The 69,758-nt window shown below is 54.0% G+C and overlaps 1 protein-coding gene and 1 long non-coding RNA gene across 8 annotated transcripts; one reads left to right on the top strand and one right to left on the bottom strand.

Annotated features, from left to right (window-relative positions):
• The first annotated feature begins 9,052 nt into the window (after nt 1–9,052).
• LOC119064123 (uncharacterized) lies at nt 9,053–16,518 on the top strand. Of its 4 annotated transcripts, none has more exons than XR_008390708.1 (6): nt 9,053–9,277; nt 9,514–9,636; nt 10,124–10,277; nt 13,697–13,789; nt 14,699–14,816; nt 16,457–16,518. It is a non-coding gene; the product is annotated as an uncharacterized LOC119064123 (long non-coding RNA). The 4 variants fall into 4 exon arrangements; XR_008390709.1 differs by lacking the exon at nt 9,053–9,277 and adding an exon at nt 11,392–11,594 and having other exon boundaries at nt 9,287–9,636; XR_005085308.2 differs by lacking the exon at nt 9,053–9,277 and having other exon boundaries at nt 9,287–9,636.
• CTNNBIP1 (catenin beta interacting protein 1) lies at nt 14,601–57,579 on the bottom strand. 4 transcript variants are annotated; one of them, XM_053660611.1, is made up of 6 exons: nt 57,289–57,579; nt 46,712–46,805; nt 36,565–36,649; nt 31,873–31,989; nt 31,202–31,292; nt 14,601–16,974 (listed from the first exon to the last, which is right to left on the bottom strand). In XM_053660611.1, exons 4-6 carry the CDS (start codon nt 31,966–31,968, stop codon nt 16,916–16,918), a joined length of 246 nt encoding a protein of 81 aa, XP_053516586.1. In that variant the 5' UTR covers nt 31,969–31,989; nt 36,565–36,649; nt 46,712–46,805; nt 57,289–57,579; the 3' UTR covers nt 14,601–16,915. The 4 variants fall into 4 exon arrangements, with proteins under 4 accessions (XP_053516586.1, XP_037021603.1, XP_037021602.1 ...); XM_037165708.2 differs by lacking the exon at nt 46,712–46,805 and having other exon boundaries at nt 57,289–57,460; XM_037165707.2 differs by lacking the exons at nt 36,565–36,649; nt 46,712–46,805; nt 57,289–57,579 and adding an exon at nt 32,631–32,699.
• Nucleotides 57,580–69,758: the final 12,179 nt, after the last annotated feature.

Below are 69,758 nucleotides of genomic sequence, written 5' to 3'. Positions count from 1 at the left end.
CAACCATACATTGGTATTTCTCCCCCTCTCTCCTTCCTTTCCCCTCTAAAAGATAAATAAATTAAATCTTTAAAAAATATTTCATTCACTTTATTTTTAGAGGGAGGGAGAGAAACATTGATGTGCAAGAGATACATCAATCAGCTGCCTTCCGCAAGCCCCCAGCTGGGGACTTGGCCCGTAACCCAGGCACGTGCCTGACTGCGGTCAGACCAGCGGTCCTGTGGTTTGCAGGCTGGCACCAGTCCACCGAGCCACACTAGCCAGGGCAATTTAATTTTGTTTTCTGGTATATTAAATATTTGCATAGTTCCAAAGTCAAATCTAAAAAGCTCAGGGAAGTTTAGTTCCATTCCTGTCCCCTCCTCCTCGACCCCTCTTCCCTTCAGAGATGACCATGTTGTCTCTTTGGGGCTTATCTTTCCACTGAGGGTTTTTGTGCTTTTTTTTTTTATACAGCAACTATTTGAATACATTTCCCTCCCCTTTCTTAAACGAAAAGCAGCACATCACACCTACTGTTCTGCATCTTGCTTCTTTTCACTTAATAAATTTTCCTGGAGATGGCTCCACCTCAGTACACAAACGGGCCCCACTCCTTTTCATAGCTGCATAGTATTCCCTTGCATGATCCGATATCATGGTATAGTAAGGAGTAGATATATATCCTCCTTGGTTCCTAGCACGGAGCTCCCAAGTCACTTGGAATTCCCTGGGTGAGTTTTAGGATGGGGGCCAGACCAAGCCACAATTAGAAGCTTGGAAATTCTGGCCCCACTTCACTCCCAGACTCAGGAAGAGGAGGGGGGCTGGAGGTTGAGTCAATAATCAATCATACTTATGGGATGAGTGTTCCACAAAAACCCTCAGCCTGCGGGATTCAGGGAGCTTCTGGGACGGTGAACACACCCACGTGCGGGGAGGGCGACGCACCCCAGCTGCCTGGGACCCTTCCCAGGACCCCGGCTTGTGTTCCTCTCCCTCTGGCTGCTCATTCGTATCCTTTATAATGAACCAGGAGAGGCAAGTAAATGATCAAATTTCAACAAATTATCGAAGTTGAGAAAGGGGTCGTGGGAGCTCTCAGAATTGTAGCCTGCTGGGACAGAAGGGCGGGGAACCTGGGAGCCCCCTACTTGAGGTCGCTATTCGAAGTGTGGAAACTAAACAAAGCTGCCGGACACTCATGTGGGGGGCGCAGAGGGTCAGAGAATCGCTTGGCGTGGAAACGCCACGCCCGCGGCGCCCTGCGTAGAGAAACAGCTTTCCTTATGGGGAGGTACTAGGGCTGATTCCCGCAGAACCCTATGGGCTGAGGGCCGTCTTCCGTCTTCCCTTGTACGGAGTTTGGCGGCCAGCTTTTCCCTGTTTCTTGCCTGTTGTGCCCTTTCTCGCTCGCTCTGCAGCCTGGGGTGAAGCCCTCCGCCTCCCATCTCAGGATCTCCGTGTGTGAGACGGAGGTGAGTCCGTGCCCGCCTGAGTGCTCATGGGGAACAGAGGAGCCCTGCACAACGTTAAACAGTAGCTATTATTATTCTCATTCCTTACGGTGCAGGGCTCCGGGCTTCGCCAGCGGCACCGCTGTGGTGTCCAGGGAATCGGGCGCAGACTCCCTACCGCTTTCTAGCTCTGGATCTGCAAAGGAACCGAGAATTCCCACACAGGGAGGGTCAGCCATCGCTGGTTGGTGAAGATTTCGTGGGAAGGAACACCTCGCCTTCCCACGGAAGCCAGGCAGCTCCCGCTTTGGCCCCCCACCCCCACCCCAAAGGTGGATCGAGCTTGGGGCTTCCTGCTCTACTCCCTCGCAAAGGTCACACACAGCACATTCCCCTGCCGTCCCCTCCACTCGGCACGTGGCCAGGGAGGAGGGGACAGCTATTTGCCCTATTGTGCTGTGTACAATGCGCACTTCTTTGCCCCCATTTCTGAGGGAAAAATAAGGATGTGCACTATATACGGGTAATATTAATTCCATACCTATATAAATGCTTTTAATTCTTTTATTTATGCCTTATGCATTAGAAGTATACCTCTAGAAAGCAATAACAATTCCACACGCAAAATAATACCCTGGAATATGATCATCAGTTTTGTTTCTAAATATAAATAAGTAAAAAATGGAATTAAAAATGGAAACACAAGATTCTTTTCCCCCCTGAAAGTTTGGGCCAAAAATGTAGGTGCGCATTATATGCAGCAAAATACGATAATTCTGCAGCACAAATCACACACCTGTGCAACACACAGACACAGACGTATGAGCAGACGCGGTCCTTCTAGGGGCACAGAAGCCAAACTCGATGCACCCTGCCCGCCCATGACACCCCAGTGGAAACGACTGGCCCAGGTTTCAGAGGGAGGGGCGGGCAGGGGCAAAAAGGGACCAGCCTCGCAGCGTCTCTGAGGACACCCGGTCACCCGACCAGCACAGTGAGGACAGCAGCGGGCTTGGGTTCTCTCCTCGGCTCCGCCCTATTTCCTCAGAACTGAGAGGAGCTTGTGGGATAAAGTGGATTAAAAAACAGGAGGAGTGTGAAGGGAAAGAAATAATATGTTTCTCTCCCTCTCTCCTTCCCTTCCCCTCTAAAGATAAATAAATAAAATATTAAAAAAAAAAAAAAAAACAGGAGGAATGTTTCACTCGTGTGGACTTGCCTCAGACAGACCCAGGTTTGCTATGAGCAGGCCGGACCAGACAGCCTAATTACTCTGAGCTCCAGTTTCCTCATCTGGAACATGGACACCATCATCATCGTCATCATTCCTCCCTTGGCTACTGAGAGGATTACAGGAGAGGACGTCTGCAGGGGTTTTGCTTAGTCCAGGGCACTTAGAAGATACTCAGGTCGTGGTTGCTGTCTCGACGACAGCAAGGGTGCTGGTGACAGATGTGAACGTACCCTGGAAAGGCGCTGGCTCTGCGGAGTACTTTCCCATTTGCCCTTGTCGAGCACATTCCCTTTCTCAAGGGCACCGGATGCATTCAGGACGTGCAGCAATCTCCCTGGTAGGTGCGTATCCATCTCTGCTCAACTGGTGGGAGACAGGGGTTGGGGACGTGGAGGGTCCGGCCAAGACCGCCCGGCCCTCAGACGAGGCTCCGCTGGTCCCGTCCCACTTCCTCCCAGTCCCGAAGCTCCCTGGGCCAGCAAACTCCAACAGAAGTCAAGAGCCAGATTCCAGAATTTCTGGCCCTTTCAAGCCTCCAGCTCATTGAGTTGCTCAGGTTCTGCTTTTTTCTACTCGTTCTTCATCTGAGCGTGTATCAGCTGAGGGCTGGGCCTTCGGGAAGCCTTCTCTCTCCTGCGCAGTCTCTGGCGTCAGGCTTGGCGATCACAGGCAGGGAACACAGTGATGGCCCTGCTTTTACAGAGGAGGGCCTTGGGTCCCGTCCCGAAGGACAGTCCCTCTGTCAAGTGGGAGAACCAGGGTTCAAACCCAGATCCGCTGGACCCCAGAGTCAAAGCCCCTCCCCAGGACCTTACTGTCTCCCAGAAACCACTCCGATGGGGACAGTGTCTGCAGAGCCACGAGAAGTCAGAGGGGCCCCAAGGTGGGAGAAGTGCTTGGCCGACCCCTGTCCAGACTGATACCTCTTCCAGCTTGTGGTACGGAGGGTGGTCGGGCGGGGGAGCCAAGGTGCTGGGGTGGAACAGTAAGGAGAAGGGAGTGTCCTGACCAGGGACCTGTCCTCATCCCATCCCAAAGGTCGGTCCCCTCTGTCAAAGGACAGGCCTGTCCTGATCATCCCAGGCCAGCTCCTGCCCTCACACACTGCAGACATGACCTTCTCTAGAACTTTCTCTTTTAACCCAAGTCTGCCGCTCCCCAGCTCTGTGGCCTCTCCTCTCTGTTTCGACATCTGTGACATGGGATCACAATGGCACGTGCCTCCCAGGGATGTCGTGTGGATTAAACGTAAATGTGATACCACGCAGACAGCACGCAGCACTGTTCCTGGCGCGTCATCCGTGCTCAGTCCACGGTGGCTGTCCTTCCAGGTAGGTCCCTTCTTGGGCAGCCCCCAACCCCCGGTGTGGACAGGCAGGAGTGACTAACCCTTTTCTCTCTGCCTGTTCAAACCCTGCTGGTTCCTTAAGAGGCCCGAGGCTCAAGTTCCGGCCTGACTAACTAGGGAGGCAGAGTCAAGTGCCCCGAGCCCAGTCAGGTGCCACCTTCAAGGCTGGCACGTCCCAGCAACCAGGCCACTTCAGGCCTGGCGCTGCCCTCCTCTCTGTCCAGCCTGGAGGAAGAGCCGGGAGAAGGGGGTGCTTACCTAGGGAGGCACTTCTGCCCCTGCCTTTTGGGCATTCCTAGGGGGCAGCAGGAAGAGGGGGTGGCTCCTGCCTCTCCTCCCATCCCCTCACTCGCCCTCCATCATCCCAGGGCATTGAGTTAGGGGGTTTGAATGAGGAGGTGGTCTGTCGTCTGTCGAAGGAAGGCAATCTTCTCCTCCAAGCAGCTTCACAGAGGGCCCTGCAACCCCCCACCAGCTTCATGTGCCTGGCTCAGCGGGAGCCGGGCAGAAGGCCCAGCCGCCTGGGAAAGGCAGCCAGGCAAAGTGCTGGGAGCTGCTGGAGCAAGAAGGGGCCCCCTGCCCTCCCTGAAGCCCTGGGAGGCAGGAGCAGCAATCTGGTGGCCTGCAGGGGTGAGGAGGGCCCAGCCAAGGAGTCTGAATCCCACCCCAACACTGGCCTCTGGCTGCACAGGCCCAGCCAGGAGTCGGGTGGGTAGATGACAAGGGAAGCCCACCTGTGCAGCAAGACCAGGGGGCTGGAGGAAGAAGGCAGGGCAGGGAGCCCCAGACACAGCATGCTGGGGTGAGGGAAGGCCGCCTGTTAGGACTGAAGCTCCTGCCAGCCACCTCCAGGCCTGGGCGGTGCCTTCCAGCTCCAGGAGGCAAGCCTGGGCAGGGTGGAATCCAGACCATCTGTCCCCAGGGCCACAGAGACACAGAGCCATCAGGCCTGGGTGCTGAGAGAACGGAAGGAGGAGGGGACAAGAACACTCGTTCTCTGCCCCTCGACTTGACTGCCACCCAGCCTCAAGTCTCCCAGCCTGCCCCAGGGGCCCAGGCAGTTGCCATTGCTCCAAAGGCCAGGCCCGGTGCCCGGCTCTGGACAGGATCGAGGTGGCCTGCCTGCCAGACCTCGCCCTCCGAGGGCTCCCCCACAGCTCTGCTGGGAGTGGGGTGAAGGGGAATCGGGTGTTAATTTGCTAATTCGAAAAGGAGCATAAACAGCGGGGTTCGGTGGCAGAGCTCTGCTGAGGGTGGAGTTTAAGCCCAATTATGTGCAATTAGTGCCTTTGCTCTTTGTTCCTGCGGCATATTAATTGCAGATCTGGTATTGTGGCAATTAACACAATTCCGGGCCCTCTGTTTTCCTGCAGGACACAACCCACACGCCTTCGGGTGAGGAGGTGGGCTGGCGAGACCCAGGGAGATGCCCTCCTGGGGAGAATGCCCACTGTTCCGGGTTGGCTGTGTCTCCCCAAAAGTCCTGTGTTGAAGTCCTAACCCCCAGTACCTCAGAGTGTGATCCTATTTGGAGATGGGGGCTTCACAGAAGTAATCAAGTTAAAAGGAGTCCACCAGGCCCAAACCGCTGTGGCTCAGTTGGCTGGGCCAGTTCAGTTTCTGGTCTGGGCACATGCCTGGGTTGCGAGTTCGGTCCCTGGTCAGGGTGTGTGCAAGAGGCAACTAATCGATGTTTCTCTCCCTTCCTTCCCTTCTCTCTAAAAATAAAGGGGGGGGGGGAATGAGGCCATTAGGGTGGGGCCTGATCCAGTACGACTAGTGTCCTTATAAAAAGTGGAAATGTGGCCATCTGGGAGGAAGACGGCAGGAAGAGATGAGGGAGAAGGTGGCCACGTGCCTGGAGCCGAGTCCTCAAAAGGAACGGCCCCGGCCCACACCTGGAGCTTGGAGTTCCGCCTCCAAAACCGTGAGGCAATAAATTCCTAATGTGTAAGTCACCTATGCTAATTTGTTAAGGAGGTCCAAGCAAACCCAGAGACCTAGCTGTGTCCCAGGATGGGATAGGACGGGCACAGAGAGGAGGCACCGTCGCTGCTGTCTGTTCAGAAGTCTCTAGAAGGGATCAGCAGCCATGGCCGGCTCCTCCCTCCCTCCAGGCACCTCTTCCCCAAGGCTCTCATCAATGTCACTTCCCAACTTTGGCCCCTGGACCTTTATTCCCCAAGGCACTGCTGCTGGATTCCTCCTGCCCCCTACGCCCATCTCTCATCAGTCACCTGGCCCGGCCAGTCCTGGGTGTGTCCTGTCCTTTCCCTTCATCTTCCTCTAGCCTTTTACCGTAGAAGGTAAAGAGCGTACATGTTATTCTCCAGGTTAAACCAGTTGTAACGGTCAGGCATCTGCCCAGTGTTGTACAGCTTACAAGATATTTATCAAAGACCTGTTCTCATTCCACACTTAGAACAACCCTCTGGGGGGGTAGTATTCTCACCCATTCCACAGATGGGGCAAACTGAGGCTTGGAGGAGTCCCACGTAAGTAGCAAGGCTCAGACTTGAGCTCTGATTTTGTATCTTGTGCTCTTTCTCCACGGCAGCAGTTCTCACAGGAGGTTCCCCAGAACCCTTAAAAAAAACTGAGGCATTCTGGAGTCCAACAGATGAGGGGAAAGCGAAATGAAGCGATGTCTTTACTGCAAGACTTCTCAGTGACTCTAGAAGAACTCGTACAACAGGAGGCATTTTATAGACTCGGTTTACTTTTGAGGGACACCCACCTTTCCAGGCAGGGCTGCGTGACACCACAGTGCCACTGTAGGATGGCACAGGTCTCCTTGGGTGAGATGGAAATTTGGATGTTAATGAGCAGGTTCCCTTCCTGTCCCTGTTCTCCACCTCCCCCATGCCAGGCTGGCTGACCACCCAGTTTGGTGTGACCCTGGGATTTCTCACATGCTGGGGTTCAGCCAGCACCAGAGCCTGGTGGTGACAGCTTGTCCCTGATCACACTTTGGACACCTTCTGCTTCCGCTGTATGTGGTTCTAGTGGTCATCACACTTGCAATAGCCTGCCTCTCCCTGGCCACGAGGAGATATGACTAAATCCCTGGCCACTGTGATTGGCTCAACAGGTGGTACATCACCCAAGCAGAGCCAATCAGAGACTGCCCTGGGAGTGTTTGGGGCACTGAGAGAAAGAACTTTCCTTCCACTGAAGCTGCTGGGAGCTGTGTTCTGCTGTCCGAGGAGGTCAGTCTGAAAGGAGATGATGAGACCAAAAGGCAAAATTGAGCAGAAACAGGCAGAGATGGAAGGACCTAGAGGGAGAGAATGTTCTAGAAGCATCCAGGCTCCACCTCCAGTCCCTGAGGCTCTGGTTCCTGCCAAATTGCCTTAATCTTATGAACTACCCTCAGAGCCTCCCCCATGACCTAGGCCAGTTGGAATTTGGTTTCTGGTGCCAGGAGGCCAAAAAGTTCTGCCTAATACAAGTCCCCGAGCCTCTTCAGTAGCCCAGAATCGATTAACCTGCCAAGACAGGCCTAACAAAACTGTGGAAATGGGTGCCACACAGGTGCCAGAGCTCCCCCCCCCAAACCTGCCCTGAGGCCTCAGCCAGAGGAAGAGAGATGATGTCCTTTTCTCCACAGGGCCCAGGTTTCCTTGTTGTCAGCACGATTTTAGTTCAGAAAATGGGGTCACAGTACCTGTAGGCGACAGAAGGCTCAGCAGAAGAGCCCACTCAAGGTCAAGGTTATTCATTCATTCATTCAACAAGCCTTTACCAAAAGCCCACAGTGTGTCAGGTACGGGGGACACAGCAGTGAGGAAGGTCGATGGGGTCCCTGACCCTACAGGCTTACCTTCTACTGGGAGGCTCGAGAGAGAAATAGGCAAAGAAAGAAATTCATCAATAAGGGTATTTCAGATAGAGAAAATAATCAGGAAAATGAGAAAGAGCATGTCAGAGAGTGGAAAGCAAAATAAGGTGATCAGTAAGAATCTGGATTTGAATGTTTGTGTCTTTCCTCCTCCCAAAGTCCAATGTTGAAACCCTCCCCTGCCCCCCCACCAGCAACGTGATGGTACTTGGAGGCGGGGCCTGTGGGTGCTTAGGTCATGAGGCCGGAGCCTGTGGATGGGATCCCGTTCTTCTGAAAGAGGCCGCACAGAGCACCCTGCCCCTTCCCCACACTAGGACACTGGGAGAAGTCGGCATCTGCAATCTGGAAAAGGGCCGTCACCAGCACTTAACCTGCTGGCGCCCTGATCTTGGTCTTCCAGTCTCCAGAACTATGAAGAATACATTTCTGCTGTGTACGAGGCGCCCAGTCTGTGATATTTTGTTATAGCATCATGGATGGGCCGAGACAGGGGTTGGCATTTGAGCTGACGTGAGCAACTCGAGGAGGCAGCCACGTGGAAGAATGTTGCAGGCAGAGTGGGCAGCAAGCGCAGAAGCCCTGAGGCAGTGGCTGAGGCTCAGCACGTCTGCGGGGCCAGAGGAAGCCAGAGGCTGGTGCACAGAGTCGGGGAGGCGGGGGCTTGGTACACGAGGTCCACAGAAGGCAGGTCACCCAGACCTTGGGCTTCCCGCAAGAGGGAAAGGAGATTTTATCCGAAATGCCAAGGGCAGCCAACGGCAGCCGCTGCCTTGCAGGGCCCCAGGGGGCAGCCTTACTTGTGTTTTCTCAGGTCCCAGAAAAGCAGGTGACTCCCAGGCACAGCCTGTCAGGGAGGCTCATCGACTGGGAGCTGCCAGGATTCTCCAACACTGAGACCCTCGGGCACAGCAGGGCAACACTCTTCCTCACTCACTCTCGGACTGGCCAGGGGCTCCGCCAGCACCCAGACGGAAGGGGCAGCCGCCTCTGGAACGTGACCGAGCGGATTTGAAAGCTTCCACCTGAAATGGCCCATTCACATTCCTCTGGCCAAACAAGTCAGGGCAGCCACACTCAACCGGAAAGAGGGGTGGGGGGAAGTCTCACTCCTTCCGGATGCCCAGAAGGTAGAGAGCTGGGAGTGTTCGGGGAGGAGCACCAATGGCTTCCACACCCTGTTTTGGAGGGAAACTGAGGCTCAGAACCACGGACAGAGTTGCCCAAGGTTCCCGGCAGAGCGAGCTGTAGCACCCAGGCCCTGACCGAGGTCAGCCCTCAGCCTGTGGTGCCCCACCCCCTCCCCACACTCACCTTCTGCAGCAAGACCTGCAGGAGCTTAATCTCATAAGCTTCTCCAGCCTTCCGCACACAAACAGGAGCTTATCCTCCCTGCATCTTGGAGGAGGGTCAAGGTACTAGGACACCCACCCTTGCCCTTTCTCCACCCCACACTCCAGACAAACGTCTGGGGCCCTGAAGAGATCACACAGCCCAGAGGGGGTGGCCTGAGTGAGGGCTGGCAGCTGCCTACCCAGCGCCAGCAGGAACCCCCAGGCCGGATGGGTTACAGTGTGGCTGGGCCCGGGTTGCCCTGACCTGACCGCCCCACGCCCACCCCCACCACCGCCGCAAATGTTTCCTTCTTCAGGAGCAGTTTCCAGCTTCCATCTCCCTCCGTCTGACTGCTGGGGAGGAGCCAGGGACCACCGCCCAGGTGGACGCACAAGCCTCCGCCGGCCGCCGTCCTGACTGCCCAGCGCAGCTGCAGAGGGTGGGTCGGGAGAGATTCACCCAGAGAAAAGCTCACTGACTGCCTTCCCCTGGGTGGCTGGGCCACCCCTGAGACAAGCTCCCAAAGGGGCAAGCAAGCCAGCAAGGGATGGTCTGGCGTGAAGGGGTTGGTGGACAGGCACAGCCAGCACCCCCTGGGCCTGCCAACAAGACTCTGGGCAGAGTCTTGGGGGGCTGGGGGGCTGCACAATAGGCCTAGTCAGGGGTGGCCCAGAGAGGCTGCCTTCTGCGGAAACGGTGGAGAGAGGGAGAGGCCGGCCCCCCGGGGGGGCCGTCCCCCCTCCCCCAGGGCCAGGCCCCTTCCCCACTCAGGTGCAGCCCCTCCACCACACCTGGGGCCCCTCTTGCTGGCTCTGGCGCCCTGGCTGGCTGGTGTTTTCTTTCCCACAGGACTCATGAGGATGTGCGGCCTATGGTAAACAAAGGTCTATTTTTATCGCCTATTGTTTCCTCTCTCGGTGTCCTAGGTCCCCAGCCAAGGTCCACCTCAGCCCTCCCTCCCTGAGCCAGCTGGGACCACAGCTCTGCCCTGCCAGGTGCCAGCAGATCAGCCACCTGCTGTTCCTCAGGGAAGAGACCAGGGCTGCCGGGTGAGCCAGGCCTGGGAGAGCCATTGCCAAGGTGGGCACCGCGGCCGTCTCACTCACCCCGCCCACCCGGGCTCCAGGGGCCCCTCCTGAACAGGCTCCAGCCTAAGAGGAGATCACAGGCTGGGGGCAGCCCCAGGCTCAGCGTTGACATGCATGGGGACAAAATTAAAACGAAAAGAAGGGAAACCAGACTTAGAGTCGGTTTTATTGTTTTGAAATTCTCTTCAGTCTGTACCTGCCCTACTGCCTGGCTCTAGGCAGGCAGTTCGCCGGCAATGTCTGGATTCAGACCCAGGTCTGAGCCCAGAGTGCAGGAGGTCTCTCCCACAAGGGCCATCACACTAGAGGCATTCGGGGGTCTCATCCCAGCTCTGCTGGGCTCTGGGCGAGATGGGAGTGGGGAGTGGGGTGGGTGGGAAGTAGGAGAAGGACCCTCAGGCCTTGGGGTGGGGGCTCGAGGGGCGGGGTTCGGGGCCCCGCAGCTCCCCCGTCCTCCTCCCCTCGGCCCTGAAGCAGAGACGGCTGCAGCGGGAAGGAGCCTCTGACAGATGGTTTTTTTAACCACTTGATCACGATAGAGGATTTAATTTTATCCCCTTCCCTGGCTGGCTCTGAGTCTATTTAGAGTTTCAGCACGAGCCAAGCGAGCGAGGAGGAGGGTCCCTGGAACAGCAGACTCCCACTCCCAGCCTCCTCGAGGCGCCTCCCTGCCAGTGCCAGCCGCGACTAGGTCCACGGGTGGGGGGGGGGACCCCTCACTCCGCAGGCCCAGGAAGATGGAGGGACTCCTGCGGCAGGCAAAGCTGCCTGGCACAGAGAGGTCGGGGAGCAGGAAGCAGCTCCGACTTGGCTTCTGTCGAAGGGTCATCCCATCTCTCATTCTGAGCAAAAAGCACCCAGCAAGCCCCTGACTGGGCCTGGGGCTGCACTCCTCCCCCCCAGGAGCCGAGGGCAAGGCCCTGCTCCGAGTGAGTGGCGAGAAGCAGAGAAGATGGGTTGGGGACACTCTCGTGGGGACTTAATGATGACCGCACGTGCTGACCGCCCACTGTGGGCGGGTCACCCGGCTAAACCTGTCACATGCCTCCTCCCATTCTTGGAAACAGCCTTATGGGAGGCTCTTGTTTTCCTCTTTCTCCCAATAGTTAGATAACTTGGCCCGAGTCACACAGCTGCCAAGCGTCAGACCCAGACCGTGATCCCCGGACGAATGGCTCCCCAGCCCCCAGTTACACAAAGACAAAGATTCGTCCTGAGGCAGAAAACGGTCCATCGGAAGTCAGGAGAGCAGACCGTTGGACCATGGTTTTATAGGGTTCGAAGCACTTTTGTGTAGAGTTTGTTAAAGGTACAATTGTGTTATTATTCCCATTTTACAGATGAGAAAAGTAAGGCCAAGACCTGCCAAGAATAGAGACCACAGTGGGGAGGCAGGGCTGTGGTCTCCAGTTCGAAGCTCTTTTGCTGACCTCCCCTGGGGGCAGGTGTGCATCCAGGCAGGATGGTCAGAGGGCAGCTGCGGACAGGAAGTCATACAAAGTGAAGGAGCAGTGGATTCTAGAAAAACCAGCTCAGCCTGGAGGACGGTTGGGTTCCCATGGGGACCTGGTGGCAGGCCAGCTTCACGTCCGGTCTGGGGGGGCTGCGGCTTCATTCAGGAGGCCAGGGCGGGACCCGGGACCCAGCGCAGGGTTGACCCACCTGAGAAATGTCTGTTAGTCACCTCCTGCAACGGGAGTGGTGGGCTACAGAACAGGGCCCATCCCGGGCTGGTCCTGGGGTCTCAGAGCCGGCCTGGGAGAGGGCGATGGGCACCCCTGTGATTCAGGATTTCTTCCCCACCCCTCCCTGTCTCTTCGTGTCAAAGCTGGAAGCGGCTACACAGAGTGTGGGGTCAGACAGCCGGGGCCCGAGTTCTGGCTGCACCACAGTGACCTTCAGCAAACTCCGTAACCTATTTTCTCTTCTGTGAAGTTACCTACCTACCTCACACGTGACTCAGAGTGTGTGTGTGAAGTGCTGCACACCTGCACACAGGCAGCACCCCATGCACATTTGCTGTGTGAAGACTGGGATGTGGAGACACCTGCACAGCAGGTGTTTGTAAAAACCCACCTCCTTCCACAGCCAAGGCCAAGGCCCAGGGCCAGGAGGTGGAGAGTCTCAGAGGCTCTGGGTCTCCAGTCACCTCCCGGGGCTGTGCAGGTAGGGGGTCTCCCACAGGTGTGCAAACAGGGTGTGTTGCCACCTGCTGCACACTCTGCTCCTTCCCTGGGGACTCGGCAAGAGGCCCAGGCAGGGTGGGGCTCGGCTCGTCAACAGTCGCCAGCTCCCCTGACCTCGGCGCCTGAAGGCCTGGCAGAAACCATCCTTGGGAAACCGGCCCTGAGGGGGCGGTTCCAATGCCAAGGAGGAAAGTGAAGGCAAGTCCCTGGCTCATATCCAGAACACATTTCACCACCCTTATCCTTTGAGGAGGACTTTCTTTAAATTAGGACTAGCAGCCATGGTACCCTCAAGCCCTCTGAAATTTCCTAAACACCCAGCTGTTACCCCAGAAGAGAACGTTCATTAGACAGAGAAGTGTTTCCTAAATACAGCCTCGGAGTCGGTCTGGGCTGATTTTGTCTCCAGGACAGGGAAAGGGGTGGCCAGCTGTGAGCAGCAGGGAGAGGGGCAGGGGAGAGAGAGAGGACCAGCCCAGGAAGGCAGGGCAGATGGGTGGTGACGGGGTCCCCTGGGGCCTCAGAGCTCCCCACCCCACCCTGAACCAGGTGCCCCGAAGGGATCGTTTTTTGGTTTGGCTGCCACAAAGGGCCCTCCCACTCAAAGGCTGGAGCAGCCTGGATTCTCACTGCTGCTCTTCACCTGTGGGGACAGGGCGACGGAGCACTTCATTCATTCTCCGCCGCCCTCCCCCCAGGGCTGGGACACACCTACAAAGCAGGGAGCCGGCCTCTCCGGGCCGACCTGGCCCCCAGCTGTCTCATCCTGCCCGTCTGGGAAGGCAGCTGTGGAGGGCGGCTGCTGTGTGGGCCGAGGGACCGTGAAAGACCCCGCACTGCCCCCAGTGTCCTCTCTCTGCCTGCTGGAGTGTCGTCTTTCTTATGTGGCCAGACTCCCATTACAGACCAGGGGAGTCAGCTCCGGGAGGGCTCCCCTTTCTCAGCCCGTCCCTGCCACTTCGTGCCTCAATCTCCTCATTTGTTAACTGTGCCCACCCCAGGCCTGTGGGGGCTGGGCAGGCAGGACCAGGGCCCACCGGCCCCTCCTGCTGTGCTCAATGGCCCTGCTTAGAAGAGCCGACCAACTCCAAGGTTAACCACCCCACAGTGCCACTCGGAGCCCTGGGGTGGGGGTGGGGGAATTCTATGCCTAACAGGGGCCGTTGATATGTGTGTCTAGGTAACTTCTAGATAACACAGCTGTCTCGTTTTGTCTTTCTTTCAGTAACTGTGAAGTCCTTCCTGGAAAAGGAAGTTCCAGAGAAGGCGGATCAACTCCGTGCGAGAATGAAAGTCTGAAGGTGGAATGTGCTATCAGGTGAGGTAGTGAGTTCCCCAGGGTATTCAAGCAAAGACGGGACAGGCCCTTTTCAGGGATGTTTCAGAGGGGCTCACACATCTGGCCACCTCATGGGCTGCTAGATAACCCCCATGTCTGTCTCGACACTAAGCCTGAATGATGGCAACTGTGTCGTCTGTCACCATATTCCATAAACCCGGTAGCACTTAGCACCCAGTGAAACTCTTGGGAAAGGAAATAGAAGCAGTGAGTCTGTAATTAGGAAAAAAAAAAAAGACTAAAATGGGATGATGAAGTGTGGAAATGAAAAATTCTAGAAAATGCTTCCCAAGCAAAAATTCCTAAAGCAGAAATGACTACAGCTTCCACACTTGGATGGCATCTACGCACCAAAAAATCTTCCGTTTCTGGGACGACGGGAGGGACAGCCATTCTGCCTGGACCTCCGCTGCCAGCGCGCTGAGATCCCACAGGACGCTGGGGTGCGAGCAGCAGGGGAGCGCCCCACGCCTATGGCGTTCTCAGTGTCGGCTCAGGACCGGGGAGGGTGAGGTCACCTGGAGAGGTTGCTGGCCTCAGTCTCATCTAGGATGATATTTGGAATCTCCAGGTCAAAAAGGGGGGTTCGCCTTCCTATAGACCTGTCGGCTGGGCTGGGTAGATCCGGAAATTCTTCCAAACCCCGAGCTCCACTCCGGATCACAGACAATTCGACCAGCAATCTGGCGCCTTTGTGGGCAGGGAGGGGCTCGGCGGTGCAGCCCAGGCGATGTGAGGAAGTTGGCAGATGCCCCCAACTCTGAGGGAGATGACTCGGCTCACACACCAGGCTATTAAAAATCTTTATTGCTAATTTTCTTCTCCAACAGACATAGGTTTTTAGTTGAAATAGGAAACCACAGCCACACTTTCACTTTTCCCCTTCAGAAGATGAGACAGAGTGGGCCACCACTGTTACAAGAGGGGGGCCATGACCTTGACAAGGACAGGCTGGGGCAGAGAACACAGCATGGGCCATGGCACGGACCCTGGACGGGAGCAACAGGTACAAAGAGAGGGGCAGCCAGCGACACTGGCGTCTACACCTGACAACAGACACTGCAACCCGGAGGGAGGGGACCGAGAGACACACCTTTCCCCAGGGGCTCTGCTGGGAGCTCCGCTCGGAGCTGCGGGGCACCGAGCTGAGCGTGAGTGTATTTGTAAGTGTGTGTGCTCACACCTGTACATGTGTGCACACACTGGCCCCTGGGATAAGATGCTCTGAGGCCCCTACTGGGGTCCCCACAGTCCTTGTCCCCTGGGGACCAACAGCCTTTGAAGTTAACAGTCAGCCACCAGGGCCAGGGGACTGTACACGGAGGAGCATGGGACACGGGGTCCAGGCCCCCACACTCGAGTCCTCCTTCTGGGTGAGTTTCAGCACAGTGTGACCCTCCCATGGACCACAGGGCTCTCCAGGGATCACACCTGGGGCATTGTGACAGTCAGCCCCTGTGCTCTGCAGAGGCCGGAGACTGGAGAAGGGGCGTGTTTAGCTCTGAGAGTCTTCTCTTGCTTCTGGGTCCTGAGGGCAGGAATGGGCATCTGCCTGGGGCGGTGGGGGGGGGGGGGGGGCGAAGGCTTCCCTCTCTGAGGCCAGCATCTCCCTCTGCCTTGGCACCCAGATGCCACCCCTGTGAGAGATGAGGGAGAAGGGTGGCTGCCCCCCCGGGGGAGGGAGGGCAGGTAGGAAGACTTGGGGTGCCCGCAGCCATTCAAAGACAGGGCTCTGCAAGGTGTTTCTCAGGCTGGGCTGGAATGCCAGCCTGGTAGGCCTGGCTCAAGGAAGCGCTCTGTAGATGAACACTGTCGCTGTCCCTTCCGGGCTGACGTGGAGAGACCCTTTGGAGGGCAGAGCAGCGGGAGGTTCAGGCCCCGATGAGAGAGCCCATGTGCTGGCCGGGACCTGCAGTCCCAGTAGCAGATGCCTCTGGAGCCTTGCTGGGGGGTAGGAGGGTGGCATTTGGGGTCAAAGCACTCGCTGGCTTTGTGAGCCCAGCTGGGGTCTGTGGGTGGGTGGGTTCCGGACCCCTTGGCAGAGACCTGTGCTACATGGTGGGGTATTGCAGCTGGGGGAGCAGCTCCTACCCTGTGCAGGAGGAGCAGCCCCCAGACAAGGCCTCGGGAAGTGGGATACAGCAGGAACGGCGACAGAGCAGAGCTGCCCAGCGCCGTTCGCCTCGGCTCAGCACGGGCGGGCTGGAGGGGCAGTTCCATCCCGGCCAGGGAAGCTGGCTGGCTGCCGGCTCCTGGAAGTGATGCATATAAATCCCGGCTAACAGTTGGTCACCTCTAAGCCCCAGACCGCTCCTTCACAACCACGCAGATCTCCTGGGGGCCCCGTTTTCCAGCTATGCATCCTGCTCGGGGTCCTCGAGGCCCCCTTGCTGGCAGACCCAGGTGTGGCCATTAACGCAAACGCACTGTCCAGGTGGACCCGGCCGCAGAGGCCATGGCAACGGGCGGGGGGGGTCATGGGTGAGCCGATGGGAAACCAAACACCTACCGAAAGCCAATCGAATGCAAACACAAAACATGTAAAAGCAGCAAGCTCTGTGTAATAAATATTGCAAAGCGCACTTGGTTTCTTTCTTTTTTTTCCAAGTCAAATATAACAACCAATGTCCCAAACCCTGTTTTCAGCATTCGAAAGAGAGAAGCTGGTGCCATCAGCAGAACACCTGCAGCCAATCAAAGAAAAACACTGTTTCCCATCAGCCAGCCAATCCGACATCTTCACGCTCCCAAAAAGTGACCCAAATAAAGCACCGGAGCTCAGAGAGCTTCTTGGGAAGCCATATACCGAAGAGCAAATTAAAAAAAAAAAAAGAGTCAGAAATAAAAATAAAAGGTTTCCGTTGGTCAAGATTTAAAAATAAAAGGGTTTCTTCCTGAAGCCAATCGTGAGTCCGTCCCTTTAAGCCAATGAGAGCCACACCACTGGAGTTTTCCTCCATGCGGCCCTGCTGAGTGGCCGTGGGGCGGGGTGGGTGGGGTGCCGAGGGTGGGGAAGGTGACCTGCTTGCTGCCGCTCAGCTGGACGAGGTCCACGCAGATCTCTTGGCCCTTGCCAGCTTTCAGGGTGTTCCAAGGGGTCCGTCGCTACTGCCTCCGGTCCTCTGTCTCCGACCTGGAAAACGCCATCACCACGTCTTCTGCGCCTGCAGACCAGGGGAAGAGGCTTGCTGGGCGGGGCCCTGACACCCGGCTGCAGCCCGGGACCAGGCCAGGAGGCCTGGCCCTCAGGGGCAGCGGCAGTCCACCCTCCCCAGCGCAAAGTGTTTCTGAGGAAGCCCACCTCCGCTCCAGGCCTTCCTCGCAGCCTGGCCAGGGGGTGTGCCAGCCAACCCTCCTGCAGGGCTATGGGGCCGTGGGCCGGGGTGAGGCTCAGGCCTGCTTAAAGCCACACGGCTAAGAAAGAGTGGGAGAACCAGGGCTGCTGGCCTGGAGCGAGGCCCTGCTCGGACCCCCTGCTCCAAAACCACCAAAGCCAGGGACCCTTCGGAGCCATTTCTCTTTGCCAAACCCGACACCTGTTCCCAGGAGCACAGCCAGGCCTGTCTCCGGCCCACAGTCGGCCTGGCTCCCGTGGAGACAGATAATGGCCATAATCTTTATGACTCTTGTAGATTTGAGGATCTGGTCCAGGCACTCATGAAATCACTTCCTTTGTCCTGTTTTCCATTGGACAGGTTCTGACATGCAGCCAGAAAAGCAAAAGTGGGGAGGGAAAGTGCTGGAAATATTGACCTGAGCCTGAGGCTCAGACCCTGCAGGGCAGGTGAGGTAACCGGTGGTCCTCCTTCACCTCCTGGGCCCTGGCCCTCTGAGTCCTGCCACTTTCTCCCCTCTTTCCAAAGGACAGTCAGGTGCCCGTGGCCTTTCGGATATGCTTGTCCTCTGTACTAACTGGAGGAATTCTCCAGGGAGGGGCGGATTGGAGCAGCAGACACGGAAAGGCCACCTAAGGGCCAGCCAGTGTGGGAGGTGCACGGCGGAGCTTTTGGCCTGAGAAACGGAGTCGAGAGCACGACGGACTCCACCCCCAGGCACGGCACTGGCCGCTTCGTCCACGCCGCATGCAGGGCACTCTTGCCCTCACACTGGCAGTCCCCTACGGACCCCCTTCCTGCCTGTCCTGCCTCGTGGACAGTGGAGGGGGTGCCCCGCCACAGGTGCGGCAGAAGGAGGGTCTGTCCACAAGGGTGGAACATGGTAGACAAGTGCCTTCGGTTCGGCACCAGAGCACAAGGCGCGGTAACCACCCCCCCCTGCCTCGACGGGGTTCTGAGCAGCTCACTCTGGACAGGGGAACAGGGTTCTGGGAAGGAGCTCTGAGGGCCCGACTCCTGGGGATGGGGCTCCTTCGCTCGGGAAGCCCTGCAAACCCTTCCTGTGTCTTCTCGGGAATGTTCTATTCTCGCCTCAGTCCCTCCGCCCCAGGACCACGCAATATGACTGCAGGCAGAATTTTCCTAGCAACCGCCGCATCCAGGATTACATCATACCCTGCACGGCAGCCGAGCTGGTTACCCAACAGATGCTGGCTTTTCCCTGGTGAAGTCTCCCCAGCGCGCCAACCAGTGGGGGGGCGGGAGGGAGACGCCTGGGCTGCAATGAGCAGTGGCGCCCACTCGCCTCTTTCCTGGCCTGTCTTGGGGGCTTTCTCCCAGGCACTGGGGCCTCTGTCCTGAGCTGCAGTCACAGAAAGGGCACTGGCGGCCCCCGGGGGGAATGGACAGTCGGCAGAGGGGAGGGCCCCTGGCTTCCTGGACCCAGCCCGGGCCCACAGCTTCCCGGTGTGTGCATCCAGGCCACACCCTGAGAGTTGGGGAAGGAAGTAACCGCCTCAAGGTCACCCAGGGAGTCTGGTGACCATTTAACAAGACACCTGAGGCAGAGGACTTGCCAGAGTCCAGCCTGTGCCACACTGCCAGCTGGTGGCTCCATCCCCGGCCAGGGTGGGGAAGGCTGGGAACCCACGGCTCTCATTTATAGAGCCGCCCACCCTGCAGCGGGAGCCGTGTGTGGAAAGGGCCCACAGAGCTGCTGCCCGTTCTGGACCCAGTTCTGTCCTTAAAGGGCCCTGCTGATTTCCAGGCCTCCACACAGGGATCTGCTTTCCTTTGGGGCCCAAGAGCAGGGAGGCTCTTCCAGAGCATTCCCTGACCTAGCCTCAGCACCGGCGCCGACACCCATCCTTCCCCACCGGTCTGGCCATGACCCCGGCCGGCCTCTAGGTGTGGACACCCCTTGCCTCTCCTTTTCTCCAACGCATCTGGGCTGGTCACCCCCGGGGGCTGAGCCGCTCTGCCAGTCATCCTGAGTCAAACTGCTGGGGCTGAGAGCCGGGAGGGGCCTCAGAGGGTAGCTGCCGCAGTCCCTCCTTGTCCTTTAGAGGCCAGCATGTGGTGTCCCCCTTGGGTGCCCTCACTGTCATGGAATCGTGGGGCTCAGAACAGGAGGACACTGCACAGAGGCCAGCAGGCCTGGCCCTCTCCTCCAGGCAGCCAGCTAGGTTTCCTCCCCCACGTCACAGCGAGGCCGGGCGCCCCCACGAGTCCTCCCACGAGTCCTCCCGTGCCCACTGTCTGGACCTGGCCCAGAGCTTCTGCCCGCCCACCCCCCTGGACCTGGGTGAGTCCAGGAGCAGGGAATCTGGTCCGTCTGTCTCTCCTGCCCATGCTCACTAACACAGCAGAAGACAAAAGTAGCCAGAACCTGACAAATACATCACAAGGGAAAAAACCACATAGATGCTCATGGTACCTATGGCATGCAAAAATACAGAAAAAAGTACTAGCAAGCTGGAAAAAGCAACACATAGAAATCATTACATACTCTGACCAATGAGATGTATCCCAGGAATGCAAGGTTGGTTTAACATCAGAAAATCAATTAAAGAATTAGAAAAAGGGACAAAAAACATTTAATCATCCAAAAAGACACAGAAAACACATCTGACAAAATTCAACACCTCTCCATGGTCAGAACCTCCAACAGCCCTGGCTGGTGTAGCTCAGTGGACTGAGTGCTGACCTATGAACCTAAGGATCCCGGTTCGATTCCCAGTCAGGGCAGATGCCTGGGTTGCAGGCCAGCTCCCAGCAGGGGGCACACAAGAGACAACCACACATTGATATTTCTCTCCCTCTCTCCTTCCCTTCTCCTCTACAGAGAAATTTAAAATTCTTTTTAAAAGAAAGAAAAAAACCCTTTGTTTAAAAAAAAAAACAAACCCTCCAATACACCAGGAGTAGAAGGAACTTAGAAGGAACTTCTGCAGCCTGGGAAAGGGCATTCACCAGAAACCACAGCTGTTATCACACTTAATGACGAGAGACTGGGTGCTCTTCCCCCTCAAGGTCAGGAGGAAGAGGAGGAAGTCTGAGATCTCACGTTTCCACTCAATGTTGTGTTGAAAGTTCTATCCGGGGCAATCCAGCAAGGAAAAGAAATAAAAGGCACGCAAATTGGAAAAGAAGAAGTAAAACTACATTTGTAGATGACCCGGATCTCACATATAAAAAACCCTAAGGAACCCAATTAAAAAAAATTATTAGAACTAACACACAAGTTAAAGTTACATGGTATAGGATCAATATACAAAATTATTTGTATTTCTATACACTACCAATGAATACTCTGACAATAAACTTAGAAAAACAATTTTCGAACCAGACAATCGAGGTTCGATTCCCAGTCAGGACACATACCAGGGTTGCAGGCCGGTTCCCTGCAGGCCAGTACCCAGCAGGGGACGCATGAAAGGCAACCATACATTGATGTTTCTCTCCCTCTCTCCTTCCCTTCCCCTCTAAAGATAAATAAATAAAATCTTAAACAAAAAAACAAAAAAACAACAACAAAAAAAACAATTTCACTTACCATAGCATCAAAATTAATAAATTTAGTAAAAATAAATTTAACCAATGTACAAAATTTGTACTCTAAAATATATAAAACATCATTGCTCAAAACATTGCTGAAAAAATTCAAAACAGCCCTGGCTGGTGTAGCTCAGTAGACTGAGCACAGGCCTGTGCAGCAAAGGGTTGCCTGTTCGATTCCCAGTCAGGGCACATGCCTGGGTTGCAGGCCAGTTCCCAGTGGGGGGGCGTGTGAGAGGCAACCACACATTGATGTTTCTCTCCCACTCTTTCTCCTTCCCTTCACCTCTTTCTAAAAACTAAATATATATATATATATATATATATATATATATATATATATATATATATATTTTTAAAAGAGTAAAAAAAAATTCAAACAATTCCTATCAAAATCTCAGCTCCCCTTTTTTTGTTTTCAAAAATTGACAAGCTGTTCTTAAAATTCATATGAAGATACTAGAATCCAGAATTGTCAAAACAACCATGAGAAAGGACAAAGTTGGATTCACACTTTCGGGGTTTAAAACTCACCACAAAGCCCTGACTGGTCTGGCTCAGTGCGCCGGGCGTCCCCCTGCAAACCCAGAGATCGCCAGGTGATTCCCACGCGGGGCCCACACCTGGGTTGCAGGCCGGGTTACAGGTGAGAGCCCATGCGAGGGGCAACTGGTCGCTGTCTCTCTCCCTCTATCACTCCCATCATTTCCCTCTCTCTAAAACGAACGAAATAAAATCTTTAGAAAACTTACTGTGAAGCTGCGGTAAACAAGACCGAGCGGCATAAGGACATGAGGACAGACGCGCAGATGGACGGAACAGAACTGAGAGATCAGAAGTGGCCCCTCCTATTCATGCCGGTCAAGTTCTCACAGGGGTGCCATGGTGACTCGGCGGGAAAGAAGTGGACAAATGGTGCTGGAATAACTGGACATCCACATGCACAGGAGGAAACTGGGCCCTCGACTCGCGCCACATTAAAAGGTTAACCGAAAATGCCCCGGCAACCTACACACGCGGGCTAGTGTTACAACACCCTTGAAAAGAACATAGGAGTGAATCTCCGTGACCTTGGGTCAGGGAGGGGTTGCTTAGACACAATACTCAAAGCAAAGCCAGATAAAGTAGAAAGCCAGATAATTTGGGCTTCATCCAAGTTAGAAACTTCTTGTGCTTTAAAGGGAACTATAAAAAGAGTGGAAAGAGTGGAGCGGGAGGAAGTGTGTGCAATGCGTACATCTGGTGAGGGGCTGGTGTCTGAAATTTTAAATAAGAACTCAATAATTATAAAAAGTGAAACAACTGAACTTTGAAAACGAGCAAAGAGCCTGAATAGACATGTGAGTGGCCAACAGGCACGGGATGCACATCACCAGTTGTCATGGAAACGCAAACTCAAACCACAGTGAGGCCCCACTTCCCACCCACTAGGGCGGCAGGAAGCAAACAGGGAGGCAGTAACAAGTATCAGCAAGGACGTGGAGAGACCAGAACCCTCCATCGCTGGTGGCAATGGCAAGTGGCCAGCGCCCGAACCGGTCCCCACCCACAGCCTTCCCATCCCAGCTGACCGCTCCTCCCTTCTCTGGTCCAGGCTCAGGTCAAAAACCCTGGGGTCTTCCTGATCGCCCCATTCCTGTCCCCTCTCCACACACGACACATCAGCAAGTCCTGTTGACTCTACCTGTACAGTAGAACCTGAATACCGTACATCCTCACCGTTCCCCCTGCCACCGCCCCAGTTCACACCCCCCCACTAGTCTTTCAGCACTTTCTGTTCCTAGACCCCCACCCAACTGCTGGCCCCAACAGTCCGTTTTCCACACAGCAGTCAGAAGGAAGTTCTTAGAAACACAGGTCAGACTGGCCATTCCTTTGTTCAAAACTCTCCAAAGGCATCTTATTGCAAGGCATCTTGTTCCATTCGGAGTAAACTCCAGCTCTACACAGCGAGCTGGATGCCTGCACAACCCCTCGCCCCCCACTGCGCCCCCCCACCACAGGGGCTCCTGGCCGGCCTCCAGGCACAAGGACTTGCACCCCAGGGCCTTTGCACTTGCGGCTTCCTCTGCCTCAACGCTCTTCCCCAAGTCTATCTCACAGCTCTTGTCCTCTATGCCAGTCTCTGCAACCCGCCCCCTGGAGGTTCCCCTACCCTGACCACCACTGCTGAAATGGCACCTCGAGTCAGCCAGGCCATGGCGGCCAGCATCAGAATGACTCCACGGTGACGTGTTGACGTGACCTTGTTTTCCCACTGGGAAGAACATTCCATAGGGCTCTATCTCGCTCACGCGCACATTCATAGGCCCAGGGAAATCCCCCAGGGCACAGGAGGAGCTGTGTTTTGGACCCTGTGAGCTCAGAGACAGAAAGCAGCTCAGCGCCTCAGAGGCAGCCGTGCAGGACACAAACCCCGAGTCCACCCACGCCCGCACTGCCATGCCCTCTGGAGAGGGAGCGACTGATTTCCGGTCTCCCCGAGCAACGTGGCTGCTCAGGCCTCCAGCCAGAGACGGCCAATACGTCCACCCCCGTCAGAAGAGAACCAAACGCTGGACTGAGAAAACACATCGGAGCAGCCCTAGAGTGCCCTGGAGAAAACTCAGCATGGAGCCCAGAGCGTCACCCTGGGAGCAGCAGCTCTGCCCCCAGAGGCCTGTCCCTGTCCCCACGCCCCGCCCAGGCCCACTGCCTGCTGGACACCTCCCTGGTCCCAGGCTGGCCTGCCATGGAAAGCAGGGCCGAGGCACTGGCGAGGCGCAGCTCTGAACGGAGGCAGGGCACCCTGCAGGCCGTCCCAGCCCCCGCCCAAGGCCGGCTTTGCCCCTTTCACAGAGTCCAGTCAAGTGACTGGAGACGGAAAAATGACAAATATGCAGGAGCTTAAAAAAGGGAAGCTGGCCCCCAGCTGGGGGCGGGAGCCAGACAATAGGGTCACTGGTCCGTGCGCGAGCTCCGGATGAATTCACAACAGCAGCATGGAAAGCCCAGCTCAGGCTGTGCACAGCAGCACCACCCTTGGCCCGGCCCAGGTCCCGGCTGCCCCAAGGGAGGCTGCCCGGGGCCACCAGGGAGCCCGGCTCCCTCGGAGGTGCTGGGGCGCAGGGGGCAGTGTGGTTTGGAGAAAGCCCCCGAGGCATGAGATGCGGCCCCAGCATCTGCACAGCCTGGCTCGACATTTGAGGCTCTAAGTTAAAGTCTTTGCAAAAAGGTCTGGTACATCACCTCAGGTCTTGTCTGTTTCTGGAATTGTCAGACGTACTTTTACAGGCTGTGTGGTTACAGCTGGGTCAGTGATGGTGGGTGAGAAAGGACAGAAAGAGGGACAGGGAGGCGGCCTTGACCCTGAGGCCGAAGGGTGGAGTGAGGGCACTTGAGGTCTGTTCCTCAGACCTGGCTGAGAAAGCCTCCTGGAGTCTCGCCCTCGCCCACAGATAAGGGACTACTACTCCCAGAAGTGGCACCTGCCATGGATGGGGGCGCCCACATCACCCAGTCTGGAGCCATGGGCTCCTCTAAGCCCAGCCCCCCACAACCACGGGCTCTGGGGACAGGAAGCTCCCTGAACCCCCTGTAACCCTCACTGGCCAGGTCTTCCCAGAACTACCCCAGGGCCAGACATGTTGGGGCAGGGATCTCCTGACCTGCTCTCCCAAAGGGGCCTAACACCTTCCCAAGGAGGGTAAACCACTGGGGCCGAGAAACTCAGGGATACATCCCTGAAATCGCAGCCTCCAAACTCCCACACCACTCACTACAGGTGGGGGATGGCAAAGGGCATCAAGCCTGGCTAGGCGCTCAAAGCCATCCAGGGAACCCGGATGGCCAGACCTGGACACCCTCCATGCCCCGGGCCGTGGGCCAGAGAGGAAACATGACCACATGCTCCTTCTCTGACCATGTGATTTTGGTGGTGGTACCTCTTTACCCAGTGACCTTCTGGTCATTGTCACTGGCTATACCAACTAGAGTCTGCTACCCAGCTGAGCAAAACTGCAGTGACTCAGCCACCAGCTCTGGGGAGGTGAGCCAGGCAGCAGGGCCCCTGGAAAAGCAGGTCGCAGACCCTGTGCCAAGGGGGAACGCTTCCCCAGAGAGGAGGCTTGAACGCCACCCTGGACTAGGCGTCCCCCCAGACAAACGCCAAGCGCTGGGCAGCATCCCTGCTTTCAGCAGGCAAAGCCTAGGAGCCCAGGGTTCTATACATCTCAGCTCTGATGCCCAAAACTCCCGAGGGGATGGATTTACCCAGAGATAGCAAGACACTGGTTGCCATGGGGACAGTAGCTCTGATCCACCGAGGTCTTCACAGCCAAAGCGGGCCTCCAGGCTTGGTGGCACCTACTGGCCTCCCCGGTGACAACGGTCACCAGGCACCCAGGCTGCTGGAAGGTGAGGCACCTGGGCGGAGCATGGAGCTGGCTCCCAGCAGGCTGTGGGGCCTCCTGACCTGCTGCTCGGGCTGCCTCTGTGGGTGCTGGTACCCCGAGCCCAGCTCTGGGCCGGACCACGCCTAGTGTGGGATGGGGGGGGGGTCTTCTGCCGTCTCCCACCCGGGAAGGGTTCCAGCCCTTCCTGGGCCAGAACCAGAGGTGGAGTTGAGCAACTGGACTGTGCTTCAGCACATTCTTCCTCCTTTCTGGGGTTTGTGGGTTTTTTTGTAATTCAAGTTATCACATACCAAGTCTTTTTGGTTGATTTTTCTGTTAGATTCAACGTATGTGTGAATTTTCCGGCTCCGTTTTGAAGTTTTTAGGTTACAGGTAATTCTCATGTAAGTGTTGATTAAAGTTAAAGAAGATTAGCTTCCCATCCCACAGAGTGGGATTCTCCCGGGGCCTGACCATCATTTCGGTCCAGTTTGTCACCTCGGGGGCCTCTGGGAGAAGTCTTGGTCCATGTGCAGGTCCAACAAACCCCCGCTCTGTGTCCGAAGCTGGACACAGTGCAGACCCTGGCCCCACGGGGGTTCTGACGTAATGTATGACTGGGGACACTGCTCAGGAGCCAGAGGAGGGGCTGCGCCGGCCTGAAAGAGGCCCGGGAGGACTGCATGGAGGAGGTGAGAGGACGGAAAGGTGTCTGAGAGGATTCCAGGACCCGCACTGGCTGCAGAATGGGCAGGATGGTGCCAGCACCTGTGCGGAGAGCCGCTGAGAGGGTCCAGTGGGGCCATCGGCTGTGAAGCGACATGGGTGGGCCACCCCCTGCGAGCTCCTGGCTCCCTGCGGCTTTGCCCGTGGCCACAGCTACTTTACCAAGGTTCCAGCGTAGCCCGAGACCAAAGGACCTATTTTAGGCTCTCTGGCAGCGTGCCTTCAGCCAGCAGCCTTGGCTTCCGAGGGGCAAAGCCAGCAAAGCCCTGAGAGAGCCCAGCTGGCTCCAGGCTGTAGGGGACCTTCCCTGGAAAGTCTCCTACAGAAAAGTGTGATCAGGCGGAGGCCAGAACAGGTGGGTGGAGCTGCCGAGCCAGTAAAGCAGCTCCCAGGCCAAGGAGAGGGGAAGAGAAGGGACAAGAGCTTCCTTAGCAAAACGGGCCATGTCGAGATGGGTCTCTTACAGCCCCAGAACACCTGGACAGGGGCCTCTACAAAGCAGCACTCAAGGATGACAGTTCTGCAGGTGACTGGCTATGGGGGGGCCTCTGCAAAGTACATTGGGGACCCGGGACTGGCACTGGCTGGGTGCCCTGTCCCCTGTGTGGTGCCGGGGCAGGAAGACACTGGTCCTCTCAGAGAACCAGCACCTTCGAAACTACAGGGCCCAAAACAACAGCAGTGGTAGACTCTTCCCAATTTTTTCTGTGCCCTCCTAAAATTCCATGTTAACTGCCCAAATCCCCACTGTCTGTTAAGTAAAATGCTGCTTTGCTTAAAAATGCACATGGCCTGCGAGCTGCTCCTAGAGTTTACCTTAAAGCAAAGGAAGATTTACACACAGGGTGTGCAACGCACGGCCCACCCAGGCCCCACACTGACGGGCTCTGTCCCTCCACCTTTGGCTCGTCGCTTTGCCTCTCCGGCCTGTCATTTCATCCTGAATGTGGGCCAGGGACAGCGCCCGCCTCACAGGCCTGGCACGAGGATCCACCGGGAAAACTCTGGACAAGAAACTGGGCTCAGAGGAGGACCGCAGTGAATGTCTGCTGTTATCGTGATTAACAGCGAAAATGAGAAACGAATGTGGAACAATAAAGGATGGGAGAAAAAAGATACATAGATGTATACGGCAGGGCCATACGGCTGCACATTCTGCAATTGCTAAAATGTTTTCCTGAAAGTTGTTGAAGAACATTGTAAAATTATCATAAGTAAAAAATAAGTGGATGTTCACATGGATAGTAGAATGTTTACAGTGTACGGTCCCGACTTTATGATGGAACTAGGTGCGTGTTTTAAAGACGGACAGGAAATTAAACTTAAGGTAACAGAGGTTACAGTTACGTCCCAGGATCTGGTCCTTGAAGCTTCTCGGCAGCTTCTCTCTCCCTGGTTTTCTCCGATGACTGTGCCTTACTTTATGGCCAGGACAAAGGGTCAGCTTGTACGACAGGGAGGGGAGCACTGGCAGGGACAGGCCGGGATGGACATTCCGTCCCGCCGGTTTCGGAAGCTGCAGCCAGGCCTTCTCGGCAAGGTGCCCTTCCTGGAGAAGCACCAATTTCCTTCGGGTCAAAGTCAGCTCTGCCTGGCCACCGTCAGGGGCCAGGGGAGAGTGCTCAGAGGGTTGGCTCCGAGGCTCTGCCTGTCTGGGCCCCACAAATACAAGGAGCTCAGAGCTGGTCGGGAGATAGAAGAGGAGACAGTGTGGGAGCAGCACAGCCCAGGAATACGTGTGATGGAAACTACAGGAGCGCCTGGCCTGCGGGGGCGGAGGAGTCCAGTGCACAGGCAGAGGGCGTGATGCGCATGGCCTGAGGCAGGAGCTAAAAGCCATTCACTGTGCTGTTCATGGTGCTTGAGGTCCCTGTGTTGCAGGTGGGCAGGGGGTCTTGCTTGTCATGCTAAGGGGGCTATTCTATCCCGAAGCAGAAGAGAGCCACTGAAAGGGTTTGAGTCAGGAAGAGACCTGCGGATGTGGCCTTCAAAAGTCCCCCTGGCCGTGGGTAGAAAGTGCGCGGTGGGGGCAGTAAGAAGTCAAGGCGCCGGTGAGCAGCTGTTGCAGCAAAAGAGACAAGAACCAACCTGGGCCCAGACCACAGCGGGGGTTCCCACCGCAATGGAGGACGAAGCAGATCTCAGGAGCATTAGGCGGGAGGCTCAAAAGGCTCGGTACTAACTAGGTACGTGGGGATGAGAGGAGGACACGGGGTACGGGGGTGGCATGTGTGTCACTACAGAGGATGCAGGTGAGGAAGGTTGTGACCCTGGGGCTGCTGAGTGGGAGACATCAGTGTGAGGCCACAGCGCTGCCCACGGAGCTCTGGGGTCGGCAGCGGGGGCTGGGCTGCGAGTGCACACCTGCTGAAGTCGCCGCACTGGTGAGCTCCCAGAGAGAGTGCATGAGGCTGAGCAGCGTGGAGAGGCCCAAGGTGGGGGAGACCAGCGTGATGAAGGGAAAGAGGCTGTTCGCTGGGGGCGTGAGCAGAGAGAGGTGGAAATTTAGGGGAGGGGAGAGAGAGAGAGATGTGTGCATCATGCAAGACAAGGAACGAAAATGAAAAGCAGGGCTTCCGGAGGCATGCCCACCGTTCAGTTCAGTACTGGGGTGCGGCTGGAGCTCTCTGCTGGAACTGTTTAGTGAGCCCCGGGGGGGGAGGGCCCACGTGCTAGGGTCTCCAGCACCTGCCTGGACCCAGCAGATTCTCGACACAAGTTTGGCAAGGGCGGAAGGGGGAGGAAGGAGGCCAGGAGAACAAGTGTGGGGTGCAGCATCAGATTGCAGTGGGTGAGGAATGCCACAGAGAGGAAGTGCGTGTGGGTCTGGAGGTTGTGGGTAGGACCCCAAGATTAAAGCAAGTACTGGTCCACGGTGGGTCAGGTGGCCTCAGGCCCCCTGCCGAGGGGAGCTGGAACAGCAATAGGTTGCAGGCATCCCGGAGGGAGTGTGGGCATATGCTGAGAGACAGCGCCACCTGGTGGCAGGAGGCACTCACACCAGGCTTCTGCTCCCAGGTCTTTGGGGGTCTTTCGTGCAGGGGTGCCCTGCACTGGAAGCAGTGAGCCAGAACTCTTGCTACCTGGGCAGCTCTGGAACCTCTGACAGCAGCATGCCCTGTGGCAGCAGCTGAGGTTGTCTCTGCCAACGCAAAAGTAGGCAGACTAGAATATTAGCTGACTGTCACTTGGTAAGGACAGAAACGTAAGGTTCTGCCCTTGGGCTTGCACCTGGGAGCACCGAGGGAGAGACTAGACCTGCTGCTCTTTGGTTGTTCTTGTGTGTTTTTAGCACCTTTGGGTCCACAGAGAATAACAGCACGTGCGTGAAGCTCTTCCAGGCTCAGCTGCCAGCCTATCTCCAGCTCAGGGTCCACAGGAATTCGTGGGGCTTTCTGCAGAACATGCCTTCCCATGAGGTGACCACGCAGGTGAGGGGCAGCCTGCAGGGCACCCAGCAGTGGAGAACTGCACCCGCCACCAGCCTCCCGGGTCAGCACCAGAAGCCTGCTTCCCGGAGAGAGGCGTGTGTGAGGCTGGCCCGGCTGGCCCAAGGACACCCTGCACTCCGAAGGGCCCAGACCCTGGGACCCACACGGTCCCACCCATACAGTTGTGGCTCGCTCCTGACTGCTGAGCAGTTTCAGGCCAGGTGAGGTCAATGTGACCTCCTTAAACCACTCCCAAGAGCTCATTTGTATTCTCAGTTGTTGCTTTAGCTGAGCAAGATAAAGAGTTCTCACAAAAATACTTTTTGAAACTTCTCTTATTACAAAAGAAATGGATATGCAATGTAAAAAAAAATCAGTTTAACAAAAACATGTGACTTGTAAAGTGGAAGTCCCTTATATGGTTTTACACTCTATCAAAATTTTCTATGAACAGCCTGTGTATTTTTCTTCAGCTTTTTTTGTACACACACATGCGTGAGTGTGGGGGGAGGGGTGTCTGTGCTGTTTTCCATGCTGACATATGGTTGTACAGCTTACCTTGATTTTTCCATTAAGAGCATTCAACTGCAGGTATTCCTATCCCACGCCCCTGCCCCCCAGCTCAAATTCAGGTTAACTCAGTGACCCCAGACCAGGGTAGGAGGACAGATAAGGGGCCAGGGACACAGAACTGTGAGGGTTTCAGGGAGAGATGGTTCAGCTGCTGGGGAGAAGGGCCTGGGCTAGAAATCCAGGTCAGCCTAGGAGAGAAGTGTGCTCCCGGAAAACACGCCAGGAGGGGCAGGGGCCGACTGCACACCCCTTGTCTCCCTCCCAGCTCCGCCCACAGTGCAGCTGGCACAGAACAGGCGGCCCAATGGCGAGCGACTGTTGAGCCGCTGGGACGTCCTGTACGTTTCTGCTGAGTTAGGTGCATGGGCCTGGTCACACCCAGCGTCAGAGCTTGGGAACTGGGCCCTGAGCCAGGGCAGAGCCCTGTGACATCCAGGAGAACAAGGGCAACTCCAAGACAAGCAGCCCTGTGGGCCAGACCTGCTCTTTCCCTTGGCCTCAAGGATGGGCACACGCACCCCCAGCACTCTGCCTGCAGAGCCCCCACCCACCCAGCGGACGTGTCTACACTATTTCATAACCAATGGTTCAAACTAAGTGCAATAAGAACAAAAGAAAGTAACTAGAAGGCGCTGGTCAGGAAACTGGGCTGAAGAATCAGGATAAGCCTTCCAGAAAGGAGGACCCCCAGCAGCCTCGGCCACTCCAGAACACAGGGACGGGCCCAAGACCCAGGTCCGGAGTCAGGCTGCAGGTCTGCACCCTGTGCCCCCTGGTAACTGGCTGCACGACCAAGGGCAGTGACTTGTTGCATCTGAACTCCAGTTGCCTTGCCAGCTTATTGCAAGTAATACAAACAGTAGTGATCTGCAATTAAATGAAATGCATCAAGCACTTAGCACATGCTCTAGATAACACACGCAGATGCCACCCACTACCACTACTGTGCTTGGGTGAGGACACCCAAAAAAGAAATAACTCCCAAGGGCACACAGTGGGCCTCCCGGCTGGGCACAGCCAGGAGCACCCCAGCCACTGGGTAGCCTGTCCCCAGGCCTAGCACACAAGGCCAGGTTCACTAACCCTGGACAAGGTGCTGGGGGGGCAGGGGGCAGGCCAAAGGCTGAGGGATGCAACCATCAGAGCCTCTGTAGTGAAGGGGCCCCCAGATGCCTCCATTTCTTGCCTCCCCCAGGCCTAGAGACAGACCCCACCAGGCTGAGACCAGGCAGGAGGCACCCGGGGGCCCCTTGGCTTGATGTAGCCGCTACTTAGGGCTCAGCTCCGAGGGTGGGAGAGGGCTGTGGCCCTCCTTGTTTCTCACGGACCCCCATCTGGAAGGGCTGCAGCCATGCTTCCGGGAAGGGTGTGGCCGGCCGCAGGCGGCGGACTCACCCTGGTCGATGGAGTGCTGTGGCAGCTGGCTCAGCTGGCTGTTGACGACCCCCGCGTAGGTGCGCAGGAACTCCTCCTCGCTGGCCGTCAGCTGCGAGGGCGAGAGAGCTGCAGGTGAGGGGCGAGCCACCGCTTCTGAAGGCACCTGCCAAGGCCTGCTCGATCCCCGGGAGGCGCCTCCTCCTCTGTTCCCTGGAGATTTGACCCCTCGGTCACGGAGCGAGCACCCCTTCCACCCCGGAAACGGCCCACGGGGCCTTTGCCACTCAGAGCAGAGGCTGGACTCGAGGGCAACACAGGGTTACCAGGCAGATGCAGGCCCAGCTTGGGGGAGTGCTCCTGCACGTCTGCTGCCCTCCCGGTGCCTGTCCTGCCCAGTGCCCCTCGGACGGGCCCTGGGAGAGGAGGCTGGGCTGGGAGAGCAGACGGAGGGAAGGTCGGGTGTCAGAACTCTCACCCCCCTGGCCCGGAGGGAGGAAGACTGCCCCGCCAGTGCTCCTGGGACTCACACACTGGACTCTGTGCCCCATGAACCAGCCACAGAGCCAAAGCGCAGGCTCAGCATCCCCCTTCCCTGACTGCAGCTGCCACGGGCAGCGGCTACAGCCTCTGCTCTGCCCGCACCGGCACCCTCCCTGGGGGCTGTGGCTCGACACCCCACAGGCACTCACGTTTGACCCCATCTTCCTCAGCATGAGCAGCACCCGGACCTTCTGCTGAATGTACATCTCCTCCGGACTCTTCCCGGGAGCCCCCTCGCGGTTCATCCCCTGGCCAGCTCTGGGATCCTGTGGAGCAAGGAGAGACATGAGCGGGTGTCAGGGCCAGGTGGAGACAGGCCAGGCAGCCCACCGTGCAGCAAGGTCTCACTTCTGAGAGCCCAGAGCTGGGGGTGAGGTTCCTGCTGCCCCTCACTCCCAGTCACCCCAACAGGACTCATCCCTGGACCCACAGCAGGCGCTGGCGCCCCCTCTGTGTGAAGAGCTGCCAGGCCCAGGGAGCCCGAGCTGGCCGGCCTGCTGGCCGGCTCTACCTTCTGGCCACCCCCGCAGCAAGGCTCCTGCTATGAGCCACAAGCGATGTGCTACACGACCCCCAAAGTGTCCCAGATTTTCAAAGCAAGCAACTCTCCCCAGGAGCAAAAGTGTGGTCAGAGGCAGCTGGCCAGGGCCTGTGCTGGAGACACTGTGAGATCAGCACCCAGCCCCCAAACCCCAAGGCAGCGCTCTCAGCCAAAGCCCCTGACGTGTTCAAGAGGCCGGCTCCTGGGCTGGGCTCCAAGGAGTCCCTCGATGGGGACAGGAGGGCCCAGGACGGTGGGGCCGAGGCGCTCGTCCATGGTCCCTGTCGCTACCCCCCAAGCCCACCCCGTCTGTCTGAGGGTGGCTCCTGTGGTGGCAGCTGCGTCCAGGTGCAGTGAGGACCCCACCTGCAGCAAGGTCCCCGGAGAGAAGTCCCAGGGTTTCCCCTCCGGGAGGAGCCGGCGGAAAGGAAGCCAGGCGTGGAGGGATTTAGATTACATATTTGTAACTCCTGGATGAGTCAGAAATAACGCAGCAGCTGGTGGGGGTGGAGCCTCAGCGGCCCCGTGCCAAGGAGCTTCGCTCGGAGGACCGAGGGAACTGAGCTGGTGGGCCAAGAACACTCCTCACACCGTCCATCCCTCAGGGTCCAGCAAGCCCTGGACCAGCAGGCTCTCCCAGGCAGGGTGGCTGTTCTGGGGAGGGCAGCTCTCGGTGCAGCCTCAGAAATGTGCCAGAGCCCTGACCTGCAGCTTCCCTGCTGCTCCCCTGTCAACCACCCAGTCCCCGTAGCCTAACAGAGGCCCTGGCCCTAAAAGCCCACACAGTAGGCCCACAGCCGGCACGTTGGGGCTTCAGTAGGGGCTCTATGCCTGATGTGACGTGGTCCCCTTTCAGGGCCTTCCCTTCTGCCACCAGAGCCCCAGGCTCCCTAGTCTACTGTCTGCTCCTGTCCCCTCCTCCGGGAGCAGTAAAGGGTCTAACTAACAACTGGTGCCTGGGCAAGGGCGGGAAGGTGCCGCAAGGCTGCTCCTGGACCAGAGGCCGCCCTGCCACCCCAGGGCCCGGTGCGGGGGGTGCAGGGGACAACCCTGACCCCCCAGCACAGCTGCATGGGAAAGCTCAGCACTGGGGCTCCAGTTCTCACACTGGCCCCTTCTCGCTGCCTCCCCGCCCCACCCCACCAGAAGGGTCTCTAAAAAAAACCCAGAACACAGGGCCCTACTCCCCACCCCACCTACCCCCAAATGCATCGCACAGTCTCACCAGGACCCCACGAGGCCCTCACGGTCCGCCCTGCCTCCCCCTCCTCACTCCTCCCCTCGCTGCTCTGCCTTCCTGGCCCCCATCTGTTTCTGGAACCTGCCGAGAAGCTCTTTTCCCAGCAGCCTTTGCACCGAGTGTCCCCTGCATCTGGAACTGAATCCTTCATCTCACTCAAAGATGCCTTCCCAGGAAGCCTCTCCCCGCAGCCCGGCCACAGCAGCACCGGCACCACCCCCTCGGCCCTCTCAGTCACGCAGCCCTGACTTGTCCCAATTTCCTAAAAGCACCACGTTGGGGCACTTGCTGTTGTCTCCTCCCGGCCTGATGGGAGGGCCGGCACCTGTGCTCTGCTTCCCCGTCTTCCTGCGGCCCCAGCCAGTGCCTGAGGCCGGAGGGACGTGGCCCTGCGGGCTGAATGCAGTATGGAGACTATACTGCCTGTGCTGTCAAAACGTCCTCATCCCCACCACACCCACACCAATTCAGGGCCAAACGTCATCGTGCTGAAAGGGACCAAAGGGCCTGACCGGGCTCCAGAACTGGACAGAGCTTTCCTGAAGGACCCGTGCTCCCACGTGGTCTGTGCGCTGTGGGCTGTTGTGCTCTCCAGGGGCTGAAATGCCCCGTGAAGCCTCCCAACGGGGAGTTAGGGCTTCCTGCTTCCAGGTGCAGAATCTTCCAATTCTCTCTCCCCGTGATGGTGTGGAAGACAAGTGACCATCCACTAGGTGTCGCTAGAAACTAAAGAACCAGTGCACCAGTGGCAACCCCTCCCCTCCTGCAAAAGGTCCATCAGGATCTAGTCATTCATTGGGGGGCCCAGCTCTCCTGGACGCCGCACACCCCAGGAGCTGGGAGCCCCTTCCTCACTGTGCTTCCCGGGCAGCCAGGCCTCCTCCAACGGACCAGCAGGCTGAGCCAGCAGGGCTGTGTGTGTGCACGCACACCCATGAGTCATTTCACACGTGGCCTATTTTCCAGAGTTCTACTCCGTCCAACATCTTACCCCCGGTGCCCCGAACACATCAGTGTTGCCTATTATCTTCCACCGCTGCAGCCTGTCCCCTGGAACCTCCCACTCTCACATGGTGTCGCTAAATGGGGGCTCACGGGGCTTTGTGGGTGCCTGAACCCTCTCTGGGGCCAGGTCACTCCCAGGTCAGCCCACTTTCCCAGCCTCTGCTGGTGCTTATCTGGTTCTTTTTGCTCCAGGGAAGATTCTTGTCAGAAGATTCTTATCATTTCCAAAAAGGATAATCTTCCAGCTCCCACCAGAGCCGATTCCACCCTGTCTCCCGGCAGAGGGCACACCTGGGGCTGGGGCTGGGTCACCACGTGGCCAGTGAGCGCCCCTCTGTCCCCCGAGCTCACATCTGGGTGGGCTAGGGCTTCACAGCTGGTTTACAAAATTTCTCCACAGAATCGGCACCGAGGGTGTCAGAGGGAAGAAAACGAATAGTTGAAGAGAAGAGAATGAATCGTGATGACCCAAACGACAGGCATTTTGGTCTCTGGTATGCTGCGAGGGTGCTCAAGTATGTTTGGATTTGCTGCCTATCTGAGCAAACGCGCTATTAAATTTTCATCACAGTGCTGACAAGCATCAGATTATCTTTGTCTGAGAATTCCTGTTCTGCCCTGTAGGGATCAAGAACTTGTCTCCATTAAAATGTGTTTAAATTACCTAAGTCCAAACTGCAACCAATTCAAACACACCAACTATTCATCCTGTCCTCCTCCATTAGGGCCAAAGGTGACGATGTTTCTCAATGACGGTCCCCCCGCCAGCCCCACGCAGGTCCCGGCACCCAACGTGGTGGCATTTCCATTCTAAATCCAAAGAAAAATCTGTGTTAACTGCCCAAGTCAGAAACGAACTTGCTCCCTCTCTTAACACATAACATTCTGGAAGCTAACTAGGGAAAAGCACAGATGAGCTAAGGAGCAGAAGATGGAAAGAAACACACAATGATCAACCACCCAAATGAACAGCAAAGGCAGAGAGGCCTGCGGCTACATATCGTGCTATAGATAAAAGTGGAGGTGATTGCAGGAAATTACACCCGACTGGGACAAATGCAATGGAGAGAAACTGACGTACCTGCATTCACTGCAGACACACGGCGTACCCTCCCCCCGAACCCCACACACTCCTACGGGTTTCAAGCCTGCATCTCCGGGGGGAGGAAGGCCGGATGGTAATGGACCGTGAGGAAGGGGCTCACGACCACAAGGACGGATCTGAAGGGACAAACGGGCCCATGGCCTGAGAGGCCCCACTGCGTTTTCTGGGAGATGTCCTGCCCATCTCTGCAGGGACCTGACCTCTATGAGCACTAGCACTAGCACAAGCACGAGACCCCCTCTGAAGCAGCCGATCTCACTGCAGAAGGAGGGGAGGCAGCGGGGAGGGACGGGGCGAGCAGCACCGCTGAGCGCAGCCGAGGCCCGCAAACCCATTCTGATAAACAGCGTCGGAAGCTGGCTTCCCTCTGCCAGGCACCCATGGCCCTGAGTACAAACACAGCTCCCTGCACTGACTTTTATTTATAAAGTGAAGCTAACGCTGTTTGATCACCCACATTTACACAAGTTGAAATACACATCTACGCCGGGGTGATCCTGTACCCACTGGGAAAACACTGAGTGACCTCAGGCCCGGCCAGGCAGTGGGGGTCCCAGAGCCACACAAGCCACATTTGCCCTATGGGTCCCAACATGTCCTTTGTTTTGTCCATTTTTAAAATGTGACATTTTAAATGCTCACGTTCTAAAATGTACGTTTACATCTGTGTGATGTTTACGCTGCGCATAGATACAACGCCATATAACTGTGCTATTCACAGAACCTCCACCAAATGTGAGCCCAGAGACTGCACACATCCTAACAGACTAGAAGCAACCAGCAGGGCCGCTGGGTTCGCCGCAGGAACCCACCCATCTGCAGATGCGAGCTCTGTTAGGGGCGATGGAGATGCACTGACCTCCCCCTCGGCCTGTGAGCCTGCACCCCCGGCCCCTCCTGGACACTAATCTGTGGCCGAGTTGCCAGACAGCCTCCCCTGGGGTCCTTACCTGCTTGTGGAAATCAGCTTCAGGAGGACAGGTGCTCAACCGTGACGGGCGGGCTGAGGCCGGGGAGAAATAGGAGGGTGCGGCCCTGTGGAGACACAGAACACGGTCATGGGAGGAGCCGGGAGGGCCCGGCGGCTGCCAGAGTCCCACTGGCTGCCAGAGTCCCACGGGGAGCACACGCCCCGTGCTGACAGATACAGAACTGCGGGCCGGGCGCTACGGCAACGGGCTCTGCTGCAGTCCAGAAATACCTGTGTGTCTGGCCGGCCCAGGAAACCTGCACCAACACCTCTGGGGTAAGGTGCTGACTGCAGCTGTGTTCGCCTGTCATTTCCGGCCGAAGCAGGTCACCTGCACCCCCTCCCCTTGGGTTAGTCACTGAGGCCAGTTGAGAGCTGCGCTGGAGATGGTGCGGAGCGGAGTGAGTCACTCTGGGACGGGCGGGTCCCGCACCTGCGCGAGCAGGCACACCTACCAAACCCAACCGGAGCCAGGCCCAGGTACCTGGGCGCTCCGCCTGCTCTGCGCTTAGACGTGCATGTGGTCTGTGCTTGATGCATGTAAACATGAACTAACACACACACCACACAACTGCTGGCCTGGCCACAAGTCCGCTCATGCCAAACACGCCCCTTCCAGGAACCCGAATGCTGTGTCTTCCTGTCTTTTTCCTTCCCCCACACAACCACACCGCCCAGGCTCTCCGCAGGGTGCTTTGCCGGAGGCATGGACCAAGGAAAGCCACGGGTGGGAGCAAGGGGCAGGCAGGCCTGGGCCCCCGAGGAGACCTGGGCAGACCTGGCGGCTGCCTGACCACCTCCTCAGCCGTGGCACACAGACCACGGAGCCCCTGGGTTAAAGGTGGCCTCCCAGCTCTCGGCCATCATGGCAGGGCTCTGAGGATAATACCCGAGGAGAAACCTGTTTTGTGAGAGACACAGGACCGAGGGAGCTTTGGAATGCTCTGTCTTCCACGATTTCTGCGAAGAAGCCTGCTCGCTCACCCAAGGGGCCGAGGAAAAAGTGTTTGCCATAAAAAGTGAGATTTCAAAAGCCTCCCCTACAGGTGGACATGACTCTGGCCTCCAGGTGTCTGTCCTGCGCACACCCGGCCCTGGGATGGACAAGCCACCAGCTGCCACCGCCACCTCTCCCGGCTCAGGCTACCCCCGTGGGGACGACGTTCATAGTGGTTATTGCTCTTATTCCTTTAGGTATCAAAGCATCCAAATGCCAAGGGCCCCACCCAAGTCCCCACATTCCTTCAAAATGAGATGAAAAGAGACAACTTCCTCCCACTTCCAAGGGGCTTTAACTCCGTCACCCACCACATGAGCCTGCTGCGTCTGCAGGGCTCAGGCCCTTGCAAGGAGCAGAGAGGAAGTTTGTTTTCATGACTTTGAGGAAAAGGAAGTGGGAGGGTAGCGAGCAGGGGAGGGGGCAGCAGGAGGCCATGAAGGCCTTTGTGAGACCCCAACCTTGACCTCTGAGGAAAGGGCAGCCACCATGGCCTTGTCTGACTTGGGGTGGAGCAGGGCCACCCCGACTTGAAAGATGAGGGGGTGAGAGCAGGAGTGGGGAGACCAGCAAGGAAGCCGTGGCAGAAATTCAGGCAAAAGGCAGGCAGAAGCAGTGGAGCGCCGAGCAGCAGGACATCAGGGGGGCCGACGAGCCTGGTGTGGGGGCGAGAGGAGGGGCGTGTGAGGGCGACTCCCAGGTGTGCGGACTGAGCGGCCGCAGGTGCGTTCCTATCAACAGAGATAGGGAGCCACTGAGGGAAAAGACCGGGAGTTAGACTTTAGGCAACTTGGAGCCTTCCCATCTCTAGGCCTCAGTCTATTTGTCTACAGATTGGGGGTGACCATGGCACCGCCTCAGGTGCTGGCTGCAAATGAAGGGAGGTAACACACAAAGAAAGCACCAGGCTTAGGGCAAACTCTCAGTAAATACTAGTTACTGTTACTAGAGGTGAGAGCAGAAGGCAACATAGACGATATAAGTAAAAGATACTTTTGTTACAGGATGGGGGTAAAATGGAATAAACAATAAGAATTCAAAGCTTTAAAATAGCCCAGCTTCCTTCTCTCCCTTCTTGTCTCCCAGTTTACCCATCAGCTCCGCACTAACTGGGAGGAATGATGAGGGGTGAAGAGCTACTGGGGAGCACAGGACCTCACCTCCACGCTGTCTACATGCTGCCCCGAGTCCTGGCTTCTCAGCCTCTGGCACTACTGACGGTTTGGGCTGGACGCCGGTCTGTGGGGTAGGATATCTGGCAGACCCCTGGGCCTTACCTAATACAGTCCTGTTGCGGTCAGCACCAGGCCTGGATACGACACGGTCCCCTAAGGGTACAATGAAGCCAAAAAATTCCTTGTCACCGGGCGACACTGTCGCCCTTGTAATCACACACATACCGCGGCATTGCAAATGCCTGCAGTGTCAGTACAGTGACTGGCTGCAACAGGTCTGCAGCCTTGGAGCTATGGGGGACAGTCTGTCACCCCCAAATGTGTCTGTCTGGCATGAGGATTATTTTAGGCTGATTCATTTTAAGAAACGGCAAACGTGGGAGAAGTTCTGAAAGCCAAGTAGAAGTTGAAGTTACTCTTTATAAAATACATTCACAGCTATTTGTAAGGGAAATCTCCATTTGTACCAGGAAGAGGGGGTGACCTTATCTCCAGAAACTGTCCTCAGTGCGGAGGACTTCAATCTGCAGGGCAGCCTTACCCCAGGTTGCCGAGCTCTCCCGGTTCCTCCCACGACCGACACCCACACTGCCAACACCTTCTTTGGTCTCCAGCTGAAGGTGGTATTTTAGGTGGTGGCTCCCACCATTTGGTAAGTTACTCAGCTTTCCTAGGTCTCTCCCATGTATACAGAAAACATACATGTTATTAAATGTGTTTGTTTTCTTCCTTCTTCTTTTAAAAAAAGGTTTTATTTACTTTTGGAGAGAAGGGAAGGGAGGGAGAAAGGGAGAGAAACATTAATGTGCAGAAGACACATTGATGGGTTGCTTCTTGCACGCCCCCTGCTGGGGACCTGGCCCACATCCAAGGCGTGTGCCCTGACTGGGAATTGAACCAGCAAGCCCTCGGTCCACAGGCTGGCGGCCAATCCACTGGACCACACCAGCCAGGGCTTTTTCTTGTTAATCCGTCTGTTGCTACAGAGATGTCTCAGCCAAGAACCCAGAAGGGTAGAGGGAAAATTATTTTTCCTCCCCTCCAGGGCAACGGGCTACACCATACAGCCCAGGTGGTTAGTGGGCTGGACCATCTAGGTTTGCACAAGTGCGCTCTGATATTCCCACAATCGGATCTCCTACTGATGCAGACTGCACTCCCATCGTGATGCAGTGTGTGGCACAGATGCCAGTAGCGCCACCCCCTTGGCTGTGACAACTGAGGCTGAAAAGGGCATTCTAAGGAGCGTCAGCACACGGGGGACCTGATCATAAATCCCTAGATGGAGAGGTCACAGCGGGGAGTTGAGCCTCAGGCCTATCACTTGTTCAGCGTACCTTCACCTCCAGCGAGCCCTGTCCGGCATTTCTGTGTGCCTAGGCCACACCCCCCTCAAGAAGGCACAGGATCTGGGGACTGTCCTGTAACCCGGTCCCCACCTTGCTTTCTCCCACACGCACGTGCAACTCCCCTTGCTTTCCCTCCTTAGTTCCAAAAGCGTAGAATAAACTGCAGACTGTTACTCGAGGAGGAACTTTTCTCAGGCCATTGAGATCCTGCTTCCGGCCGTGTCCTCCTCTGTTTGGCTCTAACACATTTCTATAAAGGTTTTCCACACATTGGGTCGTTCGGACATGGACACCACCAAGCGTGTCTCCAAGATGCTGTCACATGTCCCCTACGAGGCAAAGTCACTCCTGGTTGTGATGGCCACTGTAAAGAAATAGCTGGCACATTTTCCAGCTCACTATTGGCCAGGCCGATAGTTCTGGCCAATAGTGAAGGGTTGTTCTTAACCCTTCACTTATGTGAATCCCTTCAGTCTCTGCTACAAGCTTTTACAGGTGAGGACACAGAGATGCAGAGAATAACTCGCCTGTGACCACCCTGCTAGGGGGTCCTTCTCCTAGGGACCCCCTCGGGCGCAGGAGTCGCACCAGAACTGGCCGAGCTCTCCCCCTGCCCTCCAGTACACAACCGAGTGGACAGAAATGAGCTCAGAGCCAGGAAGAGGGAGGTGCGACTGAGGCCTGATCTGCAGCTCTGGCTGGAAGGCCCATTCGGGGCAGCACCTTGGGTCCCCTAGCGACATCAAAACTGGGGCACCAGAGAGGATTTCCACACGTTCTGCTCTCAGTAATTAAACTGCAGCCTCCCGACTCTCGGGCCTCAGGAGCAGCAGCCTTAATTAATAAATTCCACATTCAGCCTCCCCAGCCCGGGGCCAGGCCCGGTATTCTCGAACCATGCGCCAGCAGCCTGAGCAAAGCAGGTCTCACTCATGCCGGCTCTGTGAGTCAGGGCGTTTGCAGGAGGCGGCACCATTCTCGGGGGATGAGCTCGGGAGAAGGAATTTGTCCTGAGGTCGCCAACCCCAATTCGGACCTGATCCAGAGCCCCTTCCCGCCCTCTGGGGCCAGGCAGTGGTAGTCACTGTGGGTGCTCAGCATTCTCTAAGGGCCGGGCACCGCGTCGGTCACGTTGGGCACACTGTCCTCGCAACAAGCCTGCAGGGTAAGAACTGTTCCCATTTTAAAGACCAGGCGACTGAGGCTCAGGGAAGGTAAATAACCTGTCCAAGGCCACGGGGCTCACAAGTGGCCGAGCCCGGATTCAAATCCACGCTCTTGCTCCATCTTGTTAGCTCCTTCTGGCTCAGAAATTTACAAATGCATTAGTTAAATTTTAATTGAAATTAAAATGAAAATCCTCCCTGACCAGGCATGGCTCCGTTGGTTGGGCACTACCCCGCAAAGTGAGAGGTCACAGGTTTGATTCCCGGTCAGGGCACACGCCTGGGTTGCGGGAATGGTTTCCTGTTGGGGTGGGTGAGAGAGGCAGTCGATCCATGATTCTCTCGCACATCAATGTTCCTCTCCCTCTCTTCCTTCCTCCCTTCCCCTCTCTCTAAAAAAAATTAAATCTTAAAAAAAAATTTTAATAAAAACTCACTTTACAGAAAGAAAGCAAGCCAGAGCCCCAAACAACTAGCAATCAAAATGAGATAAGGCCCTCGGCTGGTGTAGCTCAATGGATTGAGCGCAGGCCTGCGAACCAAAGGATTTCGGTTTGATTCCCAGTCAGGGCATATGCCTGGGTTGCAGGCCAGTTCCCAGCAAGGGATGCACAAGAAGCAACCATACATTGATATTTCTCTCTCTCTCCTTCCCTTCCCCTCTAAAGATAAATAAATAAAATCTTTAAAGAAAAGAAAATGAGATAAGGCGGCATATCAGCTAAATACAGTGAACGGCCCTTGATGGGACCCAGGAAGCAGGACAGGAGCTCTGGATCAGGTCCGAATCGGAGTTGGCGACCTCGGGGCAAATTCGATTTGTCCACAAGGGACAAATTTGTCACAAGGGGAAGGAGTCACAAGGGCCATTATTGGGCAACTGCAGAAAATTTAACAGGAAGTATTTATTTATTAGGTAATAGTGTTGTATCAGTGTTATATGCATTGAGTGTGATGATTATGCTGTGACTATACTGGAAAATATCCTGGTTCTTAAGAGATACAGGCTGAAGTATTTAAGGGTAAAATGCCTCGATGCTCGCAACTTGCTCTCGAGTGGTTCAGGGAAAAGTCCGTGTGTGTGGGAGTGTGGATGTGCCTGGGGACAGATGACCCGAGAGCCAACACGGCAGAACGTCAGCGGTGAATCTAGGTGAAAGGCGGAGTTAGGAGTGTTTGCTGTACTATTTCAACCCGTCTGTAGATTTGAAATCAAAATTAAGTCAGGAAACATTAAAAAGCCGCTGGGGAGTGAGGCGCGGCGGTGAGAGGGGCTGGCAGGTGCTCTCCGCTGGCCCCTGGATGTGCGGGGAGTTCTGTCTGCAACTGGCCCCGTGGCCCCCGCCATTCAGGGCCGGCTCTCTATGAATGGGCGCAGCTGTGAAGCCCAGCTATAGGCGGGCCCTTGTCCACTCTGGCCGCAGGTCCGTGGGCCAGGACTGATTCCACAGCACTCAGCGATTACCCTGAAATTACCCTCAACCATCATCCTCGGTTCCAACCTACCCTTCCCAGCAGCGCGGTGCGTTCTGCGCCAGGTGCGAACCCCACTGATGAAGGCCCTTCAAGGAAGGTTCTTGAAGCATTAGAATCCGATCCTCCTGAGCTGATTCCAAATAGCCCAAGAGCGATCAGGGCGTGGCCACCCGGCCCAGCTGTTCTGATGACCAGGGGGAAGGTATCAATGCAGAAAACTGAAGGTGGGCTGGACGGGGGCACCTGGAGGCACCGTGGGGGCCTGGGATGTGTCCTCCTTCCGTGGCGTGACTCCTCTCTGAGCGAGCCTGACGTGTGACTCCTGCACACGGCACCACAGGCATGTCACACACACCGAAGGGCTCCCCCAGGACCGCACGCTGGACAGGAAGTGCGAAGAATGAGCTCCCTCCTCTTCGCCCTGGCTTGGGAGCAGGCGGTCAGACCCCGGCTGCCCACCACATTGCCTGCACGGGGGTGACTCGGTCGGGGGCATTTGGCAATGTCTGGAAACATTTCTGACCGTTGTAACCGGGAGGATGCTATGGGGCAGGGGCCAGGGATGTTGCCAAACACCCTATGATGCGCAGGCCAGTCCCCACCACAAGTTGTCAGGCCCCCATGTCCCTGGCACCAGGGGAGAAAAACCCTGCTCGTGGTCACCTCAGGGTGACCAGGCTCCTTCAACCCCTCTGGGCTTTTGCGTCTGCTGGTCCCCTGTCCTGGAACGCCCTTCCCCGCTGGCTGTTCACAGTTCTGTCCTCACCTTCTCCGGGAGCCCTAGAAGCCTGTGTTTGCACATCCACCCAAATTTCCTCCGCCCACAGCACCACCCTGACATGGCACCTGGGTGTCTGCGTACCTGTTCCCAGGGCCCCAGGCAGCCTCCGTCTCAGACACAAATTAAAATGGACCGCATCTCATCGAGTACAATTCTCATACAACCCCTAAGAGGTGAGGGAGGGAGCTGAAGGACCTTTGTTCGGGTCTCCAACATTTTCACGGCCCCTCGAACAGCCTGTAGGTCTTTGTGCTGAAGGACCTGGAGGGGTGCAATAGAGCTGCCAGCCCCTCTGGGTTAGATTCCTTGGGAAGCAGGAAGGAAGGACGCTTCCCAGCCTTGGAATGTTCTTGCCTCGGAGAATCTGAGACCCGGGGGGACTGAGGAGTTTGTCTGCATGTAGTAGGTAAGGCTGAGGCAACTGGATTGGTGTAAGGCACCTGTTTAGAACTTCTAGTTTAATGGCCTGGTTTGTGGAAAAAGCTACCAGCTCGCACCGTCTCTGAGTCTGGAGCTGGGCGAGACCCACCTCCCACCACTGAGGAGGAGGGGGAAGCGGAGCTGGAGGAAGCTGCCACGGCTGCAGCGGGCTCTCCCCGCTCTGGGCAAGTCACTTGGCTCCACAGTTCTGACCAAGGGACGTGCAGGTGGAGGGTTTCTCTCCTCTTCACACAGTAGGGGAACAAGAACAGAGGGGGAAAAAAGGCATCTTTTGACCTACTTTAAAAAAAAAAAAGGATTCTTTTTTCTTCCAGAACAGCTGGAGCCCTGAACACTGGCCACGGGGGAGCCTGAGACCTGAAGTCGGAATAAGCGCACCTACAAAAGCCAGCTCCGGATGGTCCCGATTCGGTCTGACTCATGGCCATCGGCCTCTGGCAGGTTCCATGGGCTGGGTAAGGCAGGCTCCAGAGCCCTCGTCTATTTATAAATGAATGTAAGGGCTGGAACCCTCTGCTCTTGAGGCGATGAAAGCGCTGCACCCCCGTCCTGGGCAGGCAACTCCCAGGCTGGCTCGCCTTCCTGGGCTGAGCACCTGGCGTGGTCAGAAGCCCACTCCTGCGGGTTGGTAGCAGAAGGACCCCTTTTCTCTCCTGTGACCTAGGTCAGCACCTGAGGTGCCCCCGCATGCCGACAGCCCTTCTCCCCTCGCCCGGGGAACATGCAGTGTGTACTGCCAGTCCGTGTGCTAAGGGAGTTAGTGCAAGTCGGCTTGAGGCTGGAAGGACAAGTTCCAAGCCTAATAATCCCAGGGAAGGAGCCTGGCCAGGAGGCTTCGCAGACCTTGGGTCCCCCCACCCCCGAGGAGGAGGCTACAGTGGTCACTTCAGCCCACAGAAGTGCTGTCAACTCTGCTACCCAGAGCTATGTCAAATCCTGTGGGGTCACCACTTAAATTTTTAATCAGATTGGGGAATTTAAAATTTGTTTGTTTCTAAACAGCAAGTGGGGGAAGTGACAGAGTGCTATTTCTTTCTCAGGAGCTGCAGACGGTCCGTCCACGGAGGGCCATATGGACATGTTCACACCACCCTCGTTCTCGCAGGGACAAGCCCTGTCCTCAGGGGCAGGCCCAGGCGTGGCCCACCTGGCCCTCCCAGCGCCCAGTGGCAGGCGGCCGTCCAGGGATCGCTGCCCTCCCCGGCTCTTCCCCGGGCCCCCACTCTCCCTGCAGTAACGTCTCCTAGAATTGGGTCAAATAAATAAGCCTCCTGAACCCAATTCACTGCAGCCCTCAGAATTCCCGGGCCAGGAAGGCCTCCAGCTTCCCGGAGCAAGAAGGAGGTCATTCAATCAATGGGTTGCGTGCAGGGCGAGAGCGCGTCACCCCTCACCCCCAGCTACTTGGCCCCCAGAGCCGCCCTTTGCGCACTGCCCAGCTCTGGAGATGGCTGTCCTCGGGGCCCAGCTGACAGGCGCCAGGTGTGGTCTCCTGGGTGAAACTTCTAGAAACCCTTAAGAAATTAGGTTTTAGGGTTCCTGCCTCTTCCTATAGGCTTTCAGCATACAGGTATGTGTTAATTTGTGTAGGAATTTAGGCATGTTTGTTTACCTTGAAAAATACCCATGCTATCGCTGCGGATCTCAGGGTTCATCACACTCGCACCACACGGGAGCCACTCGCGCGGTCTGTCCGGATGACTCCGCTCTGCCTGCCACGCAGGCCTGACTGTCTCTCTTCCCCCACCGCCCCCAGCTCCCTCCGAACACAAACAGTGCAAGGAAGGAGGAAACCTTCCCCTAAGAGGCTGCTGAAGACTCGGTTTCCTTCCTTCCTCAACATTGGACAGGCTGCTGATCAGAGTCAAAAATATTTCACACAAAGACAACTCCAGACCCCACGTGCATCTGTCCCATTAACTAGCTGGGGCAGCAGCCCGAGGACGAGATGTCCCACGGGGTCCCTGAACTCGTCCCGTCTGAAGGCAAGGGCGGTGGCAGCGGCAGGTGGGGTGGGGGGTGACCGGGAGAAAGCCACGCGCTGCTCTGAGGAGAGGGGAAGACACAGCAGCTGGTACAGCAGGAACCCACCCTCAGCCACTTGGACAGGAAGTCCCCCCAGCCCCCGCCCGGGCCACTGTGCAAAAGCTCAGGCATGTGGATGGGAACGAAATGGAGGCCACAGCGGCCGTGTGAGGGCTCCGAGACACTGTCCCCATTCCCAATGGGTGTAGGCATAAACACCCAGGCTGGGCACACCCAGATAACCCAGTTCAGGAGCCAAATCCCCGTCATCCATTTATAATGACGTCCCGGTTCCCAAAGCCACAAAACCATTAGTCACCAAGCCACAGAAAGGCAACAGTAAAGCGCCCGGCAAAACTGGCCTGTTAGCGCGCCCATGGCCGAAAGACTCACCCAGACTGTCAGGGATCATAAAATGAAACCTAGGAGTCTCTAACGAGCCCACACCCACAGAACCCAAGCAGAGCCTGACCTCTAGCAAAAACCCTTACCCGAGAGGGAAAAGCTTACACACACACACATACATATGTATACACGTATCAGGGTTTGCTGAGAGCGAGGTTACTTCCACGACATATTGGTGTGATGGTACTGCTGAGGGTGATGACTTTGAGCCTCAGAGAGCTAGACTTCCTTGTAAACGCACTCGGAACACACAGTGCAATGTTAAAGCAGAACCCAGCGAAAACACAGGCACCAACGCACACCAGTTCTTACCTGCTTCTAGAAAAGTCATGTGTCTGCCAGAAAGATACTCGATCATAAAAACTTCCACGTCCAAAAAAGAATAGCTCACCCAAAATAGAGATTCCTAAGAGGAAGGAAACAGACAACTGGAAAAGAAGGGGCAAGACACCAGAAACCCAAGACAATCGCCCAGGGGAGCCAGGCAGAGCCAAGGGGACCGAAACCAAAATAAATTCCAGATGGAACAAAGCTGGGTTTTTTTCCCCTCCTCACCTTTTTATTTTGAAAAGCTTCAAAGCCACAGAGAAGCTGAAAGAACAGCACAAGGAACATCCCGGTACCTGCCCAGAGAGCCCCCCCATTGCTCACCTTGTACCACATCTGCCCCATGTCTCCCCAGGGTGCAGGCAGAGGAGGGTGTGTTTACTTTTCATCCTGAGCCACTTGAAAGCAAGTTGCAGACAGATATCACAATCCATGGCTAAGCGTCTCATTATCTATCTCTGAAGGCCATTCTCCTACAGACCTATTTTCACCCCCAAGGAATTTAATCCTGACCCAGTGGTGGTCTCTGATGCACAGCCTGTCTCCAAAGGACCCCAGCCCCACTCCCCTCGCGTTGGACGGTACCGGTTTCTGATTCGGGAGCCAATCGCGCGCTCGGTTGCATTTGCTTCCCCTGCCCTTTCACCTCCTTTAGCTTAGAGTGCCTCCCCAGGGTTAACGTGTTTTCTAGTTCCAGACCATTGTCTTTGGGATGTCCCATAATTTGGATTGGTCTAATTGTTCCTTAGAGTCAGAGTAAGGTTAACCGTTATGGCAAGAAGCTGCCACAGCTGGCGTTGCCAGCACCCCAGCGGGGTGGGGTGGGGGTGGGGGGCGCAGAGGCAGTGTGTGGCAATCCGGGGGCGCCGTGTGTAATGCCTGGCTTGTGGGGTGCATTTCTAAGTACAGAGAAGAGAGATTAAGTATGTTAGAAGAAAACACAGGGGAAAAATAGTGGGAGAAGAAAACAATATGAAATAAAACCTAGAAGTGATCAAAGATTTAAAAATCTGATTACATAAAAAGCGAACTCTCTGTGTGGGGAAAACTATAATCAAAAGAACAATAATAAATTGTGGAACTATGTGTAACATATATCACAGCTTTAGAAAAAACTTCCTTAATATATAAAGAATAGCTATAGATTGATAAGAAAATAAGACCACCAAGCCAAGAAAGAAATGAGCAAACAATATAACAAATTGCTCATTAATGGCCCTCAGAGATATGCAATGATGCTTTATTTCCTCATAAGAAAAATGCAAATTAGAATTATATTAATATACCACTTTCCATCAACTCAATTAGCAACCACCAAAAAGTTTAACAACTTCTGCCAAGGTATGAGGGAAATAGGTATTCTTGTACAATTTTAGTGGGTATATAAAATATTAGTATCTCCATGAAGGGCAATTTGGCAATACAAATAATGAAAATAGATGTACACTCTACTCTAAAAATTCATCCTGTAGGAACTTATCTTACAGATACATGTACCCAAATGCATGAAGATATATGTAGACTATTCCTTGTTAATGGTAACAAAAGACTTAGATGCTCCCCAGCAGGGGACTGGTTTAAAAAAAAACCCAATGCCCTGGCTGGTGTAGCTCAGTGGATTGAGCGCGGGCCTGCAAACCAGACAATCTCGGTTCGATTCCCAGTCAGGGCACATGCCTGGGTTGCAGACCAGTTCCCTGCAGGCCAGTTCCCAGCAGGGGACGCATGAAAGGCAACCATACATTGATGTTTCTCTCCCTCTCTCCTTCCCTTCCCCTCTAAAGATAAATAAATTTAAAAATCTTAAAAAAAAAACAAAAACTAACCACTCAAAAGAATGCCACAGAACAACTAAAATGAGTGAGGTAGTTCTAAATGACCTTAGATGAGCAACTTAACCGCTCTGTGCCTCAGTTTACCCACCTGCAAACTGGTCAACAATAACAGCACTTACTTTGTAAGCTCGTTGGGAGGAGTGAATGAGCTGATGTAAGTACAGCATTTTCAACAACAGCCAGCATGCAGGAAGTGCTCAAGAGGTATCAGCCTAATGATGGCGGTGGTGGTTACGCAGAGTTCTAGTGTTCATGGTGAAGTGAAAAAAACAAGGTGCAGAACACCGTGTATTACAATATTTAAAAAAGCGCGTGTCAGGCCTGTGTGCGATCGCACGTGTGTGTGGTGTGTGGTGCACTTGCCCACAGGCAGGGTGTCTCTGGTTAAACTGTACAAGACACTGGTTGGCTGACAGCGGTCTCTTTCGGGGACAGGAATCCAGGGAAGAAGGAAGATGTAGTTTTTTCATGGCTTTTAGAGAGACAGGGAGGGGGAGAGAGACAGAGAGAGACGTCGATCTGCTGCCTCTCGTAGGAACCTCGACCAGGGACCAAACCCACAGCCCAGGTATGTGCCCGGACTGGGAATAAGCCACAACCTTTCCGTGTACAGGACGATGCTCCAAGCAACTGACCCACGGCTGCCAGGGCCCCACAGAGCCCCTGGCATTCTGTACCACGGACATGCATTTTTTCATAGGAAGTGGAATGGGGTCAGAATATGAGAACCAAAGAAAGCGGGCTCTTCCTCTGGGCGGTCCCGCCAGTCCAGTGCGGTGCCTGGTGCTGAGCGTTCAAGCTGCACCGTCATCGCTCACAGGTGTAAGAAACCGTCTCCTCCAGGAGACAGAAAGTGAGGGCAGACGGCCAACACCTGGAGCAAATGTAAGGCGATGGCGACAGGCTGCTCTCAGGCGGCAACGGCAGCCTCACCCCAGGTGGGAGGGTCCCAGGGTAAGCTCTGGAAGGCTGCTCTGTGAAGGAAAGCAAAATGGCCACAGACAGACACCCCCACAGCTGGTGTGCTGGCCTGCAAGCCCCACCACGTCCTCCCAAAAAGTCACTGGCACCCCTGTCTTCCCGCAGCTCCAACAATCGGCCAGAGGGATGCCATTTGCTTTGAAAGGCCACCGCGCAGTGCCCACAGTGGGGACAGAGGCAGTGGGGGGTGGGCGGCAGAGGTGTTGTTGAATGGCCTCCACCTCAGTGGGGAAGCTCACCCTGGCCGGAGCTCACCCTGGCCGGAGCTCACCATACCCGCTTCCCTAGCCCTCCTCCTGCACCTTCCTTTGTAAATAAGATTGGGTCATCCAGGGGCGCAGGCCTACCATTTCACCCGCCTAAATCCCCAAATCATCCTGGCAGTACTTCCCGCTTGATGGAATGTAATAAGGCTCCCTGACCCTTCTGCGCCCCCAGTGACACCGGAGAAACTTAAAGTTACAAATGGAAAGTCATTCGCCTGTCCTCTACCTGCAGAGAGTGGAGGAAACCCAGAGGGTCTGGAACACGTTTATTTCCCCCTCCTGCAGCAGAAGGACATTCTGTGAGGACAGGGGTCAGGATGGGTCTGTCGGAAGCCAGGGCTGCCTGGGGTTGTGAGGCCTTGGTCCGGGCGGGGAGGTCAAGGCTAGCTCATCTCCTGGGAACGTGAGTGAGTCCTTGGTCTGCCTGGTGATTTTGCAGGAAGAGCAAGGGTGGGGCTGACCCTGTGGGAGGTGTTTGGGCCCACCAGGGTCCCCGATCTCCGCAGGAAGCTCCCCGTGCAGAGTCCAGGACTGCAGAACAACAAGGCGGCAACTCCATCTGCCCCGGGTTGTTTTCAGTCCAGGGACTCGGACCACAGAATCCCACATCAGGAAACGTGTGGGTTGGGTACTCAGGAGGTGCTCCGGCCTGAAAAAACCTCAACTGGAGCTGCTCTCCAAAAGCCTCCCACCCAGCTCTCCACGTGGGAGAGGATATGAAAGTGGGTCACGTTCTCCAGGCTGAACTGGCGTCCCTGTGGGCTCAGACCACACTTGCAGAAATCCAGGGACACTGAGTGACCTGGTCTCCTGTGGAGCCAGCCATTTGCTCCCAATCAGGTGCTCAATGAGGGGGGAGCTGCACAGCACCAGGAAGGCAGCAGCCCTGTCAAGGGCTGGGCGAAAGTAACCTCCCCCAGCGGTATACCACGCTGTCCTGGCCCCTTCCCCTCACCCCGACCGACCGTGGGCAGGTGGCTCTGCCCGCCCTTGGCCCTCGCCACCCCTGCCCTAGCTGGAGGGGGACAGGAACACTGATTTCTTATGAATTGCTGGGCCTCCCTGACTTTGCTCTTTGTAGGGACCCCGAGGACTGAGGCATCCACAGGCATCGGTTTTTCAGGAACCCCATGAGCATGCCGGAGAGCGCCGCCTAGAAGCCAGCCCCACAGCCTGCTGGCTGCCGCATGCCTGTTTTCCAAAGTGGGCAGAGGGAGGGAGACCTGTCAGGCAGAGAGAGCATTCCGGTGGGACCAGGTCTGGCAGGCATTTTGTAAGAAAGGCACTGGCCTGGTGGCATAACCGCAGAAAACTTTGGAAAGAGCCCACTGCCCTGATCCGGAACTCTCCCTGACTTGAACTCCAGCGACTAAGGGTCAAGGCCAGGCATGGAAATGAAGTTCTTGCTAACCACTACCACTAGATGCTAATTGTTTCTAAAGATGCCCACACCAAGAGCGGCTTTCGTTACCTGTGGCACAGAAGGGCTCCAGCCCGTGAACTCTCCCCTTGCTCTTCCCGGAAGCCAGGGCAGCCCTCCACCCCACCGCCCTCCCGGGGCAGGGGCCCCTGGGGGCCGACGTGCACATCTGGAAATCATATCCTGACTCTCCCCCCTGGGGTTCAAAACGCTCCCCCAACACTTTTTTTCTTTATTCACATGACTCCAACTAGATAATAAACCTCGTGGCGCGAGACTTATAAGGGAAGGATTATTTTTACCCCGCTCACCACAGAATTCCCAGTGGGACCCAGACTGTAATAAAAGCCCAGTAAATATTTATTAATTGAATTAATGAATCATTAGAAGGGAGGAGAAAAATGAAGGAGAGATGGAAGGCAGCCATCGCTTCTTGGTATCTCTGTGTTCTTGGCTATTTCTTTATAATAAGAAATCACAGGCAGGCTTAGCACCCAAGCCCTTTAACCCTTTCGTGGGCTGTGCTACATCCTCGGTGGTGTTGTGATGATACACACCTGCTTCCGGAAGCTCGTCCGGGGCAGCACAGCCAGGAAGAACGGAGAAACAGTCACGACTCAATTGTTAAGACACTTCCGAAGGAGGAAAACGTTTTGGTCCAGCTACGCGTGTCTCGGAAGGGCCACCTTTCCCTCTGGGGGCTGCTGTCTCCCCTTTTAACAAGGCTTCGCGGAGGATGGGGCATAATAGGTCTTTAATAACCGAGCATAACAGCGGTTGGTGCTCAGCGCTCTTTCATAAAAGAAGTTCAAAAGCACTTTGGCTCAAACATCATAATGCCCCTGCAAGCTATGGAGGCACAGGTATCATTATCCCTATTTACAGTTGGGGAAAGTAAGGTGAAGGGAAGTTAATGAGCTTGCCTAAGGTCAGGAGAGACGGGGTAAGGGTGTAGGATTCAAGCTCTTCGCAGCGGCCAGGGAGCTACCTCTGGCCCCTACCAACGCCACCCACGCCAGGCTGAGGGGAGATTTTTTTTCCCCTTCTCTGTTGTGTCTGCAAAGAAGCAGTCTCTAATACAGTGCCCAGAGCTCACGCTCAGGAGCCACACACACTTCCTCAGTTTGATTTTGACTGTTCCGGACGAGCTTGACCTCAAATAAGTTACTTCAACTTGCCAGACCTCGGGTTCTGAATGTGTAACACAGCAGCGGTGGTGGCGTGTAGCTCAGACACTACAAGAGGCCTAAACACAGCACTGTAATACGTGAAATGCCATTATCATTCATCTTCTCATTTTCTAAATGAGCACATATCACTCTTGTAATTAAAAAACCAGTTACAGGAGAAAAAGGTCGCACCCACTCTGTTTAGAGCCTTTTTACAAGGCTTCAGATGACATGTGACTAACAGGCATTTCGGATCCTGCTGACGAAACGCCCCAGGACCCTGTGAGTGACTGACAGCACGCAAGTCCTATTTCATTCCCACGATCTCCTGCTGGCCTCTCAAGGTTACGAGCAAGTGGCACTGTGGACACTAACTGACAAGGGGATGTCTGGGTGAGGATTTGAAGAGCTGGCTGGCCAACCCCGGGCCTCGGTGAGCGGAAGCCCTGGGTGTGCAATGCCATTTCTCCGAGCGCTCTGCTGACCTTTCAAACTCCACTCTGCTCAGACCGAAGACAGCCAGTGCTTTCTAGGGATCACTGTGTTCCTGATCACATGGTCAAACAGTGACAATGTGGCCCAACCCTCTACAGAGGACCTGGCGAGACTCCACAGGAGACTGGAAGAGAAGGGTGTGGGGTGGGGAGTAAGGAAGGCTGCCCAGTCAATACCGGTATACCCCCAGCAGGAACACTGTGACATATTTGTGTGTGGGTGTCCTTGGTGCGTATCTGAAGAATAACAGCAAAACTCCAAGGTTACCTTAGACCCAACACCAAGATGAGAAGCTTTAACTCATGCAGAGGAGCGGCGAACACAGGACAAGATGCTAAGGGCTGGCAAGGCTCATTCATTCAACCCAAGAAATGGTTACTGACTACTTATGTGCTCAGGGGTAAGAGGGCTCAGTGGAGTCTGCAGGACACACAGACACATACCTGAACCTTTGCTAACCTCGCTGATGTCCCCATATCTCCGAGGTACCTGGGCTAGAAAAATAAGAAGCCTGCTGGCCTCCTGGCCTCCAAACGCCCTCCCAGGACGGACCACCAGGAAAAGTTCCTGCACAGTGACCTCCCACTGTTCAGAATTAAAGAGTAATATCCTAACTCCTTACTGTGGCCACAGATCCAGCCCCTACCAACTCCTCGCCCGCCTTGTCCCAGCCCCGCTGGGCTCATCGCTCCTGCTGTCCCCTCTGCGCATCCACTGGGTCTCCATTCAAAGTCACCTCCTCAGAGGTAGCCGAAGTCATGCCCAGTTGCTCTCCATCTCATCGTCCCCGATGTGTCTCCCCGAGTGTCTTTCCACCACTCCGTGTTATTCTGCCCACGTGTCTACTTGTTTACTGTCTGCCTCACTCACTACCTTATTTGCATGGGGGCCCACATCAGCCTCACAGTTGCCTTCAAAGGGCCGAATGTAATTTAGGACTGCATAAATGTTAATACTCCATAACTAGGGGCAAGGAGCTCGGCATTGCCACCGGGTAGAAACAAGGTGTCGAGCCACATAAAACAACGTGGAGGGCCAGACTCGTCCCTCGGGCCTTGGGTTTGCTGCCCCATATGCTACAATGTAAACCTCGTTAGACCATGTATCTTGGCAATCTCGTTCTTGGCTATATCCCCAGCACCTACAACAGTGCCTGGCACTTAGTAGGTGTTCAATAAGTCACTCAATTTAACAAATATTTACTGAATGCCTACAAAGTTTAGGCATTGAACCATAACAGTAGACCAAAAAAAAAAAACCCCAAAAAACAAATAAAAGACAAAATCTGTCCTCAAAGATCTTAACTTCTGTTGGGAGATAAGATACATAAATAATGGTGTAATAATAGCTGCAGCTTCAACCAAGGCAATGCTCAGTGCTGTTCTAAGCATCTGATAGGTATTTACTTAATCTTCCCAAAAATTTGTGAAGTATTATTTTATAGATGGGGAAACTGAGGCACAGAGGGGTTAAGTTACTCGTGGAAGGTCACACAGCTCATAATGGCAGAACCGAGACCCAAACCCAGCAGCTGTTCCTTGCAGGCAGGGCGGAACAGCGGGCCATCAAGGAAGGGATGCCCTGTTCTGGGAGCTCGGGGAGACGCAGGCTACGGGTTTCCCAGGGCTGCACACCCGAGAGGAGAAATCTGAGAGCAAGCATGGTCTGATGAGAAGACAAGGAAGGACAAGGGTCAGGATTCCTGGCTGCTAGTTTTAGGTGCTGTGAGACACCCAGGCACGTGATCGGATACTTGATGAGTTTACTTTTTGTACAGGACACCAATCTGCATGCTGTGAGGGACGCAAACATGAACTCTCCCAACAGAGGTCCTGGCCTCAGACAGGTTAGGGTCGCGGACACACCCATGGAGCCGAGACAGAGGTAGAAAGTGGCATGTGCCACAAGAAAATGTACAAACTGCCATGGGATTTCAAGAGTTCTGCAGCCTCGAGGGGCCACAGGTGGCCAGCCATTAAAGAGGGGCTGGCCTACATAACCCCCAAGGTCCTCTAGTTCTGACGTGTTCTGAAAGCATGGATTTAGAGGAGCATGGAGATCAAGTTTTATTCTGGTTAGTTGTTCAAGTTCATGGTCACTGAACTTGTTCATGTTCTCCTACCTGAGAATAGATCAAATTTCTTTGGGCAACACCTTACAGCAGCAGAAGGGCAGTAATGCTCTCATTTAAATATTGCAGCTAGATGTGGGGACAAAGCCCAGGGTGCTCTGCCCCCCTCTACTTCTAACTGGTTTTTAAACCCACAAACCCTCTTTCAAGGAGGAAGTGACCCTTCTGTGAACACATTGTTATAATCTGGGGACTGCTCCCTATTCCCCTTGTGCATGTCTGTACCCCTGGAGTCTAGCACGGTACCTGGCTCACGACAGGTGCTGAGTTAAGGTTTGCTGAACCAAACTTGGGCACGGTCAGGTCTAGAAATTCTCTGCTAGACACAGAAATCTCAGCCAGTGTTCCCTGAAGTTCTGCCGTGCAGCCCTCAGCCTCTCCCAGGGTGGCAGACTGGTTCCACCTCTTCAGTTTTACTGTTTCCACGCTGGCCCTCCAAGCCTCCATTGCCTCTTGCCAGGCAGCTGCAATAGTCTGTCTCCCAACTGGCACCCCTGCTTCTATGTTTGCTTCTTACAATCCGGTCATGATGTGGCAGCCAGAATGATCTTTGAGAACTTAAATTTAGATCTTATCACCTCTCTGCTGAAAATCCTCCAACGGTTTCTAACTGCGCTTGGAATATAGTCCAGACTGGTTATCCCACCTTCACAGAACTTACTGCTACTGAAATTACGATGTCTGCGTATTTGCTTACTCCCTCCTCTTTAGAATGTCCGTTATAGGAGCACAGGGGCTGTGTCTACCTTCACCATTGTGCTCCTGGTGCTCGGAAGGGTGCCTGCCACATAGTAAGCATTCACTACTGAATGAATGAATCCCCGTCCCATAGAGGCAACTTGTATTTACACGGACCACAAACTCCGCCAGGAAACCATGAATGTCACACTAACATGTAACAGCTGGCACCTTTATTTATCGTTCAAAGTCCTGCTTTAAATCAGAGGAACCTTGGGCCCTGGCCAGGTAGCTCAGTTGGTTAGAGTGTCATCTACATGTACCAAGGTTTCAGGTTTGATCCCTGGTCAGGACACATACATAAAACAACCAAAGAATGCATAAATAAGTAGAACAGCAAACTGATGTTTCTGTCCCTCTCTTCCTCTAAAATGGATTTTAAAAAAACAACAACAGAGGAAACTTGCTATCTCTGGATACTCTAATGGTCCAAAAGATCAGTGTCATTTACAATCTAAAGGCAGGAACTAGAGCCCAGCAGTTGTAGCAGGAAGCTAAGAGTCAAAGCACTTGCGAACAGAACCTCAGAACAAACTCCAGCTTGCATCCAGGTCTCTTACCAACACAACCTGTGCCTCGGTTTACCCAGCAGTCAGCTAGGCACACTTCCCTAAGTTCTGAGTGGCAGGAGACAAAATAACTAACAGCTACTGCATACTTAGATCCTCAGATAGGAGGTGCCACAGGTCACACATCTTGTTACTTATGAATCGTTTTGCCGCACACACAGGCCTCCCCGGCCTTCCCAGGGGTTAACCTGACAGCAGGCACTGCTCAGACAAGTTCAGCACGCAAGACAGAGGGAGGCACGTGGGGCCTAACAGATTGGGTGTCCAGAGCTATGTGTTTTGATGACCAGATTCAAGAACAAGGAAAGTGCAAGTGATGAAAAGGAGGTGAGAAGTGTCCTTTGGACGCCAAGCGGTTAATTTTGCAGGCTCACGTAACAGCTGGCCATGCAGATGAGACATGTGCCTACAATGTGTACCTTCTTCCAGTAGCGCTGGCGCGGAGAGGTGGAGTCGGGAGAAGGCAGTTCAATCAAACTAGAGAGAGGAAGGGCAGCTCAGTGGCCAGACCTTGGCAGCATTTAGTTTGGGGAAATATGGAGGAGCTCTCTATACACGGGGTCAGGATGCTGAGAGTGGGGCTCAGGTGAGGCAAGAGACAAGAGGAGGCAGGACCCTGAGTGCTGACAGACCATGACAACCACGCAGAAGCGGTGCGGCAAGCTACAGCGTGGGTGGCTCGGACACCTGTGGAGGCGATTTCCCGGAGAAGGTGAGGACCCTGCAGGGTGGTCTTTGGCCGGGGCAGGAGAGAGACTGAAGGCAGCGGCAGCCCGGCGGGACGAGGAGGCCTGGCCCAGACCAGGGAGCCGCGCCGGGGGCCAAGCCAGTGGGTCCGAGCTGGGTCGGGGGTGCCCTCCGCTGCCCCTCCCCGGGAGACAAAGGGCCGGCAGCTCCCCCGAGCCCAGGCGCGGCGCGGGCCTGGGAGCTATGGGCTAGGGCTGGCCTCGGCGCTTACCTGGGCCGCCCGACCCGGCCGGGCCGGCGGGGGCTGCGGGGCCGTGCACGGCGCGCGGCGGCCTGTTCCGGGGCGCGATCACCCCAAACAGCCGCGGCGGCGGCAGCAGCAGCAGGAGCAGCAGCAGCAGCAGCGGGAGCGGCCACCTCAGCCTCCGCCTCCTGCTCCGTGAGTCACCGCGGCGGGGAGGGAGGGAGGCGCCAGACCGCCGTGGGTGGGACCCGCGAAGGGGGCGGCATCTGGCTCCGAGCAGGCGGCGGAGGCAAGACCACGGCAACGCCCCGCAGAGTAGAGGGGGACACGTAGGGCCGGGCCCCAGGGGCGGGACCTGTTGGGGGCGGGGCCCTGGTGAGGGCGTGGATCATCATTGGTCACATCGGCCTTTGGGGCGGGGCTTTCTGCTGGGGGGCGGGAGCTGCGGGACTCTCAGGGACGTTTATTGGGCTCCTTGAGAAATGGGGTAGACCGTGGGCCCCGGGGCGGGGCCATGAGACGTGCGGAGGGAGCGTAGGCGCGGATAGTGGCCGAGCAGCTCCCTCCAAGAGCAAAGGGTTAGGGGCGGGACCTGTGGTGGGCCGGGAAGAAGGGGCGGGGGTTCGGAGGGGGAGGTGGCCCGAGGGCGGAGCCCGGGTTAAGGATGGAGCTGTCGCCGAGGTACAGCAACTTTGCCCGTCGTTAGCTGCTCCTGGAGCACAGTGATCCCATAAAAATAATGGCCTCTCCCATACACGGGTCTGTGTTTTAAAAATGGGAACTGCCAGGCCGGGCGGAATCCTTGGTGAGACTGGTAATATCCAGGGCCCCTGAAACATTTGAAAGGACGAGGTTGCAAGACATTTAGAGGCGTGGTCTTGCTGAATCTTGGAGCTGGGAACTACCTGTGAAGCAGTTAGGCCCCCTCTTGAATCCACGGAGCTCAGAGAGCCCAGGGATGGGCCTCCGTGGGTCCGCTAAACTTAGAATATCGCGTGTATTTATCAATACCAATTAGTTCATTTTTGTCGAGGAAAGGAGTCTTTGATCAAAATGTTTCTATAGAAAGTCTGACTGCTATCTGGCACTCTCTGGAGACAGTACAGGGAGAAACAACTCTTTACAGGCAAAATGTGAATTGCTTTGAACACCCACATTCCCTTTTTTAAAAAAAGGTTTTATTATCTTTTTTAGAGAGAGGGGAAGAGAGAGAGGGAGAGAAACACTGGTGTATGAGAGAGACTTGGATCGGTTGCCTCTCGCACTCCCCCAGCTGGGGACCTGGCCTGCAACCCAGGCATGTGCCCTGACTGGAAATCAAACCGGCAACCTTTTGGTTTGCAGGTCAGCGCTCAGTTCACTGAGCCACACCAGCCAGGGGTGAACACCCATCCTCCCTTTTAAAGGGATGCATATACTTAAGTGTGGTCTCATTTTCAACATTTTAACTTACCAGTTACATAGTGTGACACTAACTGCAATTTAAAAGAACCCCTGCCCCACTTTCCCAACCTTCCTTTTCACCCCTTCCCTGTCCCATCCTCTTCCACCCTCCAGACATTTCTTCTCCTGCCCTATGCAAGAAGGATACAAGATACTTTTTTTTACTTTACTATGTTCATATTCTGAAATGTCCATATTACTCTTTTAATTTAAACCTGTATTACAGTTATAATTGAGGAATACTTTAATCTTATCAGAAGTGATGAAATTGTGAATTCAGAAACAGATCTTTTTTTTTTTAAGATTTTACTTATTTATTTTTGGAGAGAGGGGAAGGGAGGAAGAGAGGGAGAGAAACATCAATGTGTGGTTGCCCCGTGCACGCCCCCTATGGGGGACCTGATTTGCAACCCAGACCTGTGCCCTGACTGGGAATCCAACCCCAAACCCTTTGTTCCGCAGGCTGGTGCTCAATCCACTGAGCCACACCAGCCAGGGCCAGAAGTAGGTCTGAATTATGTCTGTAATCCCTCAGGTCCAGACCGCCCTGCCCATAGCCAGGGCTTAACCAGAATTGGCCAATACAACATACCAGTCGTTCCTTCAAGTTTTCCAGAGCACACCAATGTGAAAAAAACCTCTCATACACTCACATTATTTTTACGTAAATATGGGTAATTAAACAAATGAACTAAAATTGAACAAGTCACTTGCTAATTCAAGACAATACGTAAATTATATTTTTCAAAAAGATATATGCTTAAGGGAGGAAGGTGGGAAAGGAATGCATACAATGAAAATGTGTCAGTGTGAAATGGATGCTCTTCCTTTTTTCCAAAGTTTCATAAGTATATTTTTATAGTTTAAAATTATAATAACTTCTCAACACAGCCAGTACCTCAACTACGCCATGAGCTCAGAGCTGGAAAATTCTGCCTTTCTAGATAGCAGTATTACTTCAGGGTTAACTCAGGCTCCATCCATCTGTAGGGTCTTAAAATGAAACGCTGAAGGCTCAGGAGATAGGAAACATCTGTTAGTTCTGACAACCCAGCACCATCTTTCCTCCTTGGGGAACTGCTCCTCCCTGCCCCCTTCAACCTCCCGGAGGTGCTAAAGAGCCTCCCAGTTGCCGTAACTACTCTCTGCCCTCCACCAAAACAAAGGACAAACAAACAAACAAAAAACAGAAAAGACACAGAACTCAACTGGACCAATCCAAGCACTGCACTGTCTTGACTATAGCTCAGTAGGGTGCGACCCGAGCTAAGCCTATTGGAGTTCTTCCCTGAAATTTTCTAAGTTAGAAATGAAGAGAATTTCTGTATTTCCTATTGGACCAGGAGATATAAGGATGAGACCGCAAACATATTATCAGCACCATCTTCCACCAACCACATGAAAAATTCTGAAAGAATGAGGCAATGTTACTGGACAGAAACAAAAAATTGGAGGGAAGAAAGGGGAAGGGGAGAGAAAAAGAGGGAGACCCCTAACGGCTTGTTCCATGGCTGCAGTAGACCTTGCGCCGGCTTTGCTCACGCCGTCTAATGTCTCACACTCAACAGGCCCCCAAATCTCCCTTTCCTCGGGTGCTCCCCCTTCAGTAACTGGCATTGCTCCATCTAGTTACTTACTCTAGAAACTTAGGGGTATCCTCAACACCACTCTCTCCTTTCCCCCTCATCCAGTCCATGCTGTTTCCATCCCCAAACCGTGTCTGGAACCTCCCCACTTCCCACCATCTCCGAGTCTCTGTCCCAGTTTAACCAATCATCAGCTCTCATCCCGATTCCAGCAACAACTTCCAAGCGCTCTCTCATTCAGGTTTTTCCAACCACCCCCATCCACTACCCACACAACAACTGGAGAATCTTCTAAAAACATACCAGTGTTCAATGAGTTCTCTTTCTTTTCATGAAGTTCAAAATCTTTAGCATGGCTACCAGACCCTGCATAACCTGGCTCCAGTCTGACCTTGAACCACCCTTGCCGACTGCGCTCCAGCTACACACAAGCCTTCCCCCAATCCCTAATCGCAAGGTACTTCTTCGTGCTTTGGGAATTGTGAGTGTACAGTTCCCACTGCCTCTACAGTTCTATTTTTCCCACTTCTCCCCCACTTCACCTGACTGAATAATTGGTCTTCAAGAGGCTTTTCTTAACCGATTCTAGATCCAGCCCCTGCATGGCCATAAACTCCAGGAGGGCAAGGAGGTCTCTGTGAACGACGCCTACCTAGCACAGTGCCTGGCACATGCAGATGCCCGAACGATATTATTGTATGAACAACCCAATGTATAAATGGATAAGTAGCCACCCAGGACTTTCCACCCACTGGCCAGCTACTCCCACTTCCCCAATTCCAGTGCTATCAACACAGTGCAGTTTTCAGGTCAAGTGCAGAATGAAACAATGGCGGAACCACAGCAGGCTGCATGTGGAGAAGGAGGGCTATTTTGGAGCACTTACGGCAACTGTGGTCCTCACATTTTACCCCATGAGAAGGCCTTCCTGCCTACCATTGAACAGGTGCTAGGTGAGAATGGGGGAGAAAGGCAGAGACACTGTACTGAACAAAAGGATTTCTTTAGTAAGGGAAAATGAGAACCGATCCTTTTTGTTTTGAGAACCAAAATTAAAACACTAATTAATAATTTCCAGTAAGAGAGAAAGTAAAAAAAATTCTTCGCTTTGGTCCCTATATTGGTCATCCTGTTTACATTCGGTTTGGCTCTGACTTCTCTGAGGTCAGTGATAAGAAGGCCAAGGGCACAGGAAACGGCGCGCCAGTCACGCGCCATTCTCCTGCGTTTCGCCTTGGAAAATAACTTGTCATCTAATTCTACTTTGGAGATAGTAAGGAATTATTCAACCCAGTGATGAAAGCATTCTGTAGATCAGTGAATATACACGTTTTGTGTCATGGGTGGGGGTGTGCAGCTGTGAACATCTGGCTCTCTGCCAACCTGTCCCCAGAGTGTCGGCTCCTGCAGCCTCTGGTGGGTAGATCCTCCCTGTATCCGAGAATTCTGCTTGTACTGAGCTTGGGAACAGTATAAACAAATAATTATTCACTTCTTTGGCCAAGTGTTTTGATGGACCGACACGTCTTATAAGTGTATTTGTCTGTGCAACTCTAACATTCCAATCACTTAGTAAAGACAAACCAACTGAAGACCTCAACTCGGATCCAAATACTGTCTATTAGCCTTTAAGCATAGTAGTCTGTTTATCACCTTTTTTTTCCTCCACTGCTGGTTACCATCCAATTAAGTATAAAAAATTATTATCCTAAAAGCAAACAGCCTCTACTCTCTGGGATTAAATGACAAACAGCCGTCGTCCCCCCTGCCCGACTCACAATGCATTTTGTATCTCTAGATGTTGCGGTGTTATCAGCAAGACTGAAAAAGACCCTGGCGACCGACAGTGCCTTCCGCCCCTGCGGAGGTACGGACTGCTCAGGAGTTTTATTGCAAACAAGTAGCGGGGCCCGTTACTATGAAATACTTACAGCTTCGCTCCTCCCATTCACTGTTTTAAGAGTGAAAACATTTCAAACCTACCTGAGAATATAAACCTCCCTGTTTGACATTCAGACATTTAGCTAAGGGTTTTCTGAAATCCCTTGCTGTTTGTAAGACTGAGGTCTGGCCTGCAGCGATGTGACGGACACTTAGAGCCCGCATTGCGGTGCAGCAGGGATTGCTCAATCTAAATGAACTTCGTGGTTTGGTCTTCTCCCCAGCCCCTCCCCTCATTTTCTTCATGACCGTTCTTTTGGGAAATTACTTCCCATCAGCAGTATTTGCCCCCAGCTGGCGAATCAGATGGAGTTTCTCTCTGTAGTTAATAGACAGTGAAGGCTTAGGGCGGAAAAGCTGCACCCTGGTGCCAGCTAATGAAGAACCTCACATGAAAGCGCGAGCAAAGGGGGACAGGCGTGCTGGGAATGCCCTGGGATCGGGCTCGCTCACGCTTCTCCCCCACACCACATAACAGATAGCAATGATTATTAATTATTTAAGCAAAGAACATGAGAGCCAACACAAGCAGCCCTTCAGGATCCTCTGTTGAAATCATTTTAATTAGCACAAGTGATACAGCCAAGGGACATAGCCCAAGATACTTACTAGCTGAAGAGGTATTCAAAATTCTCTACCATTTATTATTGTCCCTCAAAAAAAAGACAAGTGAGGCTATGTTTGTGTGCGTTGCTGACAAACTGGAATATGAAAATGGAATGGCTCTCGAAGGCCACCTTCTGTGACGGCACGTACGAGTGGGGCGGGGACAGGAGGAGGCTCCATCTTCGTAGGTTCTGGGGAACCCGGAGGCCGTGAATCCCAAGCCACCCCTCGGGAGGCATCTTTCTGGTTCATGTGGGTAAGGACATCAAAGCTCGAAGAGTTGTAACTCCATCCTGATTTTCTTCTTTGTACTTTGAACTGAAACCTTCACGAGATTTTTAATTCAAATTGCAAAGTTTGTGCCATTCCTGGTAGGTTTTACTTTTTCTCTGTATTTATCAGGATGCTGAGGGACTCTCCCTACTAGATAAGCTGTGATGCTATTTGAAGTTAACCCCAAAAGGCATAAATAACTCTGACTGTATTTTCTTGACTTGTTTGAAACTCATCGGTAGTCCTACTACCGTCCAATCTTTCCACATTGCCAGTCCCCCTCCAGCTAATGACATTTCCCCTCATAACCATTGTTTTAATTTCTAATTCGGTAACATTTCGAAATCTAGCTCTCGTTATTATTATAACTCTGAGAATGTTGGAAAACTTCAAGTTGTCCCACAGGCTGCTTACACTAGACTCATCTTTTTAAATTCCTTTTCTCTTCATGTTGTTCTGACTGGTTGTTTCTTCCTCCCTTATGTTCCAAATCATCGATTTGATTCTCAGCTTCACCCACTCTACTGTTATTTCCCTGTACATTGTTCTTTATTTCAATTAGTGTGTTTTTCATTTCTGACTGGATCTTTTTTATGCTGCTGAGGTCCTCACTGAGTTCCCTGGGCATCTTATAACCATTGTTTGGAGCTCTGCATCGGATAGATTGCTTATCTCCATTTTGTTTAGTCCTTTTTCTGGGGTTTTGATCTGTTCTTTCATTTGGGCCATGTTTCTTTGCCTTCTCATTTTGGCAGCCTCCCTGTGTTTCTTTCTGTGTATTAGGTAGAGCTGCCTATCTTGGTAGTGTGGCCTAATGTAGTAGGTGTTTTTTAGGATCCAGTGGCACGGCCTCCCCTATCACCAAGCTTGGCACTCAAGGTGCACCCTTTGTGTGGGCTGAGTACACCTTCCTCTTACAGTTGAGCCTTGGTTGCTGTTGTCAGGTCCATCAATGGGTGGGATTTACCCAGGCCAGTCAGCTGCAAAGATTGGCTGTGGCCACTGACCACCCACCTCCAACCATCACCATCTGTGGAGGATCAGCTGTGCAGGAGCAGGGTGGTGGTGCTCTGACATGGTCTGCAGCTGACCACTGGGTGCTCAGGCCTTGGGCTTTCCTGGGTGGTGGAGGCCAAGGTCAGCCTCCATCTGTGTTTTGCCCAGGACCACCATCCCTGAGCTATAAAGCGATCTGAGATGGCTGCTACTTGTGCTGGGCTTGGAGAGTCCTAGGTGAAGCCAAACTGTGTATCTAGGCTGGCTGGTGCTAGTACCAGGGGCCACTTAGCAAAAGGTATGGGGCTGGGGTTCATTGCTTGGTATTGGGGCTGGCTGTTGCTTGCTTGATAGGATGTAGGAAGCTGTGAATCATGAGCCAAGCTCAGCCATTCATATGAAAAAGCCATTGTTAAAAGCAGTAAGTTCATTGGGACAGAGACACAGGGGATCTTCAGGGCGGGACAAACAGTGTTAGCCAGGTTCAGGGAGGCTCAGATATGGCAGCCACATGCCAGCACTGTGGCTACGTGGGGGGAGGGTTCAGAAAGGGGACAAGAGCCTCTGCCCACTTTTCTCTCTGGGAGAAAGCTGTCTCCTGGCTCTCACCTTGATGCCAGATACTTCGGCTCCTCTCTGTGTGCCTCTGGTACCTTTAAGCTGCTACCCACGGCTGAGGCTCAGAGTGAGTGAGTCTGAGTAAGTCTGTGTGGGTTCTTTAAGAGGAACTGTTTGGGAATCCAGAAGCTTCTTCCACCTGCTGATTTTTGCAGCCAGAAGTTATGGGCACTTATCTTCTTGGCACTGGAACGCTGGACTGGGGGCAGGGGGGGGTGTGCCTGGTGTGGGGCTGGGATTCCTCACTCCTGAGATATCCCTCCCAAATTTTTATCCACCACACACAGGTATGGGACCAGAGTGTTCCATGTCTGCGCCCCTCCTACCAGTCTGGATGGACGTGGTTTCTTTAATTCCATAGGGTCAGCCTTCCATTCAACCCAATTTCTGATGGTTCTGAGTGACGGTTGTTCTATATTTTAGTTGTAATTTTGATGTGGTTGCATGAGGAGGTGGGCTGTGCTTACCTACACCACCATCTTGACTGGAAGTCCTGCAGCTGTCTCTTTTGATTGTGTGCCAACAGTCACACTACCCTACACTAAGTTCTTAGGACATTTAAATTGAACTAGTTCGGGTCTTCAGCAACATCGCCTGTGACCTATTAGGTATCCCCTGGCTTTTGTTCAGCATAGCCTCTTTAGTCAACCACTCATTCAAAAAATATTTTAGTACTTCCCAGATGCATGTCACTGTGCTCGGCAAGTGATAAAGCACAAATCAGACACACATTGTCCTTGTCCTCATGAAGGGTAAGTCAGACACCAATGAGTCAGAGAGCTGAGTAATTCATTACAACTATAGTTAGGGGCTAAAAGCTGAAATACAATGGGCTGTGAGACCACATACTTGGGACTCAAACCTTGCATCAAGGAGAGCATCTATAGGAAAGTAACATTTAAACTTACACTTGAGGTGTAAGTAGGAGTTACCCAGAGAAGAGTGGGAAGGACAGCACACAGTGGGGCCACGAGACCATGAGGAGAAAAGAGAACATGGTGACAGCAAACGGCTGAGCGAGGAGGCTGGGTGCCTGGTGTGCAGTGTTGGGGAAGAGGCCCGCCAGGCTGGCAGAGGCCGGGCCCATCACAGAGGACTTCACGGGTCTTCATTCCAAAAGTAAAGAGAAGCATGAAAGGTTTAAACAAGGATGGGGCACGAGGTTGGATTTGTATTTAAATAGATGACTACGGCTTTGGCACGGAGAACGGACTAAAATGGAACAAGAATGGTGTATTCGTGGGCTATTGCCGCCTCAAAACTCAGTGGCATAAACAAGCACGTGTTTACTCAGGCACCTGCGGTTGCCGAATTTGGGTCTGCTTTGGCCTGCGGGGTGACTCTGTGCTGGGTTGGGCTGCGGTCAGCAGGGTTTAGCTAAAGATTGGGAGTGAGTCCGCTCCACAGTGTGTCCCCTCATTGTCTTTGGACTGGGTGCTCCAGGCCATCTTCCTCTTATGACCAATGGCAGAAGAGCAAGGGCACCAGGCCAAACTGTGGAAGCACAAGGAAGACTCTCCAAGAGTCACATCCAGTTCCCTCACCAAATCGTTTCATGGCTGGGCCCCAAACAGCGGGACCATATAGCACACCCCACCCCAAGAAAGGGAGGTGTGAATAGATATTTGTCGATAACACTCAAATGTATCAAAGTAGCTATGATCCAGGTGTTTTCCATGCTGGTGGAAACAAAACAAACGGTAGAGCCTGTTGCTTTCCTCAACCTGAGCACCTGAGCCACCGTGCTTTAGCTCCCCAACAAGAGCTTAAATTTCCCCAAAGCCTTTAAGGGATGAGATGTAAAACTAGTGTGATACTTCCAGCCTAGAATTGCATCAATCACTCACAGAACAGGTTAGGGTCCTCGGCCCCAGTGTGTTCACTGAGCCTGGGTCTGTGGATGGATGATTCGGGGGCAATCAGAAGTGCATGCTGTAACCATTCATTGTTCAGGTTTAAAAAACAAATCGATGCCTTTTTGCACTTATTTCTAAGTAAACACGAGAGGAGTTTCCTCCTGTCAGGGCCGGCTCCAGCTCGCCCGGAAATGCTCGCTCTTCCACCTGTCTCCAAGGCTACTTACTAATTCTAGTGTTTTTCACGTGGAAAAGCATAGTAGGTGCTCAATTTATTTGAATGGGTCTGGCATACTGCTATGTACTCTCACCAGCTTTTAGACATAGTTTGTAATTATTTTAAAAAATAATTTATTATTTGAGGGGAAAATCTGTTTTTTTCCCAAAGTCCTAATTTCTCATATTCTTGGGCTCAGCTTTACCTGGGGTTCACCTTTTTCTTCCCTTCTTGCTGTCAGGCAGGCGTTCACGGCCATGGTCCTGGTCTTTAGTAAGAAGCTAGTCTTGCTGTGGACATCAATACTTTGGGTGGGGTGGGAGGCTGAGGGGAGAGTTCATGTAATTTGGGAGCAGCCCTGTGGGGTGTAAAAGTGAACTATTTTTAGCTGAATTCAAGTGGAGGCAATTCACTTAAAGAATCCAAAGGCTTCAGCAATATCTCAGGTTGACTTTAATGAGTACTTAGACTGAAATAGCTCCGGGCTCCGGGAGGGCGACTAACCTATTGAGGACCTCTCCTGGAAGATAAAAAGACACTTTTATAGCTTGCATCATGTAGCGCCGGCCTCTTTTCATGCCCCTAGCACGGCGCTCAGCATGGCAGCATTTCTGCTCATCTTACTAATTGGTGGCTAAATACAGACAGGGAAAAAAAAAAGGGACATTTATTCCTCCAATTGGTAGAAAAGCCTTCTTAGGGAAGAGCAGAAGACGGCTTACAGGGAAGAGGAGGGAGTCCTTAAGAAAGCCCGTAAGGGATGCCTGTGACTTTTCAAAGCAACTTGGAGCAGGCAATTTCCACTTAATTTCTCTTCAGAGTGGGTGAGAAACATGCTAAAGGGGCTCAAGGGTCTGGAAAGATAAAGGAGCCGGTTTTAATTTGTCTTCCATTTCTGCTCCTCAGGACACCCTGCCGAGGCAGACTACAGCAGGAACATGAAGGTACCCACACACCCAGTGACATTTATCAGAGAATCTTGGGTTGTGATATCTTTGTAGCACAATTCACAGCATTAAGAGAAACACGTAACAGAAAAAGTATTTATCTCACCTCCAAGAAAGGAAAAGACGGGAATAACAGAACTGCGGGCTTTATCCCACATTGCTTTTACTGTATGATCTTTTATTTCCCATTATTTCAAATATCTAGAACATGAACACAAACTCCCTTTAGTCAAAACGAACATAGTGCCTCCGTTCTACTTAGTATTTTCAAATGTGTATGTATTTTTTTAGATAATGTTAATAAAGTGGTATGATTTAGCTTTCTTACAGTCCCTTATACTGTAGTTTCAAAGTCATTTGTAGTTAACGCCATTCCTCACAACACACCTTTATGGGTATCTGGAAGGCGACTTGACAGAACGGGACAGAAATTAAGTGGCAGAGTAAGAGCTGAAAACGGAAGGACAGGGTTCAGGACACGCTGCCCCCAAATCTGGCACTTGCCACTTTAACACCAAGGCACTGGAGAAATGGCAGGTGCCAGGGCTTTCGACACTCCCGACGCAGGTCACAGCACCTCAGGAGCGGGGCCTTCCCAATACCCGGAGGAGAGGAGCGGCCTTAGCCCTGGAGACGAGGGACACTGAGAAATCTGAACAAGCAGACGTTGCTCAGTGTCCCTCCGTTTGCTACACGAGCTTGCCTTTGTCTCATCACATCTTTCCCTGACTTTTCCACTCTCCATTAACGTTCCCATACGAACACTCCGGTTTAACTGTTTCTCTGGGTCTTCATTTCGTCATGTCATGTACCATTTATATTAAATTAACGGGCACGCTTTTCTCTTATTAATCTGTGCCTTGCCAAGGAGTCTCAGCCAAGAACACAGGAGGTAAAGATATTTTCCCCTCCCCTACAGTAGTATTCCAACTTTCCATTTAATACTCCCCAAAACAACTTAATAACACAAATATTTTAATGAGATATATACACAGTTTACAAGATTGGTTAAAAGATGAGATAGAATTATAGTTGAAAGAGATCGCTTAAACCAAATCGTCTAGATCAGGATGATTTCCAAGCATAATATTCCTTACAATATACAGATATACATCTGAAATGTTTCTAAGAACCCAGCTAACTATGACAGAGTAACATATCTTTTTTATTAAGTCTATTTAAAACACAATTTTATCTTTGTAAGATAAACCTCTGGTGATGCAGCTAAGTGTCTAAACTTCTATTAATTATATAAACACTTGAGAGTCATAAAAAAAAAGGATTCCATCCAACATCTGTTTTAGGAAGTTTAACGAAAAAAGCCAAGTGATGTCCCTGGCCTGTGTCAGCACTCGGTAAGTGTCTGATGAAAGAAGCGCATGATCAGACAAGGTAGCAGATAGAAAGTTCCTGCTCTCACACTGTCATTAAAGTTTTCCCAAAACATGTTTTCTTTTTAAGAGATAACCCTCACCAGGGAAAAGCACATTTGGAGTTTTTCAAACTGAAAGGGCCTTGTGTACATGATTTTGTCCAGTGCTTTGATTGTAACAGTCACCTGGGCAGAACCGACCTCCCACTCTGGCACGAGCAGCACTGCGGGGGTCGTTGGTGCCTGCGGGAGCGATGGGCACCTGGAAGGCAGGGTCGGAGTCCCAGGAGAGGGACGCACAGGAGGGAGCACGTGCCCACGTCTCTCATCCCTCCTCCAAGCCCACGGTTTCCTTACTAAGAATGCAAAGTGGATTAGGTGTGTGCATATGAGCTCTTTCGTGGAATCTTCTCACAATATTTTCATGCAGAGGAAAAAACTACCCGTACTTCTCTTTTGTGTGCTTGTTTTGTTTTCCCATAGTATTGTGTAAAGGCTTTGTCAGAAGCACAGCCTTTCACGAGCCACTCAGCCTTCTGGTGAAGAGAAATGCCACGAGGCTGAAGCTACGGGGCTGAGAGTTCACCTGTTTACTTCAAATGTGCAAATGTTCCTTTTGTGAGTAAATATGAAACAAAATAC

Source organism: Artibeus jamaicensis, unplaced genomic scaffold (genome assembly GCF_021234435.1).
Source record: "Artibeus jamaicensis isolate MK-2021 breed Jamaican fruit bat unplaced genomic scaffold, CSHL_Jam_final scaffold_847, whole genome shotgun sequence".
Lineage (NCBI taxonomy): Eukaryota > Metazoa > Chordata > Mammalia > Chiroptera > Phyllostomidae > Artibeus > Artibeus jamaicensis.
Note: the sequence above shows the minus strand (reverse complement) of the source record. Positions and strands in the feature narration are given on the sequence as shown.

Coding starts and splice junctions, on each gene's coding strand:
- CTNNBIP1 (XM_053660611.1), bottom strand. CDS start 31,968: ATGAACCGCGAGGGGGCTCCCGGGAAGAGTCCGGAGGAGATGTACATT. Junction 31,293..31,872: donor TGAGGAAGATGGGGTCAAAC/GTGAGTGCCTGT, acceptor TCGCCCTCGCAG/CTGACGGCCAGCGAGGAGGA. Junction 16,975..31,201: donor ACAGCACTCCATCGACCAGG/GTGAGTCCGCCG, acceptor CCTGGTCTGCAG/GCGCAGAAGACGTGGTGATG.